This window comes from Spermophilus citellus (assembly GCF_964194105.1).
Source record: "Spermophilus citellus genome assembly, contig: SCAFFOLD_94, whole genome shotgun sequence".
Taxonomy (NCBI): domain Eukaryota; kingdom Metazoa; phylum Chordata; class Mammalia; order Rodentia; family Sciuridae; genus Spermophilus; species Spermophilus citellus.
The window spans coordinates 1,609,027-1,681,115 of NW_027672722.1; the positions used below are offsets into that span (position 1 = coordinate 1,609,027).

A 72,089-nucleotide genomic window follows, 5' to 3' on the forward strand; every position below is an offset into this window, starting at 1 on the left:
CGAGTCCCCTCTACCCTGGCTGCAGTGGTATATTAGGTCCCCCCTACACCCAGGTGGGAGGGGTCTCCAGCCTCCAGTGGCAAGTCCCCTCTACCCTGCTTGTGGGAGTATATGAATACCCTTGACAACCAGTGGAAGGGATATTCCACCTGGAGGGTCGAGTCCCTTCTCCCCTGGCTCTGGTGGTATAGGAGGCCCCCCTGACACCCAGGTTATGGGGTCACAAGACTGGAGGGTTCAGTCCCCTCTACCCAGGATAAGGCATTATATGAGTTACCCCCATCCCCAATGGTAGGGGTCTCTCACCTGGAGGTGCGAGTTGCCTCTACCCTGGCTGTTGGGGTATATGAGCTCACCAGATATGCACCTGGGATGGGTCATTCACCTGGAGGGGCTAGTCCATTCTAACCTGGCTAAAGCAGTATAGGAATTATCCCCACTCCCAGTTGGGAGGTGTCTCTTGCCTGGAGGTGCGAGTTGCTTCTATCCTGGCTGCTGGCATATATGAGCTCCATCTGACACCCAGGTGGGAGGAGTCTCCAGCTTTGAGGGGCAAGTCCCCTCTATTCTGTTGCTGTGAAATAGGAATTCACCTACCATACCAAGATGGGAGGGGTCTCCCGCCTGAAAGGACAAATCTCCTCCACCCTGGCTGTAGTGGTATGCAAGATTTCCCTGACACCCAGGATAGATGAGTGTCTCCCATGGATGGGAGAATTCCCTGTACCATGGATGCTGTGGTAAAGGATTTCCCCTGCACCCAGGTGGGAGGGGTATCCTTTCTGGAGAAATGAGTCACCTCCACCTTGGCTGTGGAGATATACAGTGTCTCTCAGACACCCAGGAGGTGGGAGGGGTCTCCCACCTGCAGTGGTGAGTCTTCCCTACCCTGGCTAAGGCAGTATAAAAGTGCCCCACTACACACAGGTGGGAGTTTTCTTCTGCATGGGCTGGCAAGTCCCCTCTACCTTGGTTTTGGCGGTATAAAATCTCTCCTGACACCCAGGTGGGAGGGGTCTCCCACCTGGAAGTGCCAGTCCCCTCTACTTTAGCTCCTTTTTTAATTTTTATTTATTTTTTTTAGTCATAAATGATAGTAGAATGCATTTTGATATATAATACAACATGGGATGTACATACATCAATTATATTGTCTATTCTATTCTGCTGCCCTTCCTATCCTCCCTACTCCTCCCCTCCTCTCCCATCCTTTCTCTCTATCCAATCGAATGTGACAGACTTTTTTTCTTTTTCTCATTACTACATCATATATGTATTCTGTATAACAATGAGGTTATCCTTCCATCTTCTGTGTAACTCCCCTTCTCCCTCTTTTCCCCTCCCACCTCTCTTCCCTATATAGTGGTAGTCTTCTTCTCATGCTCTCCCTCCCTATCCCATTTTGAGTCACCCCCCTTATATCAGAGAATATATTTGGCATTTGTTTTTTAGGGATTGGCTAACTTCACTTAGCATAATCTTCTCTAATGCCATCCATTTGCCTGCAAATGCCATAATTTTATTATTTTTTTAGTGCTGAGTAATATTCCTTTGTGTATAAATGCCACATATTTTTAATCCATTAATCTATTGAAGGGCATCTAGGTTGGTTACATATTCTAGCTATTGTGAATTGTGCTGCTATAAACATTGATGTGGCTATGTCCCTGTAGTATGCTCTTCTTAGGACTTTTGGGTATAGTCCGAGAAGGGGAACAGCTGGGTCAAACGGTGGTTCCATTCCCATCTTTCCAAGGAATCTCTATATTGCTTTCCAAATTGGCTGCACCAATTTGAAGTCCCACCAACAATGTATGAGTGTAACTTTTTCCCTGCATCCTGCATCCTCGCCAGCACTTATCATTGTTGGACTTCATAATGGCTGCCATTCTTATTGAAGTGAGATGGTATCTTAGAGTAGTTTGATTTGCATTTCTCTGATTGCCAGAGATGGTGAGCATTTTTTCATGTATTTGTTAATTGATTGTATATCCTCTTCTGAGAAGTTTCTGTTCAACTCCTTGGCCCATTTGAATGGGCCAAGGACTTGAACAGAATGGGTTATTTAATTTTTAATTGTTTAACTTTTTGAGTTCTTTGTATATTCCAGAGATTAGAGATCCATCTGATGTTTGAGGGGTAAAAATTTGTTCCCAGGATGTAGGCTCCCTATTCACCTCGCATATTATTTCTCTTACTGAGAAAAAACTTTTTAGTTTGAATTCATCCCATTGTTGATTCTTGGTTTTAACTATTGTGCTATAGGTGTCTTATTAAGAAATTTGGTGCCTGCACCCACGTGATGAAGATTATGATCAACTTTATCTTCTATTAGATGCAGAGTCTCTGGTCTGATTTCTATCTCCTTGATCCATTTTGAGTTTACTTTTGTGCATGGTGAGAGAAAGGGATTCAATTTCATTTTGTTGCATATGGATTTCCAGTTCTCCCAGCACCATTTGTTGAAGATGCTATCCTTTCTCCATTGCATGGTTTTAGCATTTTTGTCTAATATAAAGTAGTTCTAATTTTGTGTATTTGTCTCTGTGTCCTCTATTTTGTACCATTGGTCTATCAGCCTGTTTTGATGCCTGTACCATGCTGTTTTTGTTACTATTGCTCTATAGTATAGTTTAAAATCTGTAATTGTGATACCACCAATTTCACTCTTCCTGCATAGAATTACTTTAGCTATTCTGGGTCTCTTGTTTTTCCAGATGAATTTCATGATTGATTTTTTCTTTTTCTGTAAGGAATGTCATTGGGATTTTGATGGAAATTGTATTGAATCTGTAAAGTGCTTTGGGTAGTATGGCCATCTTAATAATATTAATTCTACCAATCCATGAACAAGGTAAATCCTTCCCTCTTCTAAGGTCTTTTTCTATTTCTTTCTTCGGGGTTCTGTAGTTTTCATTGTATAGCTCTTTCACCTCTTTGGTAAGTTGATTCCCAGGTATTTTTTTTTGAGGATATTGTGAATGGAGTAGTTGTCCTCATTTCCATTTCAGAGAATTTGTCACTGATATACAGGAATGCCTTTGATTTATTGGTATTGATTTTATATCCTCACACTTTGCTGAATTCATTTACTAGTTCTAGAAGTTCCTTAGTTGAATTTTTTGGGTGTGCTAGATATAGGATCATGTCATCAGCAAATAGTGCTAATTTAAATTCTTCTTTTCCTATATTTATGCCTTTATTTTCTTTCATCTGTCTAACTGCTCTGGCTAGTGTTTCAAGAACTATGTTGAATAGAAGTGGTGAGAAGAGGGCATCCCTGTCTTGTTCTAGATTTTAAAGGGAATGCCTTCAATTTTTCTCTATTTAGAATGATGCTGGCCTGAGGTTTAGTGTATATAACTTTTACCATTTTGAGGTAATTTCCTGTTATCCCTAATTTTTCTAGAGTTTTGAACATAAAGGCATGCTGTATTTTGATGAATGCTTTTTCAGCATCTATCAAGATGATCATATGATTCTTTTCTTTAAGACTATTGATGTGGTGAATTACATTTATTGATGTCCGTATATTGAACCAGCCTTGCATCCCAGGGATGAATCCCACTTGGTCATGGTGCACGATCATTTTGACATGTTATTGTATCCGATTTGCCAGAATTTTATTGAGGATTTTTGCATCTAAATTCATTAGGGATATTGGTCTTTAGTTTTCTTTCTTTGAGTTGTCTTTATCTGGTTTGGGAATCAGGGTGATATTGGCCTCATAGAAAGAATTTGAAGTTCTCCCTCTTTTTCTATATCCTGAAATATATTGTAGAGTAGTGGTATTAGTTCTTGTTTAAAGTTCTTGTAAAACTCTGCTGTATATCCTTCCGGTCCTGGGCTTTTCTTGGTTGGTAGTCTTTTGATGGCTTCTTCTATTTCCTCACTTGATATTGGTCTGTTTTGGTTGTTTATATCATTCTGACTCAATCTGGGTAGCTCATTGGTCTTAAGGAATTTAACGATGCCTTCACTATCTTCTATTTTATTAGAGTATAGGTTTTCAAAATAATTTCTTATTATCTTCTGTATTTCTGAATTGTCTGTTGTGATGTTGCCTTTTTCATCCCATAGCTAGTAATTTGGGTTCTCTCTCTTCTTCACTTTGTTAGCATGGCTAGTGGTCTATCAATCTTATTTATCTTTTCAAAGAACCAACTTTTAGTTTTGTCAATTTTTTTGATTGTTTCTTTTGTTTTGATTTCATTGATTTCAGCTCTGATTTTAATTATCTCTTGTCTTCTACTGTATTTGCTGCTGATTTGTTCTTCTTTTTCTAAGGCTTTGAGGTGTAGTGTGAGGTCATTTATTTGTTGGCTTTTTCTTCTTTTAAGGAATGAACTCCATGAAATGAATTTTCCTCTTAGTACTGCTTTTATAGTGTCCCAGAGATTTTGATATGTTGTGTCTGAGTTTTCATTTACCTCTAATATGTTTTTAATTTTCTCTTTGATGTCTTCTGTAACCCTTTTGTCATTCAGTAGCATATTGTTTAATCTCCATGTGATGTAGGATTTTTTTTCTTTCTTAATTTATTATTGATTTCCAATTTCATTCCATTATGATCAGATAAAATGCATGGTAGTATCTCTACTCCTTTGTAATTACTAAGATTTTCCCTGTGACATAATATATGGTCTATTGTTTAGAAGGATTTATGTGCTGCTGAGAAGAAAGTGTATCCGCTTGATGTTGGGTGGTATTTTTTGTGTATATCAATTAAGTCTTAAGTTATTAATTGTATTATTGAGCTCTATGGTTTCTTTATTAAACTTTTGTTTGGAAGATCTGTCCAGTGGTTAGAGAGGTGTGTTAAAATCTCCCATGATTATTGTGTTGTGGTCTATTTGACTATTGAACTTGAGAAGAGTTTGTTTGATGAACGTAGCTGCACCATGGTTTGGGGCATATATATTAATGATCATCACATCTTGTTGGTGTATGGTTCCCTTGAGCAGTATGTAGTGTCATTTTTTATCCCTTTTGATTAACTTTGGCATGAAGTCTATTTTATTTGATACAAGTATGGACACCCCTGCTGGCTTCTGGGGTCCATATGAGTGGTATGATTTTTCCCAACATTTCACCTTAAGTCTGTGTATGTCTTTTCCTATCAGATGAGTCTCGTGTTGGCAGCATATTGTTGGATATTTTTTAGATCCATTCTACTAGCCTATATCTTTTGATTGGTGCATTTAAGCCATTAACATTTAGGGTAACTATTGAGATATGGTTTGTACTTTCAGCCATATTTGATTATGTATGTTACTTAACAAGTTTTGTTTTTCCTCTATGATTAGTTTTTCCTTTACTGTACTACATCCCGCTGTTGGTTTTCATTGTTATTTTTCATTTCCTCTTCCTGTAATGTTTTGCCAAGGATGTTTTGAAAAGCTGGCTTTCTAGCTGCAAAGTCTTTTAACTTTTGTTTATCATGGAAGATTTTATTTCATTTTCAATCCTGAAGCTTAATTTCGCTGGATACATGATTCTTGGTTAGAACCCTTTTTCTTTAAGCATTTGAAATATGTTGTTCCAGGATCTTCTAGCTTTCAGAGACTGTGTTGAAAGATCAGCAGTTATCTTGATTGGTTTACCCATAAATGTAATCTGCTTCCTCTCTCTTATGGCTTTTAAGATTCTCTCCTTATTCTGTATGTTGGGCATCTTCATTATTATGTGTCTTGGTGTGGATCTCTTATGATTTTTTACATTTGGTGTCCTGTAGGCTTCTAGTATTTGGATTTCTTTTTCATCCTTTAAGTCTGGGAAGTTTTCTAGTATTATTTCATTGAATAGATTGCTCATTCCTTTGGTTTGTACCTCTATACCCTCTTGTATCCCAATAACTCTTTAAGTTTGGTTTCTTTATATTATCCCATAATTCTTGGATATTCTGCTCATGATTTCTTAACATTCTCGCTGAGCTGTCTATGTTCTTTTCAAGTTGAAAAACTTCATCTTCAATGTCTGAAGTTCTATCTTCTAAGTGTTTTACTCTGCTGGTAATACTCTCATTTGAGTTTTTAATTGTTTTTTTTTTTTTGTTTCCTGCATTTCCAGGATCTCTTGTTTGTTTTTTATATCCTCTATCTCCCTAGAGAGTTGATCTTTTGCTTCTTGGATTTGTTTATGTAATTCATTGTCAAAGTGATCTTTCATTGTCTGAATTTGCTGGATAATGTCTTCCTTGAGACTCCAGATCATCTGAAGCATGTATATTCTGAACTCTTTATCTGATATTCCATCAGCTGCAGATATTACCTCATCTAATGTTGAATTGACCTGTATTGTTTGTGGTCCTTTCTTTCCTTGTCTTTTCATACTGCTCATGTTTCTTTCTAGCGTTGTTAAATTGTGTGTTAATCATTTTCCCCTTATATATTTATATTGTTCTTGTATAGCACCAAAATCCCTCTTTTGTGGAGAAAGACAATGTTAACCGTTCCCAATAACAACAGTACATCATCTGAGCACAAGTTTTCATTATTAGTACATTTATAGTTAGATTCTAAGTCTATAGATATTGGTTTCAATTATTATTTAAGAATATAGTCATTAGTTTTATAAAAGGCATACCATATCTTGTGGCATATAGAAAACTTAATTTCAGATGATGAAATATGTTATACTTAGAGGGAAAGGAGTGAGGGTATGAGGTTAAACTAACTTAGCAATTTCGGAGAACTCTAACCAATAGACTGGTAATTTATGGAAGAATGTATAGACTCAACCTCCTATCTGTATTTAGATAGTTACCCTATGTATAGATAGCAAAAGTTAGGAGGTTGAAAGTGGGATAGAGGGAATACGAATGAAGAAAAGAAAATAAAAGGAAGAAAAGAGAAATAAGAAAGAAGGAAAAGAAAAGTAATATAGAAATAGAGAAAAAATAGGGGAAAGGTGGGGTATATGCAATTCCTCTATATTATGTTACTTTGGTAATTCGGTTGTTCATGCACAGTTCTTGGTTTCACATATGTTGAAGTTACGAAAGAGAGAGAAGAAAAGAGAGAAAGAGAAAAAAAAGTCTCTCAGAACACTGTTTTCCTTGCTTCCAGTAGGTGGTGTTGTCTATTCCTAGCTTGGCCTCTGTATTCAGGGTGGTGGGTATAGCCAGTGTGAAAGGAAATGAGCTTCCACCTGTATCTTCCCTACTCTAGTCTCTGAGGGAGAAACCAGGTGTCTGTACAGTTGTTGTTTTGCATTGATAGCTACAACCCCCAAAAGCTTGTGGGAAATATTTTGAGTTATGGCAGCTAAGGGTGGGGGAGTTGGAAACCGGGTACCTGTGCTGGTAGCCACACCCGCTTTGATGGGTTTTAAGGATTGATGGGCTTCCTCTGGACTAGCACTTGGGGCGGGGCCGGACTTCCTCCTCCGGTCTGGCTGGGCGCCTGATGTCTTCCTCCTCCCGTCTGGCTGGGCGCCTGGCGTCTTTCCTCCTCTGGTCTGGTTGGGCGCCTGGCGTCTTTCCTCCTCCGGTCTGGCTGGGCGCCTGGCATCTTTCCTCGAGTCTCTTGTATTAAAAGTGATGGAAACTTCAATTTACGGCCCTGGCTTGTAGGCTAGAAGGCTCTTTGCAATGGAGGAAAGAGGTTTCGAGATTTTGGGGCACTGGCTATGGTGCTGAGCCACTGTCTACTGTCCCTTGTCCCCTGTCCCACCTCTGCTTCAGGCACACCATTTGGAAGAAGGTCAAAGGTGCTGTCACCCCTCTGCTGGCCAGAATCATATCTCTCATCCATAGAGATGGCAACATTGAGCTTCTGATCAGACCAGACTCACCATCCTGGGCCCATGACCTGTCGATATTTATTTTCAATGTCACCAAGTTGCTGAACATTCCACTTGTGATGAATAACATAAGATGAATGAAAATCCACATGACACCCTTATTACCTCTCCTGTGCTTGAGAACATAGACTCTCTGCTTTCCAAGGAATGTTTGTGCAACCTCCTTCTATTGCCTAGGGGACATGGCATCCTGGCAGTTCTTTGTTCTGTCTCCTTTCTCTTCATTTCCTTCTCTCAGGGCACCTGTTATAGTGAAGAAAGCCAGGTTGGACTCCATGTTCAGTAGGAACATTGCCCTTTGGAGAGAACATGTCCTTAAGCATTCTCAGATTCCCTGATGCTGTTCCCAGTTCTGGGGGGCCTCCCTAGGCTTTCTGTGCAGATTGCAGGGACTTCAATTCTGGAACATTGGCCAATAAGGGGCAGGTGCAGGCACTGGAGACTTGGTTTTGTGTAAGACTTTGGGCCCTCCAGTTCTTATACACAGGAGCCCTAGCCAGGAAGGCAGACAGAAGCTGACTGTGCAGCCTCAGCACCTTGACTTTGTCCTTTTTCTCTTTGTTCTAATAAGTTATACATGACAACAGAATACTCTTCTATTCATTGTACACAATGGAGCACATTTTTTTCCACTTCTCTGGTTGTACAGAATGTAGGGTCAAACCATTCATGTAATCATACATTTATCTAGTGTAATGAAGTACATCATTCCACCATCTTTCCTACTACCAGGCCCCCTTCCCTCTCCTCCTTCTCCTTTGCCCAATCCAAAGTTCCTCCACCCATCCTATGCCCCTGCATTATGGATTAGCATCCACTTATCAGAGAGAACTTTCAGCCTTTGATTTTTTTTTGGATGACCTTGCTTCACTTATCATAACATTCTCCAACTCCATCCATCTACAAATGCCATAATTTTACTTTATTTTAATGCTGAGTAATATTCTTTTGTGTATATGTACCACAGTTTCTTTAACCATTCATCTATTGAAGGGCTTTTAAGTTGCTTCCACAGTTTGGCTCTTGTGAATTGCGCTGCTTAAAACATTGATGTGGTGCAGGTGATGGAACCCAGGGCCTCACACATGTCAGGCAAGCACCCTACTGCAGAGCCACTCCTGGCCCACAGTGCCTTCTGAGCACATGTTCTCTGGTGTTCAGAGCACCATATCAGGAACTGATTTTCAGTTCACCTCACCTCACTGCAGAACCATATGAGCCTTCCTGAGGGTGCTTACAACAGTGTCCCCTTCAGCTGGAGAATCAGGGACTATGTGGAAGAGCTCTGGGTCCATGCCCAGTACATCACAGATACAAAAGGTGAGCCCTTCTCAAGATGGGCTTTATGCAGCCCTGGTGAAGCAGCCTTTACCCACAAAGACACTGCCTGACAAGCAGTTGGCTGATAGCAGCTAGCACCTGGTAAATTCTGGGACTTGTAGATATTACACTTTGCTGTGAATGAGCTCAAACCATGTCCTGCCTTCATTTTGAAATTTCCAATAAAGAAGTGATAATCTCCACTAGGTCAGAAGCCTTTATGTTACACCATGAAGGGAGACTATGAGGTGATTTCTGGTGTCACACTGTCCAGCAGGCTGGGGACTGGAGCATATTCCAGCAGGGACAGAGATTGCTATCTGCTCCAAGTTGACAATTCACATCCTGAGGCTCACACCCAGTAAACACCCAATTGAAACTTTCTCAGCAAATGCTAGCAATGAAAAGAGCATGTCCCCTTCTTCCACACTGAGCTGTTGGTCCCTCCTGAGTCACACAAGCTAGACAGTGTGTGCTCTGCTATCATATTCTAGGGGTGAGGTTTAGACATAGTCATTCCAGAAAAGCTAGTGGCAGTGATGTGTTTTGGAAGTCATCTTTCACATACATGTGATATCATCTTATCAACATTTCCTTAGAGAACCAGTATGTTCAAAGTAAACTTACTTTCCTGGGTCTTCATTCTGCCACTTGTCCTAAACCAAAGTGAAGCAGTGTGTTTCCTGCTGAGAGGATGTTTCTTCACCTGGGGTATGCCCTTCCTGGCCCTGCTTTTTCAGCAAAATATGCAGCTAGGAAGCAACTCCCCATCTGCTGGTAGGTAAATCTCTCTGCTTGGTGTAGTCTCTGATCCCAGCCCTAAAGAGCAGCCCACTCAGTCCTGATTCCCTGGAAACCCATATATATATATATATATATATATATATATATATATATATATATATATATATATATATATATATATATATATAGTATAGCACAAGTATAGCACAAAACTCAGGCTACCTTAGAATTTTTTTTCCTTTTGGGTGAGTGTGGCTTTTGTGACCTAAATTGAATGTTGATCCTGTCTTCCTTTTTGTGTCCCCTAGTCTATACATCCACCATTCTCTATTCCCATAAGGCAGCCAATAGCATTTTGTCTCTGAGTCACCCTAGGGTGCTGCACTAGCCTGGGGCTCCCCTTCCAAAGAAGTGAGCTTCTTTCAGCTGTGGCTTCACAGGTCTCAAGTCACTCTGGCTTCCTCCATGCAGGATGGTCAGAGAAGTTAGTGTTAATCTCCCACTAAACTTCCCTGGGCATTTTTCTTGCCCAGTTTACTGGAGATCAGCAGCATGAGTTGTTTCAGTGCTACTTGAGGGATTTCATGTTCTTTACCATGAAAGTGTCCACCTGGGAGGAGCTGAAAGTAGGTATCCACTCAAGGTCAAATGTGGAAATTGGACCACAGTATGGACTGGGGACAAATATGGGAACTCAGGTTCCAAGAGCTGGTGCTGCTGTGGGGAACATAATGAGGCCACAAAAGACACTAGGCTGAGAACATCCTCCAAGCTACTTAGAACACAGGGCCAACCCTCTATACTCCCCAAGGCCTCCTTGAATGGGACATTTCTGCTATCTTGAGAAGCTCTCCATGTTCCTTGTAGCACCCTCTAAATTGTTGATTTTCTCTTGACAACATTAAGGTAAATATGTAACTGAGCTCTTAAGATAAGAATAATAAATGAAATTCAATGGAAAGGTTGATACTTTTTGTTTATGAATCTGGGGAGAAAACCAAGAGTCTCAGGCACCGTAGACTAGTATTGTCAATAGAGCTGCAGCCCAGCCCAAGATGGAAACTCAGCTGTCCAGTAGTCAAACATAGCACAGAAAAAGAAGATGACAAATGTGTGAGAACATACTCTAGCCCACATAATGGAAGGTTAGAGAAGTGTTTTTAGAAAAGAGCAGAATTTACCCTGAGTTTAAAAGTGGGTAGAAGGGGCTGGGGATGTGGCTCAAGTGGTAGCGTGCTCACCTGGCAAGCATGCGGCCCGGGTTCGATCCTCAGCACCACATACCAACAAAGATGTTGTGTCCACCGAAAACTAAAAAATAAATATTAAAAATTCTCTCTCTCTCTCTCTCTCTCTCTCTCTCTCTCTCTCTCTCCTCTCTCACTCTCTCTTAAAAAAAGTGGGTAGAAATTATAAGCCAGCTACATATAGCATAATTGTGTGGGCATCTAGAAAATTTTGCTCACATGCTCAGCGCCCCCAGGAAGTCAAGAGAATGTAAACAGTCTTCTGATACCACTTTTATCTGCTCATCTGTCAAAACCAAGTTTGCAAAAGGAAGGGCAGGCTCATAGGCCTCCTTGGCAGGTGTTGAGCAGTGGTCACATGGCAGGGTGGTTGAAGAGCCTGCCCCCATAGCTGCTGACCATACTGTGAGTGCTGGGCAGATGCTCACAGAAAATCTTTCCAGGTTTGTTTCTGATCACAAAGAAATAGAAACAATTTAAGTGTCCAAATAAATGAAGAAGGGACAAAGTATGACTATTTTAAAATGGTTGTTTGCAACCATTGAAAACAATATTTTCACAGATAATGAGTGATAAAGGAATATTCATAATCTAAACTTGATTGAAAAAATCAGGAACACAGTGATCCTGATTTGAGAATGATTCTGAGGAAAGGAATGGCTAGGAAAATGTCTAGAGGCTCTACTGAAAAGAAGTTGGGAGATATGAAGTCTAATTTGTAATTTTTTAATGGTAAACTGAATTTATTTCCTCTTGGAAAACAATCCAGTAATCTCCAGGTTCAGACCACAGAGTAAGCATTAATAACAGTAACATACAGGTTAGTTCAACTGATTTAAGAATTTGGCTGTGTGAATCATTAAGGAAAACCTTGAACACTCAAAGCTTCAAATGTATCCAGGAAAAAAATTATTTTGACAGTCTACATAACAACTATTGCATATATAGTGATGCTACCTGTCACATCGCAAGGCTTACAAATATATATACGGGCCGTATCCAGCTTGGGGTTCTGTTCTGTGAGAACATCTCTTCATGGTTTGCAAGAATCTTCAGCAATAAAGAATAGTCTTGGATTTTAACTGTTGATATACCAAAAGAGAAATTCTAGGCTTAAGTGTATATAAAAGGAAGTCTAACCATAGTTCCATGTGTAACAGTTGTTTTTAATCTGTCTTTCTTAAAAATACTTTCTCTTAAGCCATCTTGTTCACTTTTTTTTAATCTTTCCTGAATAGGGCCCAGGTCCACTTGTCTTTATAAGACCACTTTAGTATCAGACGACATAATACATGTGCAACACTTTATATACAAGGAGTCTATCAGGTGCTCAAAAGTTCAAACACATGAACATCCAACAGTTTTGATAATACAAGTGTTATGGTAAAATACAATGTTCTGAATAATTTACATTAACAATGAAAGTTTCTTGCAAAGAGTAAAACATGTTCCCTTTTTGTGCCACAAAAGTAATTCTCCTTGAGAGACTATACTTTCACTAACTGCTGTGTTGGGTCATCATGTGATTAGAGACACTGATGCATTTTCTTTTGACGTTTATCAGTTTGCATGGGCTTGGGCTGACATCTCAAAGCATTTTCTGGATGACACTAAGCTGCAGCTCTGTTTGGATGAAAAACTTCTGTGGACATTGTGTACAGTCATAGACCTTGTCTTCTTGTCCATGGGCAGAGCAAATATGCTGCTGCAACTTGTTTGCTTGAACAAATACTGTAAAGCAGACAGGACACTTGAAGGTGCCTCTCCTCCCTTCAAAGCTGTGCTCTATCAGGTAGCACTGGAGTTTGGCAGGAGAGTCGAAGGTCTGGCTGCAGAGTTTGCACTCATGGTTCAGTCCTTCATCAATCATGTGATTTGCAACATGAACCTGTATTTCCCATTCATTGTAGAAAATCATCTGACACTCGATGCACTGATAGGTCTTCTTCTCATCGGACTGGGAGGGACTGATTCTGGGCATGGGCGACACTTATGGTGATTTCAACTGTGAGCTGTTGCTATCTGGCACGAGCTCTCAGTGCATGGTTTGGATGTGGTTCTGGAGTTCACTTTCAGACTCGAACTTCACATTGCAGCTGGAACAGCGTGTCTTCAGTTCTCCTGCCTTGCCTTTGCTCTCGATGGCACTCAAATTCTCATTCTGGCCAAAACCTGGTCTATTCGTGCTGGGCGGGAGGCTGATGCCTGGGCTACTGCTCTTACTGAGATTTACGCAGCCAGCACACAGACCATATGGCAGGCTGTTGATGTCAAGTTTCACCAGATCTTGCTTGGAACAGAATTCTTTTAGGCAAGATGCACACTTGTACAGTTTTTGGACATGCTGGCCATGCCTGGTGGTCTGGACTGTGGACCCATTCCCTGTCTTTTGCATGTGGAATGTCCCATGGATTTTGAGTTCCAAGGTGGAGGTCAGTCTTCATGCATACTATGCAGCAAAATCCCATCAGAGAATTCTTCAGGTCAGGGTGCATTTGGCAATGCTCCAAGAACTCCTCTTCACTCTGTAGAGGCATCTTGCATATCCTGCAGTTTCCAGTATCAAGGCTCTTACTGTGCGTGACTTTGTGTTCTGTAAGAATTAAAAGGGAGGGAAAACGTTCTCTGCAAATAGGGCACATGTAGTGTTTGACCATGCCTTGGTGGGTCTACATATGTTCACGCAGGCCATTTTCAGAGAAGAAGGTTCGAGAACACATGTTGCACTTGTAATTCCCTTTAATGAGCTTGGCTTTCTTCTTCACAATGGCACTTTCTCCAGGTCTGATATAGTGGTCCTGGAGCTGGTGATTCTGCAGCAGAGTTTCCATAGTGTACACCGCCCCACAGATGTCACACCCATACATAGGCTCAGAGCTGTCCACATCATTCTCACTCCCATCGTGACTGTTGTGGGACTCCTGGCTGTTGGTCAGTAGGGTCTGCAGCTTCACTTCTTCTTTATGCACCTGCTCAGAGGCTCCATTTGTGCTGTAGTTGGGCGTCTTGGTTTCAAACACACAGTGCTTCTCTTGCAAATGTTTCTCTAGCAGAATGATGGCATGGAAGGCTTTGCTGCAGAACTTGCAGTTGTACTTCTTACTGTGAGTTGTGATGTGGCACTGAAGCTCCACCTCAGTGCCAAAGGGCTCACCACAGAAGATGCACTTGTACAATTTGCCTTGGTTTTCCAGGTGGTTGTGTTTCACGTGGAGCTGCAGGTCAGTCTCGTTGCGGAAGTCCCAGGTGCAGGACGTGCACTGGTAGACCTTCTTTTCATTACTGTGCTTCACAGCCAAGTGCAGCTGAATGGAGACTTTGGAGTCAAAAACTTCTTGGCAGAGGGTGCAGCGGAAGAAGACAAAAGTGTGCATGTCCAAAGGTGTTTCTGAAGGTCATCTACTGATGTGAACTGCTTGTCGCAACTCTCACAGATGTAGTAGGTTGAGGTGATCATAAAGTGAATGGTCACAGGCTTCAGCAAGGATTCTTGGTTGGGGAATTCCTTGTTGCACTCAGGACAGGTCAGTTTCGGCAGCACAGTGTTGAGATGAGTTTTTAAGTGAGTCTGAAAGCTGTCTAGGGATGTGTACTTAGCACCACACTGATTACAGATATATTCTCCGGCGGGATGCGCAGATGCTCCCCCTACTGCCTGCATGATCTTAAGAGATGTCTGCTTTATGGCCACAGGAGATAGGGGGCTCAAGGCCCAGGATTTTTTCCCATTGTGAATATAATTCAGGGCCAAGGGAATGTTTTTATGATTCTCTTTGATATGCTTGTACAGCTTAAGAACACTGTTGAATATTGGCGAATTTGTACAATAGATACAGGAATAGACTTCCACTACTGGTTCTTTTGGGTCCCAAGCACTGGGGATCCAAACTGAGAGCCACTGAGGTCACAATGCACCTGTCTTATATGCTCTTCAAGGGAAGAGTCAGTGACAAATCCCATATAGCAATGAGGACAAAATAATGCATTACTATCCTTAGCTGCAGGGTTTGCAAATCCGTGAGAACATCGGATGTGCTCCTTAAGGGTGTTGAGGTCGTTGACAACTTCACAACAGAAGTTGCACTGGTAAACTATGGCAGGCATTGCAGAAACAATCAGGCCTGGGTCCCGAGCTTTGTGCACTTGCTTAACATGTTAATTTAGGTTATAAAGTGAGGGTAATACCTCGAAGCAATACTGACAAATATGGGCCTGTTCTGGCTTATCTAAATGAATAGTCTTTAGGTGAATCTGCAGAATTGCAAGACTCAAGAATGACTGCTTGTGGCAGTAAATACAGCTGTAGATAACTTTTGCTTGTTTACTCGAGGGGCCGGTCATGTCAGGGGTTTGCTGAGGAGCCCCCTTCCTCCCTCGACTCTTTGGGATTGGTGGGGCAGCCTCCACCATGGTTGAACTGTCCACTGAGAGGTTGGAATCTGGAGTTGGGATGGACACGGAGATGTAGCCCACCTGGACCAGGGAAAGGCTGTTGCTGTGATTGCAGGACTCCAGTTGCTGGTGACTGTTCATGTGGCTGTACAGTTCCTCGACTGTGTGGAAACTCTCAGAACAAAAGCTGCAAGAGTTTTTCTTCTCCCCTCTGTGCCCCTGCTCCATGTGGTTCATGAGGCAGGTCTCCTCCACAAAGAGCTTGTGGCAGTAGACGCACTGCAGGGCAGCTTAATCCTCATTGGGGGAGCATTCGGGGTGGCACTCTGCAATGTGCTTCTGGAGGTCTTTCGGGAAGTCAAAGCCTTCTTCACACTGACTGCATTTCTGAGTGTCCTTCATCTTCCAGTCCTCCATCCTGGAACCAGACTGGGAACTGTCCTTGTTCCTCTCATGAACCTGCATGTGTCCGTGTAAGGAGCTAGAGGACAGGAACCCATGGCGGCAAATGGCACATTTATATGGCTTGTTGGACGTGTGAGTCTTTAAGTGGATCTACAAGTGATCACTCCTGGAGAACGCAGCATCACATTCACTTCAGTGGTACTTCTTGTACCCGGTGTGGAGCTTTATATGGAGATCTTGGTTCCGCTTGTGTTTGAACAGCAGACTGCAGTAGGCGCATTTGAAAGGCAGTGACTCTGCTCATGGTGCTTTAGGTAGCTGAGGTGGCTAAACGACTTGTCACAGAACTGACATGGGTATGGCAGTCCAGGGGCACCTTCTTCCTCTCTAAAATCACAACCTTTTCCATGACTAGGGGAAGTCTGGTCCTTGTTAGAAGGTGAGGAAGCTGGCCAAGAGCATGTGGGATCATCTTCAACATCCACTCCATCTGTCAGCTGATATTGATTAATCTTGTGTTCTGTGATATAGCTCAGTGATTCAAACACCTGGAGGCAACTGTCACAGTTGTCCTCCCGGTCTTCTGTCCTCTTCTTACAATCTATTACCTCTCCATCTTCAGCCTTGTCTTCAAGTTTACAGTTTGGGTATTTGAGGGATCTTGGTTTCGCTTGCTTGTGGCGGCGAGACAGCCTGCAAGGTCTTGGACTGTGCTGGCACTCAGGTAGTCCACATAATAATAGAAAATGGAAGCAAGGTCCCCAAAGCCATCAGGATGGCTCCAGAGGGGGCCCTAACCCACAGGGACTCGCTTTGTATGTAATCACTGAGGAAATCATTGTCAGCCCAGCCTGCATGCACTCACACACAGACAGGGGGGCATGATTAAAAGGCTAGAGCACGGGGAGCCAGAGGGAGGAGGGGTCGCGCCAAAACCCAGACTGGAGGCGCCGGCTGTGGCGCGCGGATCCAGAGCCTGGCAGCGGCCGAGCGCCCCGCACCCTGCTCTTAATTCGTAATTTTTTTGTGTGTGGTTTTTGAATAGTTCTGAATTCCCACAGGAAAAAATATCTTTATGATTCAAAAATACATACTGAAAACGCTTGGAAACCCCAGTTTTTGCAGAGGGCCCTGTGGTTCTGTGTCTGAGCTGGAAGCAGCCTCAGGGAGGCCTGAGGATGGGCTCTGCTTGCCATGGGTGCACCTGGCCTATCAACATTTCAGGACCAGCTGCACAACTTCTCCAGAATCTTGACCATCCACCCGCAGTTTCTGCAGAGCCTCACTGAAGCTTTACAGAAGCATGACATTGCTGGCTGTGAGATGGTACAGCCCCTTGGGAGGCCCAGGCCCTGGTCGGCCACCAGAGGAGAGACCCTTCAGGGGGAAGGGAGCCAGCATAGCCCAGAGATATTGGAAACAGCTGGCTAGTGTTTCCTGTATCCCAAGACCCAAAGGAGCAGGTTATACATTGTGTACTTGTATTCCAAGCCTGGAATACAAGGACACAATGCCTCTGCCAGGACCTCTGGCCTAAGGGAGTCATAGCCAATGAAGAGGATGGGTGGAAGGGCAGAGAACCTTTGGAGTTCACTCTCCCCTTCCCAGATACTAGATGTGTTGGCTGCAATGGTCTGTGCTGAAATGCTGACAAGAGATAATCTGAAGCCAAGTCCCCAGGCCTGGCTGAAGCTGGTTAAGAAGCTGTCTATACCGCTGGAGCTCGTATGCTCAGATGGGTACTTGAAAGATAGCAGGATCACAGTCAGAGCTGTCATTGAAGAGGTCAGGTGAGACCCAGAGCCTAGCTCTTCCTGGCATGCTCGGCTTGTGCTCATCAATGGACTATGGGTTTTGGCACCCCTGGCAGCAGGACAAGCAGGTTCTCCTGCCATGGCAGGGGCTCTTTGTGCACTCACTCTGCACGTGATGAACCATGTCACGTGCCAGCCATCTCATTAGATGTGGGAGAAAGAGGAAAACCAATTCAGCGAAACCATGGTGCCCCAGGGCCACAGAAAGGCAGGCAGCAGCATGAGAATCACTGAGTTGGCAGGGAGCCACTAGAAAGGATGGGGGTGATCAGAGCAAGCAGGCCTTCAGGATTGAGGAGGATCCCAACCCATGCTGGGCTATAAGAGTCAAGAGGGACTCGCTCTGTGCAGGATTGTGAGAGTGGGGCACAGTTGCAGAGTGGGCACAGTGGCAGTGCATGCTGAGGTAGCAAAGTGAGACCCTGGGTCCTACCTTCATGGAGAGCTGGAGGAGTGTCGAGGGCAGAGCTGGTGGTTAGTTTCTTCTGTCACCTCACCTTCCCATGCTGCCTTGCACATGCCCTCTTCATGCCCTCCTCCTGTCTCAGACTCCTCTGTCAAGGCTAAGTCCCTGATACCCTCTTTTGACAGAATCCAGTGGAATTGGGTTTTATCAATTGCATTCTTTTTGGAGCACGTGTTCCTGGGGACCAAGAGCCAGATTCTGGAGCTGTGCCAGCTGATGACCAAGTACATCTTCTCACTAGACAAGGTAAGCACTGGGACACAGAGACCAGGAGCCCACTCCACCCTCACCTGCAGGTCAGTGCTGGGCTTTCACAGAGTCACACAGGGGGATGTGACACATTGGCCAGCCATAGCATGGATAAGCTCAGTTGTTTAAGAGTTGGCCCTCCCTGATTGCTAAGTCAGGGCATGCCACTTAGGGATAGCAATGACTGTACACAACAGAACTTCTGCAGGGAACTTGCTTATGGATGCTTTTCAAGGGCTGGAGGAGTGGGCTTCACTTACACCCAGGATGACCTAGAACAAGCCAGCAGCCTAGCCCTCAGAGGTAAAATCACCTTCACCCTAGGCAGGATGGCAGTGATGCAGGAGAATGCCATTGAAGCTGGGGACTTCAAAATACATACTATAAAGGGACCACAGGAACAGAAAAACACTGAGCCTCTGTCCTCAACGCCAGATAAATCTGATGACAGTGCTACTAGTCCCCTCAGAGAAAGCCACTATCTCTGTGGCCAGGCTGTCCAGCAAAAATAGCCACTCAGCACAACACCATTCCCACCTATTTTACCCTGTGATCTTGGGCTAGGGTGACTATCACATAAGCACATCCCATGGGTAGAAGATCATTATCCTTCAAAGTGCCCACTGTCAGGGTATCTGAGAAAGGCCGCTGTAGACAGGTGTGCAGCCTTTGAAATGCAGGCAGGCACACCAGACAGAGATTAGCAGAGATACCAGATGCCAGTGTATCCAAACTTGACTAGAATATCAGAGGCCTTGTGCAGGATGGTCTATACAGGCCAGGGCTTGCTCACAGCTCCCAGGTGCCTGGTACCCACATTTCTTCTCAAATGACCTCTGTCCTCTTCAACAAACACCTTCCAGCTACTTGTCTTCAAAGTCTATCCCTGCTGTCACAGCCTAGGGAGCAAAAGAAGGGGTGGCAGTGCCAGGGATGGACCCCAGGGCTTCACGCATGCTAGGCTGGCACTCTGCCATTGAGCCTCCCCTCAGCCCCTGCACACAATACCTTTAAGAACACATCCCAGGCTGGTGGCACATGCCTGTAATCCCAGGAGCTTGAGATGCTGAGGCACAAGGATTGCAAATGTAAAATCAGCCTCAACAACAGCAAAGCCCTGAGCAACTCAGTGAGACCCTGTCACTAAATGAAATACAAAGTAGGGCTGGGGGTTAGGTTTAGTGGTTGAGTGCCCCTGAGCTCAGTTCCAAGTACAAAAAAAAAGAATATAGCCCCCAAACACACACACACACACACACACACACACACACACACACACACACACACACACCTGCTCATATTTCATTGCCCTAAACTAAGTCCCTTGGCCGCATCTAGTTGAAAGGCAGTGGGAAAACTTGCACAGAATGTGCTTATGTGCCATGGAACTTAAGAGGCGTTTTGTTGTTGTTGTTTTAGAAAAAGGAAAAAGAAGTGTTTTTTTTTTCCTTTGCTAGCAAAGGAGAAACACAAGGGACTCTGTCCCAGAAGCTGTGATTTCCCTATTAAGGGGGAACACAGGGTTTTTTAAAGAGGCAATTCAGGGGAATCCTATTTTACCAGAAATTAGGAAGGAGAGATTAGGGAGATCAGGGAGGAGAAAAAAACAGGTCTGCTTTAGAGCAGCAAAGCTATCTTTAAAGCATGAAGTGAACTGCTGTTACAGAGGTTCTTTAAGGAAAAGTAAAGAAAAATGGTGGAAAGGAGTGTGTGTCTGTCCCTGTGGCCACAGGCATCCTGGACCATCTTCCCATATGGCCTGGACAAAGCTCTTTCTAAGTCTTTCCTGTCCCATCCAGGACCCTCAGATCTCTGGGGATACACTGGCCACTCAGCCAGGTCCAGTGTGGTCTCCAGTGGTCAAGAAGCTTGCTAGCTGAGAGATGGGTTTTCTGGCTCTGCAAGCTGGCATGGGCATATTTGTAGGTGGTGGGAGACTTTTTCTTCAATCTAATGACCTCAATAAATTCACAAGTTTCTGGTTCATTTCCTTTTAATACGATCCCTGTGCAAGTAACCACAACCACAGATGCTAGCCAGTTAGTTCTCAGGCTTGAAGCCTGTGGTGTACACTGGTCTCTGTTCTGTGTGCCCCTTCCAGCTCCAGGGAATCCCCAGGGCCATTCATTGGCTATGCGATGCCTGAAAGGTTGCTGCCCTACATTGATCTTTGCTGCTCTCTTCCTGTGGTTGGGAGCTTAAGTGCAACTTCAGGGATTGCCAGGGGCCTCAAGTCTTACCTCCTGCAGGCTGCCACTTCAGAGCTGCCTTCTCCAGTTAGACTACACTCCCTGGATGTTGGAAAGATGAAAGTAGTCAGTACATGATGGATATTCAAGTCTTCTTGTCAGGTCTGACAGAAGGGTTAGAGATGGCAACCAGAGGTGTTAAGCAGGTAGGGAAGCTACAGAGAAAGATGCTAGGAAGGCCAATTCTTGTGGCTTATCTGTCATGCAATTTTTCCACAGGTCACAGGGAACTGGCTTTCCCTTCTATGCTATCCCTAATGTCCTTAACCAGCACCCCACTACTGGGCCACTGCTGCTCTTTTATTAAAATGTGCTAAAATATACATAACACAAAATGCACTGTGTAACCACTTTTAAATGTGTAGTTGTCGACATCAAACACTGGGTATTGCACCACCACCAGATGCTGCTCCAGAGTGTCCTCACCTTTGTCACCTAACACAGACTCCCCAGCCCTTCCCCAGCCCTGGGAGACCCCCCACTCTACTTTCTGTCACTCTGACTGCCACAGGTACCTCACCTAAGTGAAATTGTTCAGCATTTGTCTTTGTTTTCCGGCTTGTGTAGGTTTGACCAAATAAACAAAAAGTCTCTGCAGCTCTCAGTAAGTTTTAAGCCTGTAATTGGGCCTGAAACCAAACTGTTTGAGAAAAGCTTCTCTGTAATATGGAATTTCATATTCATTCAAGACTGTGCAAACATACTTTTAATGAAAAGTGTTAAATCTATTACCTACATATTGTATTATACCTTTATATTGTATTTTACCTTTATACACACAGAGAAATATATGGGCAGATGATTGGTTAATGGATGTTCTTTTTTTTTTTTTTTTTTGGTAGGGTGATTCTGCCATCCTGACATCACCAGGAATAATATTTCTCTTTTCACTGCTTCCATGCTGTGAAAGAATACATCCAGGCCTACTTGTCCCTGTTAGAGAAGAAGGTGTTCATCATTAGAGGTAAGACCAAACTCTACATGCTCTTCATCAATTGCCTAGAAGAAAGCTGGCTGCCTCTTTATTGATTTATTTTGCAAACCATCTGAACCATATGGTTTAGGCAATAGCAGAGTTTCTGAAAAATTACAGAATGCAGCTTTATTCAGTATAATTAACAGATGCTTCTTTTCCATGTGGAAAAGAAAGAAGTTTCAAAGACATTGCTTTGCCCTTATATGTCACACACACAGTCACAAGTCACTTGGTGATGTTTCCATCACTGCATGTCTGATATTTGCATGACAGTAAAATTCCCTAAGGATTCATTCTTGCAGGAGTCCCTATTGTTAAACAGTGTTTGACTATGTTGACATGTGCATGTAAGTGCAGAGCAGAAGAAACCACAGCCTGGATGAGTACACCACACGCTTAGCAATGGTCATTCCCAGCTGGCAAGATGATGAATCCTTTTTATTTTTAATGTCTTCATATTTTTACTTCAAAAAGTGTTACGGTTAGACACATTTTTTCCTTATATATTTGTTTTTTTCCAGTTGTTTACTATGATTCAAAAAATTTATAATCAGAACTACAATGATGGCCTTTATTTTCCCTTTAACTCTCACTGGCAATTTTAGAAAGTTGGGGACTTGCCTGTTACAAATAATAATATTCTTTTCTTTCTTTTTCTTTGTTCCTTAGGATTCAATTCATGAGAAGACCGGTGCTTATTGCACAAGGAATAAACTCGACTGCCAGAGGGAGGAAGGTCATTTCCTACAGACCTGCCATTTTGGAGTTGGTCGAGTACCTGCAGGAGGTTGCACGAACCCACCAGTGTCCTGACAGAGCTTCTGACCTCCTCTAGGAGCTTCAAGAGGGCTCAGGCAGGTCTTCTCTACCTTGAAGAAGTTAGCTACAGGTTCAGAAGGACAGAAACTGTCAAGGGTCTTGCTGGCCCTTACCATGTTCCCCTCTTCTGGGTGTTTTTATACTGAGTTCCCCAGAAGAAGGCCCTCAGTCCCCAGTCACTGACCAGCTTTTTCCTTGCACTCTCAGAGCTGACTGAGGGAGAGCAGCACCGAATGTGATGCATAGAGCAGTTCCGAACCCAGACAGGGAAGGACTGGCACTGTGCATACCTGGTCCGGAGGCTCTCGAAACTGCACAGGATAGAATTTGTGCAGAGCCTCTCCAGGCAGGGCCATCGGTGTCTGTGGGTGTTTCCCAAGGGGATCACTGCACAGGTGAGATGCAAGTCCCTGCAAGAGCAGGCAAGTGGAAGGCACCACTCCTCACCCTCCCAGCCCTCACTGCAGGCAGGACAAAGGCAGACATCTGGTCCTTGGTCTCTGCTTCAGGGTAGGTTTTGGCTATCTGCTGTAGGGCAAAGGTAGGCATGGACACATGTGTGTGCACACTCCCATGTGTTTCTGGTTTGTTGTTTACCTGCATTTTATTTAGGCTTCACTTCTAATTGACTTGGATATAGGAAAAGTGAATGAGTATTATTTCTTTCAATATTTGCTTCCAGCAAATTAAATGGTAACAGCCTGCAGGCTGTGTCTTGGTGTCTCTGCCAGGCAGAGGTGGGTAAAAATTGAGACAAGTGCAATGAGTTTGGCTTTCAGGCTTCTACATTCCCAGTAGTCTGAAACTGGTAAATTCTAACTGTCCTGAAGTTTAAGAAATGGCACTGAAAATCCTGGCATTTTTAAGATGACCAACTGGGACTCAGAGATGACATATTTTTGTCTCCTTGCATGGTATGGTACCATGTGTAGAGAAAGCAAGCAAATCTAGGGTCGGCCTCCCTCCTCCTCGGGCTCTCCATTCCTTTTGAGGCCATATTCCTGAAGACCCCCAGGATTGTCATGCCTGGGCCCCACAGGGAGTTCCAGGTCATTTGTCTCTAGCCTTCAATGGTGCCTGCCATCTTTCTTCACCTATGGGGAAGGGTCTTTGCAGAACACCCCACCTCACCCAACCATGACTAACCCTCTTCTCCTGGGCTGAAGAAGGACCACACAGGCCAGATGGACTGATACTTGGTGCATGGGGACAAGTACAAGGCACTTTGTGATGCAGTGGGCTAAGCCATGCTCTAGTGCAAGGCCTCCATGGCCTGAAAGATTCTCCCTGATGCCAGGTGGTGCCCCTCACACCTTTATCTTCCCTGATGTATCAAAAGATGCAGGTATTGTGGAGAAATCCTCTGAACAGCCCCTAGAGTAACACTATGTGCCAGGAGGCAGATGCCCATGGCCTCCCTAGTGAATGAAACACGTCAGCACAATTAGCAAAATTTATAGCTATGTAATTCACAATCCACATGTATGCTTATGAGTCTATTTTGATGTTGATACAAAGTTTTAGGATTCTAATATTTAGAAAATATTTTTAGTTGTAGAGGGACATAATACCTTAATTTAATTAATTATTTATATGTGGTTCTGAGGATCAAACCTAGTTCCTCACCTATGCTAGGCAAGCACTCTACCACTGAGATACAACCCTAGCCCCAGGATTCTAATCTTTTTTTTTTTTTAAAGAGAGAGTGAGAGAAGGGGGGGGGGAGAGAGAGAGAGAGAGAGAGAGAGAGAGAGAGAGAGAGAGAGAGAGTTTTTTTTTAATATTTATGTTTTAGTTCTCGGCGGACACAACATCTTTGTTGGTATGTGGTGCTGAGGATGGAACCCGGGTCGCACACATGCCAGGCGAGCGTGCTACCGCTTGAGCCACATCCCCAGCCCCAGGATTCTAATCTTTAAATTGTTCTGGTCTTGCTTTCTGAGTCCCTATTTATCCTGGCCTCATGCCAGGAAGAGAAAATAGAAAATCCTATCTCTTCTCAGGAAACATTTCTAAGACCAGTGAAGTAGTCAGAGGAGAATAGGTGCTGACTTCTGTTGCTCCATCATGGCTGTCTCACCCCTGTGCACTGAGGTTAACCTGAGCAAGTCTTATGAACTCGTAGCCCCAGTCCTGTGCGTGGAGGCCCATGGTGTATGGCCCAGGGAAGGTTTCCCTGGTAGTGCTGTGTAGCTTCTGAATGCCCACTCCATGCCCTGCCCACAGGCCTGCAGAAGCTCCAGAGCTCAACAGGTGGTCTATATGCTGCTGGCGCTGTTCAGAGAATGACTGCTCTACACTGTTCTCACAATGCAAAACTCCACCCTAAGCCAGAGGTGAGTGACACATTGAGGCTTCCTTTCAGTCTCATGATTGGGAGGGACTTTTTGAGCATAGTAAAAGTCACAAACTTTTATTCTTATCAGGATAATAGGAATTATGCCCTCCTTCGTAATTTCCTATCTAGAATAGAGGGTGTACCCTAGTTTTGTGGAAGCACTGTTTTCTGTTTAACCCAAACCTTACAGATTCAGGAACATTATCTAATGTTTACCAAAACAGAGTATCAAGATCTGTACAGGAATGTGGTTGCTGTGTTTCTATATGAAAATTCTCTTTCTTGAAGAATTTCCTCTCCATTAGTGATACTTTAATTGTATTTACCTTGATATTTGATGTGTACTCAGTATTGAAATGTGTGACTTTCAAAGAGAAAACCCAAAATTCACATAGTATTCCCTTTTTGACATATCCTAACATGAAAAACTTCTTTTGTGTCAGCAATGTGAGGCTGTGAGCAGGTTAATTGAAGATAGCAGGATCCTTTCTCCTCCGGAGGTCAGGCCTTTGGCAGCGTCCCTCGTGGCCAACATTCTGCCTTTGCTGAGCACTTGCCCTGGTGCTGACAGCCTTGAAGAAACAGTGACAGAAATGGCCATTTACACTGCAGCTGTCCTTGAGTGTGGGCAGAGTGAAGTCCTGGTACCCTTGAAAAACTTGGCCTTCTCTCTGGCCAGCATGGCGGTAAGTTGCACTAGGATAACTTTATTTTTGCATTGAAACTTCAGTGTATTTTCATGATGAGACCTAGCCTATGGCTGTGGGAACTCTCAAATCTGTCCACCTTCCAGATTCTCTGCCCCATTTACCCATTTGATCCTTCAGCACAGTCCTGGTGAAAATGCGACCTGCCTTTTGCTGTTTCACACAGAGGTGTTGCAACTTGGGAGGCTGAGGCAGGAGGATCACAAGTTCAAGGCCAGCCTCAGGAACTTAGCAAACTCCTGTCTCAAAAAATAGGGCTGGGATGTGGCTCCGTGATCGTCCACCCCTGGCTAAATCTCCAGTCCCTAAAAAGTAAAGAGAATACACTGAACACCCGGTAATGGCGTGTATCTTGAAGTCATCAGGGACTGAGGTATTGCGTGTGCAGTTCCAAAACACAGGACATTGGACTTGGCATGCACAACGCAGAGGATGATGGGATGACAGGGAGTGCCTGATGGCAGGATCTTAGGGCTCAGCGGAGATTCTTCAGCCTTGCACTTGATAAGTCTCAAAGTCAATGTTGGACAGACGCCTTGATCTGGTTTGGGGTCTCCAGAGAGGAGGCCTGGGTAGCTTGTGGTTGGGGACCAGAGGCAGAGGGCAGGCATCACCAGGCAAGTTCCACTGAGAACCCCTTCGGTGCCTTCCTGGGTTGTGGTCCCAGGGACTGAACCCAGGGGCACCTACCAGCCGACCTGTCCCAGCTCTTTATAGACAGGGTCTCGCTGAGTTGCTGAGGCTGGCCTCCACCTGGCGACCCTGCTGCCTCAGCCTCCACAGTCGCTGGGATGACAGCCTCACCCCACTCGCCGCACCGGGCCCGGCTCCTCCGATGTTTTCTAAAACATTAACCATATTCCAAGCCAAACCCCTCCCCTAAGCCTGCGCACAACTACTGCAGGAGTGGTCTTCCTGGACGGCTCCCCCAGGGGCACCTCTCTATGCTTTGCTGTGGTCCTGATGCAGAGCGGATGGCGCAAGAGCTGGGCGCGTGTGGCCACGCCCCGGGGGGGGGGGCAGAGTGGGCGGGGCATGGGCAGAGCTGGGACCGCGCTGTGCCTGTGCGTCCGCGAGGGGGTGCTGCAGCTTTGCGTCACTGGCCTCGCGTTGCTTCTCGGAGGCAGTGGCAGAGTCCGTGAGAACCGCGAGGAGGGGATAGCACGTCCCTGCTGCGGGTTGCCTGAGGCCCAGATGACCAGGCCTAGGTCCCCACCTCGTCCACGCTTGCAGTTCGGCTCCTCTAGGGGACCGGGCTATCCCCCACCCGGTGGCAGTCGCTGCTGCTACGCGGGTCGAACTGGGCTCGGGAAGCCGAGAGGCCGCTGGTTTGCAGGGACAGTGCCTAGGGGTCACGTCACCTCAGGGTTCTCCCCGTCTCCTGGAGGAACGCACAGTAGTGGAGTAGGGTGCGTGGGAGCCCTGAGATCCTGGCAGCTTATCGCCACCACATCCTGAGTGCGACAAGTTCCCGCCTAGGGTGAAGAGTGCTGGGGGCCCTCGGCCAGAGCTGCCTCTTGGCGGCTGAGAGCGGGTGCAGTGGGTGTGGGATTCGCCCCTGCGGTGGAGACCCCCTGCGACAGAATTCGGGTGCCGAGGACTGAACCCAAGGGCGCTGGCCACCACACCACATCCCTTTTCAATTTTTAAGACTGGGTCTCACTTGGTTCGGAGGCTGGCCTCGAATTTGAGATCCTCCAGCCTCAGCCTCCAGTCTAGTTTGACAGGCGCCCGGCTGGGATCTGAGGTTCTCCAATGGCTAAGGCAATGGGGAAAGTGGTCCACAAGGGACAAGGATGGTGGCTGAGTCTCGCGCAAGCAGCGGTGGGGTTGGGAAGCCTGCCTGGTTGTCACTGCGCTCCCGCCCCCGCCCCCGCCCCCACCCCTGCTGAAGTTCGTTGGGTCCTTGGATGAGCGTCACGCGGTTCCCGAGCTCTAGGGGTCCCCCTGCGTGTCCCCAGGCCTACAGCCACCCTGCGTCCCCTGCATCCCGCACAGGGTCCAGCGACATCTCTCTCCAATGCCACCAATGTTCCCATGAATTACATGACTCTGAAGGCGCCAATCTGCCCACTTGCGGAGTGATGGTGACAACGAGGGCAGGTGATGGAGCAGGCAATTGTCGGGCTTACATGGGCCCATCTTATCACTGGCCCAGCCGCTGCAGCCCATTGATCTCATGGGGCTGGGCCGGGAGTCAACACAGCTGGGCACAGTGACAGCCGTACCCATCACCTGGCCACGCAGCCGCCCATTAATAACTGCCTGCTGTGGTGAGGAGGGTGACAGAGGCCCCGCCGGTGGCCTCCTGCACCCTGCCGTCTGCGTGCAGTCCTCCAAATGGAAGGTGTTAGTTTGGTGAATCACCCTGGGGAGGGGCCAAGGCACAGTGCTGACCTATGGGTGAGCAGGGAGAAGGATGGCCTCTGCCCTCTGTCCCAGGCTCTGCTTCCCAAGGCCTGGGACAGAGGAAGGCCGCTGCTCCCTCCCCTCGGTGCAGCCCTGGGGCAGCATCCCAGGGTCTTTCTCCCAGTGGGACACTGAGTGGAGCCAGTGACTTCCCCTGGTCTGATCCTAGGCTCTGGGGCCCTCCTCAGGCCTCAGGTTCTTATCCCCCAAATGGAGATTTTTCTTCTAAGCCCAGCATCTGGGAGGGGAGGTTGGAGCTGACCGGTGGGAGTCTCCTTATTGACAGACTGCCAGGTCCTCTTCCAGGAGGGGCCCGGTTTGGGGGCTCCTCTCAATCCGGGATGCTTGGGTGGCTGATCACACATCACCTCCCAGGTCCATGGGATATGATCACACAACTCGAGTGATAGGAGACAGAGGCCCATCTTACAGATGGGGAAACTGAGGCTCAATAACAGAAAGGAGCCCGGCTGGATTGCAAATAATTTTCATCCCAGCATTTTGGGAGGCTGAGGCAGAAGGATTAAAAGTGGGTGGCAAGCCTCAGCAACTTGGAGAGGCTTTGAGAAACTCAGAGAGACCCTGGTTCTAAATAAAATATAAAAAGGGCTGGGGACGGAGGTCAGTGGGTAAGGGACCCTGGGTTCAGTCTCTGGTGCCAAAAAAAAAAAAAAAAGCCCCTTCCTGTCCTGCGTTCCCTCTCCCACAGGGGCCCCTGAGAGCTGGCAAGAAGCTGGGATTGCTGGGCCACCCAATCCCGTGCTGGGAGGCAACGAAGAGCCTGGGCCCAGCTGTGACCACCTCAAACATTTCCGGGGACCACCGCCCTCCTCCCGCCCCCCCCCCTTCACCTAAACATCACAACCATTTTTCAGGCTCAAGCTGAAATGGTGCAAAAATTGGGGATGCTGTCATGGCCACTAGATGGCGTGTCAGCGCAATAAGATGTGACAAATCCCCTGTTCCCACCCAGGCTGTGTCCTGCCCATAATGGATGGAGACACTGCCCGCCTTGGGCGATGGGTCACTCGTCAAAACTTCCTCTGGGAAATGAATGTGGTCATCAGGCCCTTTGGCCACCCACCTGCCCACCAAGGGCCACCTCTGCCCAGAGCCAGTGGGCCACCTCCCTGACACCTGAGGAGCAGGAATGAGAAGACCCCTCTGGTCACCAGGACATCTCTGTCCTAACCCACAGCTGGGGCCTGCTGTCACTGCAGCCTCTGGCCTGTTTCTGGGAAAGGTTGAGGCCTGGGTCAGAAGAGGGGCCGGGGCAAAACCTGCCCTTAGAGATCAAATCTGAAGACGTGCATCAACCTCCAAATACCCAGGACTCAAGTGAGGCCAGTTCCACGCACCAAGGGAGGGGATGCGGCCCAGATTGCGCTTGGCTCTCACGGCCTGGCTTCCATCTTTTTGGGGGCGTGTCAGAGATTGAACCCAGGGTCACTCAACCTCTGAGCTACATCCTCAGCCTTATTTTAAATTCTATTTAGAGGCAGGGTCTTGCTGAGTTGCTTAGAGCCTGGCTAAATTGTTGAGGCTGGCCTCCAATTGCAATCCTCCTGCCTCAGCCTCCGGAACCGCTGGGATGACAGGCAAGCCCCACCGCAATGGCTTCTTGGAACATTTTACAACCATCTGAGGCCCTGGGATTGATGACCAGGGCCACAAGGGGGGCACTTAGAATTTTAGAACAGTTTTAGATTTGCAGAGCAGTGTGATGGTAGCAGTGCATTCCTGTGTGTCACCCATCATCCTTTGTAGTTGGCACCCAGTCACCATCTGCACCCACCGCCTTCCTTTTTACCTGATGCCCCTTTTTTTGTCCTAAAATACCAGCCAGGGACCTTATTGTCCCATCTCTAGAGGCTTCTCTGGGCTGTAACCTTTTCTTCAATGGCGCTTGTTTTTCATGACCTCAACAGTTTGGGGGAGGACTGGTCAGGTGCTCTGCTCATGAACCTCAGCTGAGCTCATGGCCTGACAGGGACCCTGGGTTTGGGGAGTCCACCATACCCTTGTGTCTGCTGAGGCACTTGCTGTGGACATGTATAGTTGGCATTGACCACCACCTCCTGGTTGGGCCGAGGGGATGCTTCAGACCACATGGTCCCTCCTCTCCTGTCCATCTGTGGAGGGTGGCGTCATGGGCTCAGTGTGCTGGGCAGCACATTTACCTCATTGACTTGGAACCCACAGGTGGCCGAGTCCAGCCCCTGTGTTAACCAAGTTCCTCTAATGTCAGTGTGACTCGCATCACTGCACACTTGGTGACAACTTAGAACGACTCTCTCTGGTTGCTCAGGTTGTTCCAGCTGGGCCGTTGAGAGTCTTCTGTTGGCTCCTGGTCCCTTCAGCCTATCCCCATCACTGCCCATCATCTCAGGGTTAGAGGGCCACTGAGTGAGTGGGAGGGGGCAGCCACTGACAGCTGGCCATTCCAGAAGGTTCCTCCCCAGTAGGCTGAGCACAGTGTGCATGAGCACATGGAGGCATCCCCCACATGGGCAGGACCTTAGCTGCCAGGGTGTGGGGACATGGGCCAGAGTGGAGAAGTAGATAGTGGGCAGAGGTGGAGGAAGAGAATAGAATTTCATTCAATGAGACAAATGGAAGGCAGGGGCGGGACTGGGAGAAAGGGAAATGAATGGACGTCACTTTTCCATGTTCACATAGGAACACAGGGACACCCCACAGCAGGGCCAGCCACAGGAATGAAAATCACACCCCATTGTAGGTGACATGGCAGGATGCACGCTGCTTTCACGGGGGAGCTAAGGAGAACAAATTCACAGAAAAACCTGTGTTCCCACCTATGAGCCAGTGTGAGGGAGCTGACACTCAGGTCACCAGCATGGCCCCACCCCCTCAGGCCTTTGCTCCCCACAGGAATGTCGAGCCTCAGAGGTCCGTGGAGACCCTGCCCATCACGACAGGGCAGCTGCAGTCTTCAGTCGCCCTGTTGTCTCCTCCCAGGGGCAACATGCACTCCCTTCATCCCATCCTGACTTGTGACGTCTTGGGTGGGGACAGGCCCAGGGAGAAGGGACAACCTGCAGCACCTACCTGATAACACAGTTGCCTTGGTTGGAGGCAAAAATCACGATGGGAGCAATGGAAGATTCCAAGCTCAGTGCAGGGAGGTGAAGCCCTCGATGTCCAGCATGTGCACCTCGTCCACGAACAGCACGCTGGGGACCAGCACGGACATGCCCTGGTCGATGCACTTGTTCACCACATTGTTGATCTCGCCTCAGACAAGGTCCCAGCCAGTGCAGGAAATGCCACCTGCTCTCTTCTCCACACCTCATTTCCCTCCAGACCCAACCCTGCAGCCTGGTTCTCCTACTGGCTCTCTGACCCCAGGCTGGGTAGTGGACCCATTCCAGGTTTGATGTCATCATTTAAAAACAAGAATAATGCCAAGTGTGGTGTCACACACCTATAACCCCAGCAGCATGGGAGGTTGAGGCAGGAGGATCATAAATTGGAGGCCAGCCTCAGCCACTTAGTAAGGCCCTGAGCAACTCAATTGAGACCCTGTCTCTTAGTAAAATACAGGATAGGGCTGGGGATGGGGCTCAGGGGTCAAGAACCCCTGAATTGAATCCCTGTACCCTCATCTAAAAAAAAGAAAACAGGCATATAAGAAATAAAAGTGCTGGGATGGAGCTCAGTGGTCGAGGGCCCCACGAGTTCAATCACCAGAACAAAATAAATAAATAAGTCCACAAAGGAGCAAGGGAGACCCATGGCCTTGTGTCAAAGTCGATACCTTTCTAGGACCTCAAAGGAAGCAGATGCTGACCTCAGTGGGGCCAGAGCACACAGTGTGGCCACAGCTTCTAAAGGGAGTGAAGACTCAGCACCGTGCAGTGGGGGGTGCTCAGAGCAAGGAGCACGTCAGAGGCAGGGCCTCAACTCGTCTCCAGGCTCAGGCCTCACCACGTGTCCTCCCAGAGATCTCTGTCTTCTTTGGCCTCATCAACTGGCCCATCATGGACAGGATGTCTTGTTCCACCTTAGGAGAGAGGACTTTCTAAGGCAGCTACCAAAGCCCATCCTCCTGCCTCCTGCGGGTCCCTGATGTCACTCAACTTGGAAGCCTGAGGTGAACAGGCCACGCACAGCTCCCCTAGGAAGGATGAGGGGCTCCTGAACTCAGAAGGATCCCCTTGAGGTTCCCCTGACCTGCAAGAATCAAGCAGAGTCATGCGTGGTGGCACATATCTTTAAAAATTCTGGCAATTTGGGGCTGGCGATGTGGCTCAAGCGGTAGCGTGCTCGCCTAGCGTGCATGCGGCCCGGGTTCAATCCTCAGCACCACATACAAAGGAAGATGTTGTGTCTGCCGAGAACTAAGAATAAATAAATGTTAAAATTCTCTCTCTCTGTCCCCCTCTCTCTCACTCTCTCTTTAAAAAAAAAAAATTCTGGCAATTTGATTGGCTGAGAAAGGAGGACCACAAGTTGGAGGCCAGCCTCAGAAACTTAGTGAGGTCCTGAGCAACTCAACAAGACTCTGTCTCTAAATAAAATATAAAAAGGGCTGCGGAAGGGGTTCCATGGGTAAGCACCCCTGGGTTTAAGCTTCAGTACAAAAAAAAAAAAAAAAAAAAAAAAAAACCTCCAGCCAGGTAGGAAGAAACTGCAATCCCAATAGTCTCTGGCCTCTCCTGGGCAAAGGTCCAAAGGACAAAAAGCAAAACCAGATTCCCAGCAGAAAGCCCATTCCTGGTGGGGAGGAGGAGGCCCACTTCAGGATGAAGCACAAACCTGACTCTGTCCAGTGGGGCCCAGAGCAGCACCAGCTGGGAGCTGGAGGACCCAGGGCTCAGGCTCTGCAGAGGCCAGAGCCTCCAAGAGGCTGTCTGAAGCCCTGTGAAGGGTCCCACCAGGAACCCTCAGCCTGAGGTGGAGAGAAGCCCCCAGAAGGCTGGCAGGGAGCCAGGGGCAGACAATGCCCAGAGATCAGCTGTGACAGCATCTGGACATTGGAACAAAGGGGCCAAAGCTCATGTTGTGCTCATTGCTGAGCCTCCCAGAGTGCTTCCAGGAGGACAGCACAACCCTGACAACTGGTTCCCAGGGCCTTGGGCATGCGCTGGACCAGCAGGGCCTGTCCCTGGTGCCTGGCGTGGGCCACGTCCTGGTCATGCAACGTCTCATCCTAGATGACCTCCTCCTTCTTCTGTACATTGCCCTTGGGCAGGCCATGTCCTCCTCAGCCTCCAGGGCAAACTCTGTGGCCTAGGAGTCGCACCTGCCCTGCCTCTGCCAGCAGACCACGGGGCACTGGGACCACACAGAGCTCAGTGACAGAAAGGTCCCCGCTGCCCACCGAGGACCCCCAATGGTTCCCTCTGTCTGCGCCCCGCAGCCTGGTGCCACGCTGGGCTCCCAGACCCGCCCGGGCAACACCTGAAACTTTCTGGAAGATTCTCTCCCCTTTCTTTTCACTCCTGATAAAGGAGCATCCAGGGGACTCACTGGAGCCAGGGGCCAGGGCTCTTCTAGGTGGTGATTTATGGGTGACATGAGGCCTTAGGCTCATCCATGCACCAGGGATGTGCAGCCACCATGGGACACAGCAGCAGATACAGGAGGAGCCACCTGGCAGTGTCCCCAGGCTCGGTATTCAGGGAGGGACACCAGGGAGATAAAGGAAGATGGAAGATGCCACCTGGTGCAGTGGGAAGGGATAAAGGCTGTCTGGTCCCTGTCCCCCACAGGGTTTGGATTTTGCACACCCTGCCTGCTTAAGTCACTGGGAGAGGAAGACAGAGAAAAACCATGGTGACTTAGGTAAAGGGACAGCTGCTGACTTTCCCCCACCCATCCCCGCTGAGCAAAGTGATGCCCTGGTCACCCAGGTCTCCCTCTGGCAGACACTTAGGAGTGCCACTGTCCCCGGGGAGCATACCTTCACAGCCCCGCTGTTGGCCTCCATGTAGATGATGTCCCTGGCCTTTACTCACTTCTTCTACAGACTTTCAAAAATGCTGGGGTTCAGCTAAAACCAAACCAAACCAGACAAAGGGGGACTCAGACATACATGATGCACGTTCCAGTTCCTTCTGACCCCAAGGGAAGGCTCTTTTCCATAACAGACCTGAGGGGCCAGGCACAGCGGTGCACACCTGTCATTCCAGGGACTCAGGAGGCTGAGGCAGGAGGATTGCCAAGTTGGAGGACAGCCTCAGAAACTTAGCAAGGGGAGACTCTCTTTCAAAACAATACAAAGCAAACTAAAAAGGATAGGCTTCTGGCTCCCTGCTTAAGCACTATGGGTTCAGTTCACAGGACTAAACACAAGAGACAGACAGACAGACAGACACCTGAGGTAGCCAGTGACCCTAGGAGTGGGTGGGTATAAAGGTATGTGCCAGGGCACAAGAGCCTGGACTGAGGGCTTAGCACACCAGGAGGTGAACCTCAGGGTGACCGTGTCTGCCTGCAGGGGACAAGAGAACATCACCATTACTCTTCCTTGCCTTGTCTTCAGGGGTTGAAAAGTGGTAGGAGCATTCTCACAGGGACCCAGCTGCCCTTAGAGGGGACATGTGTCCATGGCCATGCCACATGGCACCCTCCAGGATCACCACTGCAGCTCCAGTCCTTGGCTTAGGGACACCAGAGCTTCCTGCTTAGCCACCTGAGGCTGCATTTGACGTGGGCTGTGATTCGAGCTCTCTGGGCCTTGGTCTCCTCCTCTATGTGACAGCACGCAGAAGCACCCACAGAGGAGTCCAGCTCAGAAGGGGAAACATAAGTTGGAATCCCCCCAAACTGTCTGGGTCGGGAGGCTGAGGAAGGAGGATCACCAAGGTGGAGGCCAGTCTAGACCACAGAGCTAGGCCCTGGGGCTGGGACACAGCTCAGTTGCAGATCGCTAGTTTTCTATGGCCAGGGCCCTGGGTTTGAGCCCCAGGACCACAAAAAAGCAAATCCTAGGGGCTGGGGATGTGGCTGAAGCAGTAGCGTGCTCACCTAGCATTCATGCGGCCCAGGTTTGATCCTCAGCACCACATACAAACAAAGATGTTGTGTTCGCGGAAAACTAAATATATAAATCCTCTCTCTCTCTCTCTCTCTCTCTCTCTCTCTCTCTCTCTCTCTCTCTCTCTCTCTTTCTCTCTCTCTCTTTAAAAAAAAGCAAATCCTAGTGCCCTCCGGCCCCTGAGGATGTCCACACACATCTCAGAGTGACAGTGCTCGACAGGGCCTTGCTCTTCCCCAGGGGTATGCACTATGCAAGCACAGCAACCTCTTCAGGACCTGGCTAGCAGACAGGTCCTGAGGCTGAGCTTTCAGAGCAGCTGTTACAGATGGCCACCCTGTGGAAACACATGTGAGCTCTTTCTCAGACAGGGTCCAGAGTCAAACAGGGGCTCAGGGGACACGTCATGGACTAACACACACTGCAGGGCTCCCTTGATGGGAGAGGGCCCCTAAAAGGCCAATCCAGAAACAAAGTAGGTATGTGGTGGCCACAGGCCAGGGGGACGGACAGCAGTTGGCCATTCATGGGAATGAGGTCCCTTGGAAGGTCATGACAATGTTCTAGAAATAAGATGGGGGGTGTAAACTATGTTATGCATTAAAATCCTGCGGGCCACACACACTTAAAATGGGTGGATTGTGTTCACAACTGCACCCCAACAGAGCTGCCAGGAGCTCACCAGGGCCCAGCCTCTCTGGCCTCCTTGGGGCACTGTGCAAACAAGGTCAGGGCTGGGGAGTCCCCAGGCCAGGATTCATAAGCCTCCTTCAAATTCAGACACTTCACAACTCCACACAATGCACCTGAGGTCCTTCTGTCCCAATATCTCATCCATGTGGGAAACTGCCCAGAAAGACTTGGTTTGGGGGGGCTGGAGCTACCATGGATTGGACTCAGGGGCCCTCAACCACCAAGCCCCATCCCCAGCCCTGTATGTCATTTTATTTAGAGTCAGGGTCTCACTGAGTTTCTTAGGGCCTCGCTTTGGCTGAGGCTGGTTTTGAACCCGCCATCCTCCTGCCTCAGCCTCCCGAGCTGCTGGGATCAGAGGTGGGTACCACCTTTGTTTTGGAAGATGATTTTCCCCTTCTCCATTAGGCTCTTTTCTTAGAGAAGCTGGATGGAGCAGACCAATGGATGGCTCAAGTTTCCACTGTGTTCCTGTGTCCTCTCTCCTACGTTGAAGAGGACAGTTTTTCTCTTTTCATCTCTGGCACTTTATACAGTTGATTTTCCAGATGAACTGGTTCAAGGTGTCATCCCTGAGAAGTGGCCAACTTCTCAGAACCTCATTAACACAGGGTGGACAGGATGTGGTGAGGGATTAAAGAGAGAGAGAGAGAGATTTGCGGAGCCATGCTCCTGAGATGAAGGCCCCGTTAGGAAACAGAGAAATAGCCCTTGGAAGAAGTGACATATTCATGATCTCCATAAAGCAGTGACTGAGAAACCACTTCAGAGAATCAAAGAACCATCAAATTTTAAAAGGGGGAAAGATGGAGAGATTCTATGGTGGATGGATAGTGGTCTAGAGGTGAGAAACTGAGTTCCAGAGAGCTCAGAGGACTTACAGGGGACACCCAGCACCAGAGGACTTGCAGTAACCCTGCCCCTCAGCCAGCACTGGACGCAGAATGACTGTGGAGCCTCTTTCTGAGCCTGAGGCCTTGATCAAGAAAACAGGGGAAATGAGATTCACGGTGCCTACACACACGGGCACACAGCTGTGAGGAGCCACAGGTAAAATACCTCCCCAAGCCTACAGCTGGGGACCTGGCCAGGCAACAGGGGACAGGTACAGAACTAGTGTGAGTCAATCATAACAACAGTGGATGAGTAAAAACATAATGAAAAAGAAAGAAAAAAAATTATGTCCACTTTGACTTTTTGGGGAGGTGAAGGGGCAGAATTGGGAATTGAACCCAGGGGTGACAGACACCTGAGCCCCGTCCCCAGCCCCATTTTTTATTTTATTTAGAGACAGACTCTCCCTGAGCTGCTCAGGGCCTTGACTAAGTTGATGAGGCTGGCCTCCATCATGTGATCCTCCTGCCTCAGCCTCCTGAACAGCTGGGATGACAGGCGTGCTCCACTGTGCCTGGCTGCCCAATGGTCATCATGTGGGGACGAGATGGCAGAAGCAATTTCTTGACTTCACCACACAACTCCCAGGAGCAATGAGAGAAGGAAGAGCTACCTCATGAAGGGACCTATGTCCAAGCACTCTACAAGGTGTCACTTTATACTACACAGTGTTATCCTGAGTGTCCCATATGGCATCAACAGTGCAGAGGCCAAGGAAAGAGGCACACAGAGGTCACACTACCTGCCCAGTGCCACAGTGCTGAGGACAGTGCCGCAGTCTTGGCTGGGCACAGAATCACGAGCCACTCAAGCAGGAACAAAACTTTATTTTGAAAAGGCCGCCGCAGGCAAGCCAAACCCGGTCCTCCCACGCGGGCGTCTCACCGGAACCGCGCGTTTCCCCGGAACCAGGGACCCGGACCTCCCCCGGAATTTCCTCCTACTATCTTTCCCCAACCAATGGGAACTCTCCAGCAGTCCGGTAACTTGAGTCCTGTAGCAGGCCAAGGTGAACAGCAGGAGCCCAATTTGCATATGAATGTAAATCTTAGCATAATAATACCTCAGTGGCTAGCTGGGTCACTTTACAACCAAAGGTGCCATTTATATTTTGCTTGTGGCTCCTAGCATCTGCCCCCTTCTGTTTAATTAAGCAACAAGCAATGTGGCTATGGACCGTGCCTGGTAGGTTGTCCAATTTAACATATGGTTCTTACCCGTCATGGGAGAACTGACCTTTAGGCGTCAGCTTTCTGTCTTAGGTTGAATCCATTGTAATCAGATCAACCCGTCACTGACTACCGGTCCAGCATTCAGCCATGCTTGTGGATAGGCCTATGCACCAGTGGGGGGGTGAGGTTCTTGCCTCACCTCTGTTGGCCCCCAAATTTTGCCTTGGTGCCAGTGGGGGGGTGAGGTTCTTTGCCTCACCTCTGTTGGCCCCCAAATTTTAGACCATCACTAGTAGAAGGGAGGAGGATACAGAAATGCCACGACATTAAGCCAATTGATGGCTCCTTGGAAAAATTGCGTCACTGGTGACACCATCAGCAAAGATATGCCAGTATTACCACAATAAACATGGGGTGAGCTGGTAAGGAAATTGCATCACTGGTGACACCATCAGCAAAGATATGCCAGCAGTACCACAATTCGGTGCACCAGATGATATTTCACAATGTATGCAACTGATATATAGTCCAGGCAAGTTCTGGAAGCAGTTCAAATTGGAGGAGTCTATCAATATGTCCATTTCCTCCCAAAGTAAATCAAGTCCTTGATAGCATTACTTGTTGAGTTATATTCATTGATGCATCAGTTTATACAGTTTACTGTGATTGGTATCATAGAAGCTGTAGTTTGGTCAAAAATAAAACTGATCAGAAAAACATTAACCTAGGTTTGTATGAGCTCAAAAAATAAATAAATAAATAAAATAAAATAAAATAGAACTTTATGATGTGGGAAAAATGCAATAATAAAATAGATATTGAAAAAAAAAAACACCTTGGTTAATCACTGTCGCAGATGTAAGAATAGCCAAGCTGGAGCTCTGGATGTCAGCTGTTATGGATTTGAGTCAAATCATCTTCTTTTTTTGTAGAAATTGTTTTAGTTAATCTCTCTGGAATCCAAATCGGTTGTTGTTTATCCTGTGGGAAAACACAGACAGCACCCCGATTCCAGACTATCACTGGATCGGGGCCTTTCCATTGTCCTGTTAGAATATCTTTCCAAAGTACCTTAGGCTTATGTACATTTTTGGGGTACAAGTGTCTTTCCGCAGCACTAAGTCCCGATGAATCTAAATTTAAAAAGTTTAGAGTAAAAAGGGTTATTTTAAGTTTATCTTTGGGGGATATATACCCCTTTCCAATTCCCTCCTTTTGTTTTAATAAGTACATTTTAATAGTTTGATGAGCTCTTTCAACTATGCCTTGTCCTTGTGGATTGTATGGAATTCCTGTTATGTGAGTAATACCAAATGATGAGCAAAATTGTTTAAAAGAGGTGGAAGTATAACCAGGACCGTTGTCCATTTTTAACTGTTTTGGAACACCCACAGTGGCAAAATTTTGTAAGCAATGAGCTATAACATCTTTAGTTTTTTTCTCTGGCATGAAGGGAGCCCATCAAAAATCCGGAAGAGGTATCAACTGTAACATGTAAATATTTTAATTTTTCAAATTCTGGCAAGTGTGTGACGTCCATCTGCCAAATATGGTTAGGTATCAGTCCTCTAGGATTGACTCCAAGATTAACTTGTGGTAAAAATGTCACACAATTTTGACATTGTTTTATTATATGTCTGGCTTGTTTTTTAGTTATTTTAAAACGTTTTTGTAAAGTATTAGCATTGACATGGAACCTTTTATGAAAATTTATAGCTTCTTCTATTGTGGAGAAAATATGTATGTCATGTGTAGATTTATCTGCTAGTTCATTGCCCATACTAAGGGCTCCAGGCAATCCTGTATGTGTCCTGATATGACCTATAAAGAATGGATCTTTTTGGTCCCAGATTAGACTTTGTATAGCAGAAAACAAAGAGAAAACAGTAGAAGAAGGTGAAATCCTACCAGCATCTTCAAGGGATATTATAGCATTAACTACATACTGACTATCAGAAAATAAATTAAATACAGAATCTTTAAACATCATAAAAGCTTGTAATACTGCATTAAGCTCTACCTTTTGAGCTGATTGTTTGGGAACTAAAAATGTAAAAGTTTGATCAGGAGTAACTACTGCTGCTGTACCATTGTTTGACCCATCAGTGAATATATTTGGAGCATTTATTATAGGGGTTTTTCTTGTCATTTTTGGAAAAACTACAGGATGCTTAGACCAAAAAGACAACAAAGGATTAGATGGTAAGTGATTATCAAATGAAACACTAGTTTTACACATGATTATTGCCCAAGTATTTAACTCATTAGCTAACTCATCAATTTGATCCATAGTATATGGAGTGATAATTTTATTGGGAGAAATCCCAAATACTCCCTTAGCTGCTTTTATTCCTTTGAGTATTAATTGTCCTACAGCCTCAGGATATCTAGTAAGAATAGTGTTAGGAGAATAAGATAAATGTATCCACAATAATGGACCTTCCTGCCAAAATACTCCTGTAGGAATATTTTTTGTTGGTAGTACAATAAATAATAAAGGCAAACTTATATCAATTCTATCCAAATGCATATTTTCCATATACGTTTCAATGATTTTTAATGCTTTTCTTGCTTCAGGCGTTAACATGCGGGGTGAATTTGGATCTAATGGACCTTTTAGAATATCAAATAAAGGTCCTAACTCTCCTGTTGGTATGCCTAGATAAGGCCTTATCCAATTTATGTCTCCCAATAACTTTTGAAAGTCATTAAGTGATTTGAGTTGATCTACTCGTATTTGAATTTTTGGTGGACGGACCATGGTTGAGGATAATAGAACTCCTAAATAATTAATTGGAAGATTTAATTGTACTTTATCTATTGCTATCTCTAGATTATAATTTTTCAATAAGTTTGTAAGTGTGGCATAACATTCTAGTAATGTGTTTTTATCTTTATGTGTCAATAACACATCATCCATATAGTGAAATATTTGTAGTTCAGGATTTTGGTTTCTAAGTGGCTGGATTGTTTTATTAACATAAATTTGACACATAGTTGGGCTGTTAGCCATCCCTTGAGGGAGTACTTTCCATTCATATCTCTGATCAGGACCTTCATGATTCAGTGCAGGGATAGTAAATGCAAAATGTGGACTATCCTCGGGATGAATTGGAATTGAAAAGAAACAATCTTTAATATCTATAGCTAAAACATGCCAGGTTTTTGGTAAAGCAGACAATTGAGGAATCCCTGATTGAGCAGGTCCCATAATAACCATCTCATTATTAATGGCTCTTAAATCTTGTAATAATCTCCATTTACCAGATTTCTTTTTAATGACAAAAATGGGAGTATTATGGGGAGATACGGAAGGTTGTATATGTCCTTCCGCTAATTGTTGTCTGACCAAGTCATGGGCTACTTGTATCTTTTCTTTAGTCAGGGGCCACTGAGGAACCCACACTGGTCTTTCTGATTTCCAAGTAATTTTGATTGTCTCAGTGGCCCTTTCTGAAAACCCAATTCATGTCTATTTATTTCTTGATCTATTTGAATAGGTGCTGTCATACCTTGTTCTTGTTCTCTTAATCTTTTTTCTTTCCTAAAGCCTTGTTTAGCCCTAGTAGTGGGCACGTTAGGATTGATGTTATTTGTTAATGTCAATCCTAATTGATCTAGGACATCTCGTCCCCATAAATTTACAGGAAGATGATCCAATACATAGGGCTGTATAGTTCCTTCACATCCTTCAGGATCCCTCCAATCTAATACCATAGCACTTCTATGGGGATTTGTTGCCACTCCTAGGCCTCGAAGCGTTTGAGTGGCTTGTTGTAATGGCCAATGTTTTGGCCATTCTTGATGAGAGATGATGCTAAGGTCTGTACCTGTGTCGAGAAGCCCATTAAAGTCATGTCCTTGAATATTTAATTTTAGCATTGGGCGAGAATCTAAATTTAAAGACAGCATAGCCCAATCTACACCTGTGGAGCCTAATCCCTTGGAACCTCTTTCTACATTATGACTGGAAAATTTATCATGCAGGCTGGGTATTATTAATAACTGTGCTATTCTATCTCCTGGTGAAATTACTGATATACCTCTTGGAGAACTAGCTATAATTTTTATTTCACCCTCATAATCGGGATCAATTACTCCAGGACTTATTGTAAGTCCTTTTAGTGTAGAAGAACTGCGTCCCAATAATAAGCCTACTGTTCCCTGGGGAAGAGGTCCTTTTACTCCTGTGGGAATGATTTGAACTCCCATCTCTGGAGTTAGTACTGCTCTGGCAGAGGAGCAGATGTCCAGCCCTGCACTCCCTCTAGTTTGTCTGATGAGGGATTTAATGGATAATGCGTCCTGGGCACTACCTTGATGGTGCTGTTGGGTTCCTCCATTGCCCCATATATTTGTGGTTTTGGGCCCCGGGGCATTGGGCCCTCTAGTCCGTTTTTTGGCAATGGAGCCTGATATCTTTCTCCATGATATCGTGGGTAAACACTTGGTCCTTGTCCGTTTTTTGATAACGGAATACCCTCTATGGTGGTTTGAGAACGGCATTCATTAGCCCAATGTTTCCCTCTATGGCATCGTGGGCAAATACCTGGTATTCTATTCCTTTGATATCCAGCTTTGTTAAACCCTCCTCTTACGGGGCAACTCCTTTTAAAATGTCCTGTTTGATTACAATTATAGCATGTTTTTGGCCTGGCATCTAAAGCCTGTTGTACTGTTGCTAAGACTTGCCCTTGTTCATTAATGTCTCTACATAATTTAATATATGTGTTTAAATCTTCATGTCTCCATGGTCTAATGACCTCTCTGCAGCAACGATTTGCTTGGTCATAAGCCAGTTGTTTTATAAATGGCATTACCTGTTCTGTATTACCAAATATCCTAGAGGCTGACTGAATAAGTCTATCTACAAATTCAGCGTAAGGTTCATTAGTTCCTTGTATTACCTTAGATAATTGACCTTGTAAGTCTCCATGCCCCTGTAAAGTTTTCCATGCCCTAACTGCATCTACAGCAATTTGTGCGTATACGCCAGGGTCATATTCAATTTGCTGTCTTTGATCCTCATAAGGTCCCTTTCCCAAAAGCATCTGTATATTTCTTTGAGGGTAACCAGCTTCTGCATTTCGCCTAGCTGTCTCCATGCAAAATTCCTCATTGGCAACCTTCCATAACAAATATTGTCCTCCGTTTAGCACAGATCGACACATGTTAGCCCAATCTGCTGGTGTCATGTCCAAGTTGGTAACAGATTCAACCATGCTTATTGTGAAGGGAGCTTGCGGCCCATAGGTCGTTACAGCCTCCTTTAATTGCTTTATTGTTTTGAAATCTAAAGCATGGTGAATTCGTTGCCCTCCTGCCTGCTCAAGTACAGGGCATGCTAATCTTTGGGGTCCTGCCTCAGAATTCCGTCGATCAGCTACGGGAGTTGAGGGCCGCTCAGCGGTAGATGGAGCTGTTGGTTGAGTTATGCCCTCTGGTGATAGAACGGAGTTAGTAGCAACCTCCTGTTGTAATTCTCCACCTGATGGCTGCTTTTCCTCTAAGCTTGGTTTCTTTAAATTTTCCTCTGTCTGACTAGCTTGAGAGACCTTCTCTTTTGCTTGACCTAGCGTTTTTTCTACCATAGTCTGGACCTCTAACAATTTACTTAGCAGTTTTTCGGTTTGTTTGTTGCTGGATTCTAATCTACTATAAAGGTAACGTAACCCAATAAGATAGGATAAAACAAAGCCAAAACAGAATGAAACAAAAACGGAACAGACAATGGTTGTATCAATTTTCTCTTTCTCAGGGCCGAATAACTTCAAACCTTGAGCCAACCATTTTTCCCAGTTCGCCTGAGAAAATTCTAGGGCTAGGGAGCTTGAAATAAAAACAAAATAAATCAAAACAAGAACACATTGTTTTTTGAGATGGTCACCCATTCTGTCGCCTTCCCTCAGGGGCGAGCAGTTTTACTCACCTCTAAGTTTCAGGCGTTCCCCGTGCGGGCCGCCAAATGCCGCAGTCTTGGCTGGGCACAGAATCACGAGCCACTCAAGCAGGAACAAAACTTTATTTTGAAAAGGCCGCCGCAGGCAAGCCAAACCCGGTCCTCCCACGCGGGCGTCTCACCGGAACCGCGCGTTTCCCCGGAACCAGGGGCCCGGACCTCCCCCGGAATTTCCTCCTACTATCTTTCCCCAACCAATGGGAACTCTCCAGCAGTCCGGTAACTTGAGTCCTGTAGCAGGCCAAGGTGAACAGCAGGAGCCCAATTTGCATATGAATGTAAATCTTAGCATAATAATACCTCAGTGGCTAGCTGGGTCACTTTACAACCAAAGGTGCCATTTATATTTTGCTTGTGGCTCCTAGCAGACAGGGCTCAGGACGGACTCCTCTTGAGCTGCTTGGAGCCCTTGGCTGTCTTGAGCCCTATGATCACGTGGCTGATGGTCTTGCCATAGCTGCCCATGGGGTTCTTGGTCTCACATGGCATCAGCTTTGTCACCTCCCCCTTGTAGACCTCCTTAGCCTCTTTATCTGCAGTCCTGGGAGGGACGGCCGATGGGGACATGGTGAGAAGTGGAACCATCCTTCTCTTCACATCCATCTCCTCCCCACCAACAACCATCTTCCCTCAAACTCAAAAAGCACAAGAACTGAGAAGTCACCCTCCAATATACAATGCGGAGACACCGCCATGGGTGGAGAGCAACATTACAGGGAGTTGTGGCCCACGCCTGTGATCCCAGCTTGGGAGGCCGAGACAGGAGGATGGCGAGCTGGAGGCCAGTCTCAGCAACTCAGTGAGGCCCTGATCAACTTAGTGAGACCCTGTCTCCAAATAAATACAAAACAGGGCTGGGAGGTGGTTCCGTGTTTAGATGCCTCAGGTTCAATCCCTTTGCCCCTCCTCAACAAAAAAAAAAAAAAAAAAAAAAAAGGAAGAGATGAGGGTCGCTGCTCTCCTGACAAATGGGAAGGCCACAGAGGACTTCTGCTGGCAGGTGGCCATCAGGCTCTCTGTGAGCTGATAGGGAAATGTCCCAAAGGCAGAGACACACGACCACAGGATCAGACACTCAGGCCACTTCTCACTGTTCAAGGGGGATGTTATCTTATCAAGCCATCCCTTGCCTTCTCTTCTCCAGAAACTCAACCAGGACAAGGACATTCAAGACAGGAAGATAAGGACCAGCTCTCCTCTGCCTGGGGTCCACCTGAGAGCCTATAAATGGGGCTTTTGGAAGACACCCAAAAGAGAAGCCACATTCTGTGTTTGATGGACCAAATTCCCAACTCCTGAACACCAAGTCAAACTTCCCAAACAAAGACCAGAGCAGCTTGCACACCTCGAGACCCAGCAGCTCTGGAGGCTGATCCTGGAGGATCATGGGTTAGAGGGCAGCCTCCACAACACTGAGGCCCTGAGAAACTCAGGGAGACTTTGTCTCTAAATAAAATGCAAAATAGGGCTGTGGATGGGGCTCAGGGTTCGAGGGCCCTGGGTTCAATCCCCCGCTACAAAAAAAAAAAAAAAGAAAGAAATTAGCCAGACAACATAAAGGTATCAGAAAACTGTGTCAATCTTGGAAAATTCTGGGCTATTAAGCCTACTTTGATGTTTTTAATAGAACCTTTTCTATTCTGCACAGAGGAAATTCCTCCAAATGGAATGCCTGCCCATACTCACTGTCAGGGGACAGTGACATGAAATTCCTCCAGGTGGGGAAGAAAGGCATCCCCGTCTCTCAACCATTCATATTTTTCTGGAAGTGTCTCGATGGTGACAAGTAGACAAAGAAAGGCCTGGCGGACAGTGGGCCCAGCTGGTGGCCAGTAGAGTGGCTGCAGATGCTGTCTCTGGCCATGTCAGCACAAAGGACACAGGTTTCATCTGCTGGCTCGGGTTTCTAAGTCCCTGACAGGGACCTTTATCACATCAAAGGAGTGGCACAGATGGGGACAGATGACCTTCTCTCCCTCCCTCTGCAGCTTCGCAGGAATTCAAAGGTGCAGGGACAGAAGGCTCCTGTCTGAGGGGAGGCCACGTCCTGCCCTTTCATTCTGTGGCAGGATCTAGAAATTTCTCCTCACCAGCTGCCATCAAAAGCCCCTGCTGTGTCCCCACCCCCCATCCCAAGGGCAACTCCCATCAAATGTGCCTGGTGACCAATACTTATTCAAATTTTGAAACATTTCAGTTCCCGCTGAGCCACTGAAACACAAGCATCTGTGTGAAGGCCATTTTATCAAGTTTTTGTCTCACAGAAATTTTTGTTTAATTATTTTTTTAAGTTGTACATAGACATAATACCTTTTTTTAAAAAAATTTTTATGTGGTGCTGAGGATAGAACCCAGGGCCCCACACATGCTAGGTGGGTTCTCTGACACTGAGCCCCTGTCCCAGCCCAGAAAAATGGTGTTTTCTTTTTTAAATTTAAGTTCTTAAAAATAATAATATTCAGGTATTTGAAAGGTTGTGATATCTTATTGGTCACAGTTTTTGGTTCTTTTTGGTACCAGGAATGGAATTCCAGGGCCCTCAACCCCTGAGCCCCATACCCAGCCCCTTTTATATTTTATTTAGATACAGCATCTCACTGAGTTGCTCAGTGTCTGGCTAAGTTGCTGAGGCTGGCCTCCAACTTGCTATCCTCCTGCCTCAGCCTCCTGAGCTGTTGGAATATGGTTCATATGTTTAATTATTGAGATAAATAAAATCATTGGCACATGTTTAAATAAGGAAAAGTAAGCCAGGCACCATAGCACACATCTTTAGTCATAGTTACTCAGGATACTGAGGCAAGAGGATGGTTTGAACCCAGGAGTTCCAGGACTGCCTGGGAAACATAGTGAGACCCTGAAAAATAGGAAATGAAGAGGGAAAAGAAAAAGATAAATTAAGAAAAAACAATAGAGAGAAAAATTTTAAATGTAAAGCCTAGGTGTGGTTGTACACACGTATAATCCCAGCAGCTCAGGAGGCTGAGGCAGGAGGATAGAGTTGGAGGCCAGCCTTGGCAATTTGGGGAGGCCCTGTCTCTAAATAAAATACAAAAAAGGCTGGGGATGGGCCTCAGGGGTGAAGTGCCCCTGGGTTAAATCCCTGGTACCAAAAAATAAAAATAAAAAGCCTAAGTTCAATGTGACACAAAGCTTAGCTTTTGGACACAGTTCAGAATTAGAACTCTTCAGTTTACCATAAGTGACACACAGGGGCTGGGGTGGCTCAGCGGCCATGGGAGAGAGAGAGAGAGAGAGAGAGAGAGAGAGAGAGAGAGAGAGAGAGCACGCCCATAGTTGAGTGCTTACAGGGACCTGCTGGGGAAGATCAAAAGGCAGAGCCAGTCACACAGAGAGGCACCGCAGGAAGACAGATTTCCAGCCACCAGGAAATCAGATGGCTGTGGGGGGTGATACAGGGTCCCATGACATCTCCCCACTTCCAAACGCTACACCTTTCCACTGCATTTTCTTTCCTTCAGCATTAAATCAAAAGCTCCCCAAGTAGACTTCTTAGTCTTTTTATTTATTTATTATTTATTTGGGTACCAGGGATGGAACCCAAGGGCCCTCGACAACTGAGCCCTTTCCCCAGCTCTTTCTATATTTTATTTAGAGACAGAGTCTCGCTGAGTTGCTCAGGGCCTCACTAAGTTGCTGAGGCTAGCCTCCAACTTGTGATCCTTCTACCTCAGCCTCCCAAGGTAGGCTGGCTGTTCTTGCCTGTCTTGTCAACAACACCAAAAGAACATGAGCAGCCCAATCAACACATCACAGAAGCATTTTTAAGATGAAAGGATTCAAAGCACCTGAGAAGTAACAGCCATCTGTCACTCCAACGTGACACTCACGGATAGCCCTGTGGAAGTACTCCATCAGCACCTCTGTGTTCTTGATCTCCATGGAGTAAACTTTGCTCCCCACCATGGGGCAGAAAGTCACCTTATTCCCAAGCTCTTGAGCAATTGCCAGGGCCAGGGCTTTCTACAGAGGCAAGAAAGGTGTTGAGAGCCACAGCCAAAGGGGCCCCAGCAAACTTCCAGCTGCCAGCAAACTTCCAGCTGCCGGCTGATTATTGGCTCACAGCGGCCCCAGCAACATCTAGCTGATTGGCTCCTCTGCAGTGATGTTCATTGGGCTGTTTCCCCGCCCTTCAGACTGCCAGCTGATGATTGGTTCATAGCGGCCCCAGCAACATCTAGCTGATTGGCTCCTCTGCGGTGATGTTCATTGGGCTGTTTCCCTGCCCTTCAGACTGCCAGCTGATGATTGGCTCACAGCGGCCTCAGCAACATCTAGCTGATTGGCTCCACCATGGAGCTGCTCATTAGGGGACTTCTTTGGCTCCGCCCATGCAACCCAGCCAATCAGCCTCAAGAGCAGGAGGATTGTGGGAGGTGGTGAGGTTTGTGTGGGGGTGAGAGGCTTGGGGAAGCCGGTGGTGGCAGTTGGGCTCTGAGGGTTTTTTCCTGAGGAGCTGTTTTGTTTGGCATTTGTAGTTCTAAAAGTAAAGTTAGTTTCTTTTGACAAGTGGCTCCTGAATTGTGCCCAGCCAGACTGCGGCAGAAAGGAAAGGTTTTCATTTTATAGCCTTGAAAACATAATTCAAAGCCATCTATAAAAAATTTATTCAAGAGGCTGAACATGGTGTCACACACTTGTGATCCCTGAGACTCAGGAGGCTGAGGTAGAAGGATGGCAAGGTGGAGGCCAGCCTCAGCCACTTAGCAAGGCCCTGAGCAACTCATTGAGACCTTGTCTCTAAATGAAATATAAAAGGATTGGGGATGGAGCTCAGGGGTTAAGCGTACCTGGGTTCAATCCCTTGGACCAAATAAATAAATAACACTAACAAATCAGGAAGGATTTATTACATGACCTTCATTTTATGTTAAAAGGTCGGTGAATACTGGATGATATGTGAGACCAAATCTGGAAGTGGTGGGTTGGTCTGCACAAGCTCCCCCTTACCATGCCCTGTGGTCAACTATAAATTGATGCTCAGTACCCTAAATTCAGTTGGCAGATGCTAAAGAGAACCAGATGGGAACAGACATCTCATCCAATAACAAGTTATGGAAAGCAAATGCTCTTAAGTGGGCCCAGGACTGGGAAATGCCATGGCCTCTGAGTGCCATTTCATCCTCCCTCATCTCTGAAATGAGAATGAGGTCAGACCCCAGGTGTGCGGGCCACACAGAGCCTCCTGAGTTCCTGAGGGCCTAACTAAGTTGCTGATGCTGGCCTCAAACTTTTGTTCCTCCTGCCTTAGCCTCTCAAGCTGCTGGGACAAGGTCAACTGGAGCTACTGCTTCAAAGATGGCCCAGGGAAGGCTCCTCTTAGATTTTTCTTTTCAATACCCTTTGGTGAAACCTCTGAGCAGCCAACCTGGGGATGATCAGTGATCACTGTCAGGCAAAATCCACTAGCCCATGGGGCAGAGGCTTGATCTAGTTCTGATCTTCTCCCTGTTTTCCAGTGTGGTCTTGAGCACACAGTAGTACTGATGCTGATGGCCTCACCTGGCAAATTAAAATACTGTTTAGATTATAAGGAGCCAACAAGGTGCCTGCAGGATGGTTTGGTTGGGACCATGTAGTCTTAGATGTGCCTTTAAACTTGGCTTTTTTGTGGGGGGATTGAACCCAGGGGCACTCAAACCCTGAGCCCCATTCCCAGCCCTATTGGGTATTTTATTTAGAGACAGGGTCTCCCTGAGTTGCTGAAGGCCTTGCTTTTGCTGAGGCTGGCCTCAAACTCACTATCCTCCTGCCTCAGCCTCCCAAGCAAGCCACTGGGATTAAAGGCATGTGCCACTGTGCCCAGCTCTTGCCATTTTTTGAACCTTAGGATCTTTCATATAGAAATCCAGCTATTTGGCTTCTTTTGAGAAACCTGATCTGGACACAGTGGCCCTTAGTGACAGGGCACCACATCTTTGGTCTTGAGCAAGTCATGATGCTTACCTTGTTGCGCGAATGGTTAGTCACCTGAGTTGGCAAGCCCAAAGCATGTGTTCTAATAGCAAAGGAAAAATGTCTAGAACGGAACACAGTGGGATGCGATTCCAACACCACAAGGCCCAGGGGAGGCCACAGGTGGCTTTGAACACCTGTTTTATTTTGCTGGTTCTGGGAATGGAACCCAGAGCCTTGTATGTGCCAGGCAGCTGCTCCACCACTGAGCCCCAGGCCCAGCATTTTTATTTAGAGGCAGGGTCTCACTGAGCTTCTGAGGCTGACCTCCACCCTGAGATCCTCCTGCCTCATACTCCCGAATTGCTGTTCACCGGTGTGAGCCACTATGCCTGGTTTTCATGTCCACCTTCTACCCAGAATGACTCTTCCATGTTCTTTCACAGCCTCCAACTCCCCATTCTCAGTTTCCAGTGTAGAAAGAGTGATCACATCCCACTGAACAGCATCCCTTCCTCCATCCACCTAATACTGAAGGGGTGACCATTACCCTTGCATCCAAATAGGATAAATACTTGGGTAAGAATGGCTCCATGTCTGTCCATATTTCTTCAATTAAAAGCTCATGAAAGGGACTGGGATGGGGCTGGGTCTCATAGGTGGAGCACTCGCCTAGCACGTACAGGGCCCTGTATTTCATCCTCAGTGCCACATAATAGTAAATCAATAAAACAAACATATTGTGTCCAACTACAACTAAAAACATATGATACTATTAAAAAAAACTCATCTAAGAAAGGCACAAATACCTACCCTTTCCTATGGAGCTCTATAAATCTCACTGATCTTTCCATAGCTTGTCATCTTGAAAGTCTAACTTGTATTTTTTTTTTTGATATTTTAATATTATCAGACCTCCCAACTGATCAATCAATACCCACAAATATGCATCCCAGATCTTTATGGTGTTTATTTTTGAACAGGGTCACATTACTTATATTTATTTTTAATTTTTTTTCTTCAAAACAATTTTAATTTTGTTCCAGGCCCAAATTATGGGAAGAACTTAAATCTAAAAAATGCTAAAAAATCAAGCCATTATAAAGTTAAGCACCCCTCCCCTTAGCAATAAGTATTGAACTGATATAGGTGACTGAAGTGATATAACTGATTTAGGTGTATATGGACACAACATAATGTCTTTATCTTTATGTGGTTCTTAGGATCAAACCGGGTCTCGCCCATGCTAGGCGAGTGCTCTAAAGCTGAGCCAAAATTCCAGCCCGCTAAATTGTATTTTCTGGATTAAGAAATTGAGAGCTGGGAGTGGGGGTCACGCCTGTCATCCCAGCAGCTTGGGAGGCTGAGATGGGAGGATGGCTATTTGGAGGCCAGCCTCAGCAACTTAGCAAGGCCCTGAGCAACTCATTGAGAACCTGTCTCTAAATAAAATACAAAAAGTGCTGGGGACGGGGCTCAGGGGTTAAGCACCCCTGGGTTTGATCCCTGGTAGCTAAAAAAAAGGATTTCTCAGTCTTTCCTCTGTTTTTGGGGGACAACCTTGCAGTGCAGGTTGCTTGGCAGCATTTCTGGCCTCTAACACTGGATAACAGGAGTCCTCCAACCAGATTTTGAAAACCACAATGTACGACTCTCCAGATACTGGCAAATATCTCTTGGGGGGCAAAACCAGGTGAGGTTGAAAATCACTACAGAGTTAATCTCACCTAGCTGGACTTCCAGAAAGAGCACACAGAGAACAGGAACAGCCCACAGCTCAGGGGTTCAGAGCTAGTGACTGTTTACACCAACGACACTAAACAGTGAGACTCAGAAAGCCCTGGGGACATCAAGAAAGGGAAATCAGGGGAGGGCGCCCTATCCAAAAATACCTCCAAAACATCCAGAAAGAAAGGTTCCAACCCTGAAAATCAGACTTCTTAAGAGCAACACTTTGAAGACAAAAAGTACCAAATAACAGAGAAAAACTGCACTGAAAGAAACAGCTATCATGCTCGTGCTGTGGCGCAGGCATGTCATCCCAGCAGCTTGGGAGGCTGAGGCAGGAGGATCACAAGTTAGAGGCCAGCCTCAGAGAAAGCGAAGCAACTAAGTGAGACCCTGTCTCTAAATAAAATGCAAAAAGTACTGAGGATGGGGCTCAATGGTCAAGAGTTCCTGAGTTCAATTCTTGAGGTTCAATTCTTGGTAAGCTCCCACCCAAAAAAAATGGAAGACGACTTCGACAAGCTAATGTTCCTGTAAGTGCACACTGTATGGCATTCCAGCCTCAAAAATCTCCCCCAGACACAGGAATTCTTCATCCACCATCAGACGCCACACGACACACCCTGGCAACTCCATATGTACAACTTCAAAATTAGAATTCAAGATTTTATTTCATAGCTGCTTGTGGTTCTGCTTCTGAAAGGTCAGGAGCCTGCCCCAGGCCTCCCAGCTCATCAATCAATACCCACCAAGATGCAGTCCAGAACTTTATGGTGTCTATTTTTGAACAGGGTTGCATTAAGTCACTTAGAGCCTGGTGAAAGTGCTGAGGCTGGCCTCCAACATGTGATTCTCCTGTCTCAGCCTCCAGAGTCAATAAGATGACAGTCAGGGGCCACCACCCCTGGTAAGAGCCCACTTCTTTACATATAACAGCGCAGGCTCCTACTCTCCTGTGCCAAGAGGACCTTCCAGAGAACAAGCCATGCCCAGACCAGGAGCTCTGGGAAGCCTGAGGATCTGGCCGATTCCCTTGCAGATCCCAATAAGCTCCACCGTGTGTCCTCTTCTGTCCCCTGGAAAGCCTGACTCTAAAGAAGAATTATCAAATCCTCTGCCCAATTCCAGCGTTTAAAATCAGTCAGCAGTTTGAAGCTCAGCACTCAACTGAGCCATTTTGTGCCATCAGGAGACTTTCTGTTTCTCTGCCCGGAAAACACTAGAAGCCCCTTAAAGATCAAAAGTGTGTTTTTGTTATTTGTCAATCATGTGCATAGCCAAAATAGTGGTGGGCAAAGTTCACCTTCGAAAAAATACTGGCTGACTCATTTTTGCTCCTCCAATAATGTGCCACAGAAGATTTTTTTTAATATTTTTTAAATTGTTCATGGACATAATATCTTTGTTTTAATTTTTTAAATACTTATATTTTAGTTGTAGTTGGGCACAATATCTTTATTTCACTTATTTTTTTAAAGAGAGAGTGAGAGAGGGGAGAGAGAGAGAGAGAGAGAGAGAGAGAGAGAGAGAGAGAGAGAGAGAGAATTTTTAATATTTATTTTTTACTTCTCGGCAGACACAACATCTTTGTTGGTATGTGGTGCTGAGGATCAAACCCGGGTCGCACGCATGCCAGGCGAGCTCGCCACCGCTTGAGCCACATCCCCAGCCCAATTTCACTTATTTATTTTTATGTGGTGTTGAGGATCAAATCCAGGGTCCTGCATGTGCGAGGCGAGCACTCTACCACTGAGCCACAGCCACAGCCCATCACACATTTTTAGGAGGCCTTGGACCAACAGAAAGGGATTCTTAGCTGGGTGCGTTGGTGTACACCTATAATCCTACCACTCAGGAGGCTGAGGCAGGAGGATCACGAGTTGGAGGCCAGCCTCAGCAACTTAGCAAAGCCCTTAGCAACTTTAGCAAGACCTTGGCTCTAAATAAAATACAAAAAAGAGATGTGGCCCAGTGGTTAAGTGCGCCCAAGTTCAATCACTGGTTTTAAAAAAAAGAAGAAAAGAAAAGAAAAAGAGATGCATTTCCCAAGCAAAGGAGGCTTGAAAGAGTTCAAGGACCATCCCAGCGACCAGACCCCTCAGAGGACTCTCCTCCCCCTCTGGCCAGGATAATTTTTATTCTAGAAGTATGAGTTTGAGATTAGATTCCTTTCTTAAACACACATGTGACCCATGTCACTAAACAAAGACTAGTTAAGATGTATTCCATTTGGCTACGACGTGAGTTTGGGCAGCAGAAATCAACGAGAACACAAGGACCTTTCCAGTTCCCAGAGGTCCCACACACAGCATGGCTCTTCCTGCCATCTTCTTGCTTTTGATGAACTCTACTATGTCGCCACATGCCTGCAGCACAGAGGGAAGAAATGGTTACTATTACTGTGTTTCAGTGAGGGAAAAAAATGAAGTCCCTGGTCCAAATGACTCACAGACTCGTCCAACTAACCCTGGGCACCAGCACCCTCCAGGCACTGCTGTGGATGCCCTGGCAGTGGAGGTGTGAGAGAAAAGTCTTCTAGGCACAGTGGCCCACACCTGTGATTCCAGGTATGGGAGGCTGAGGCAGGAGGATGTCAGTTCAAAACCAGCCTCAGCCAAAGTGAGGCCCTGAGCAACTCAGAGAGACCCTGTCTCTAAATAAAATGCAAAATAGGGCTGGGGAGGGGCTCCGGGGTTGAGGACTCCCCAAGTTCAATTCCTGACATCCTCCACCACAAATAAAGAGACATAGACAAGAAACCAGAGGCTTTTCTTTGGCCCTTTCTCTTAATAGGAGGCTCCAAGGCCACAGTCAACAGCTCATAAAAATTGCAGGTTTCTGTAGCTGCTCAGCCTCCAGGGAGACCACTGGCCATGACTCTAGGGTCCAGCAGCTTAGAGGCGATGGAGTGCAAATCCTAAGCTCTCATTACTAAACTTGGTGGCCAATGGATGGGCCATTATTTTCTGCAAAATAATAATAATAATAATAATAATAATAATAATAATAATAATATACAGTAAGTGCTGGGACTTGGTACAGTTGCCACTTAACAAAAGTAGACCTGACTGGAAAAAGAATGCTTGGTCAGGACATGGTGGCATAGGCCTATCATCCCAGGGCACCTGGAGGCTGAGGCAGGAGGACTGCAAGGTGGAGGCCAGCCTCAGCAGCTCAGCCAGACCCTGTCTTGAAATAAACACAAAAAAGGGCCGCAGTGTGGCTCCGCAGGCAGTGCCCCTTGGTAAAGTCCGGGCACCAAAGTGACACTGAGTCTGGGCAAACTCCTGGATGGTCCCCCCGCCCCCCCCTGCCCCCCTGGCCACACCAATGATAATTCGGAGAACTACCTTCCAGTACAATGCACTGGACAATCCATTTCTGCCACCTCTCAGTTTCTCACTCCCATCAACTTTCACCTTAAGTCCTTCCACCTCTCTTCTCTCCAGCCCAAGACTGAGGCCCTCAGTCACTTTTTTTCAACTCTTCTGCTTCCTGCCTGCCTTGACCTCTGTCCCATCTGAGCTTCGAACCTCCAAGCCCAGGGTCAAGCCTGCCTTTTCTTCTGTACTGCTGCTCAGGAGGAGAAAGTCACTCATCGTTCCCCAGGAGCCCTTATGTCATCATGTCCTCCGACCTCAGCTAAACACTCACAGCTGTGCAAGTGATGATCTAATGTTGTATTAGTTAGAATGTTAGTATAACTGCATTAATGGAGAGACTCAAAACAATGGTGTTTAAAGCAAAATAGATGTTATTTATTTTTCTCAGTTGGGCACATTGGTGCATGCTTGTAATCACAGGGCTCAGGAGGCTGAGGCAGGAGGATCTCCAGTTGGAGGCCAGCCTCAGTAATTTAGTGAGATCTAATCTCAAAATAAAACAATAAAATGGCTGGAGATGTGGATCAGTAGTTAAGCACACATGTTTTCAAGCTCCAGTACAAAAAAAAAAAAAAAAAAAGTTATGGTTATCTGAAAGGGATTTCCAAGAAAGAAAAGCAAAGCCCAGAACCCAATGGCTTGACTCAATTGTGAATTCTATGATATATTTAAAGAAAGAACACCATCCAGGAAAGGTGGTGCACTCCTGTAATCCCAGCAGCTGGGGAGGCTGAGGCAAGAGGATTACAAATTAAAGTCCAGCCTCAGAAAAAGTGAGGGCCTAAGCAACTCAGTGAGGCGCTGTCTCTCAATAAAATATAAAAAGAGGCTGGGGATGGGGCTTTGAGTATAAGCACCCCTGGATTCAAACTCCAGTGCCAAAACAAAGAATGAAACCAAATGCATCTCAAACTTTTACCAAATAAATAAATAAATAAATAGGAAGAAATGTTTTCTAATATGTTCCCGTGAAGCCAGCGTCATCCTGGTAACAGCATCAGGTAAAGATTCTACAAGAAAAAACAGAACAAAACAAAAACCCAAGTAAATATCCCCATGAACATAGACACAAAATTTCTCACAAAAATCTGGTGTTAGTAAACCAAATTCAGCAGCAGGTTTTCTCATTGATTGTGGTGGAGCAAACCCAGGGATGCTCTACCATTGTGCTGTATCCCTTGTTCTCTTGGTGTTTTTATTTCGAGTCACTGTCTTACTAAGGTGTGGAGGCTGGCCTCAAACTTTTTGCCATCCTCCTGCCTCAGCCTCCTGAGCCACCTGGATGACAGACGAGTACCATTGTGCCCTGCTGAAATGAGATTCTGCCACCGCGTCAGACTTCCTCCACCTCTGATTCAGTGTGGCATTAGCAGATCTGTTCAGTTCTGGGGGTGACAGGGAGCTCAGCTGGAGGCCTGACAGTCTGCTCTGAAGTTGGTGTATGACCCACTGAGGAACACACGGGGTTAATGGCAATCGCTGGCAAGGTAGGTCCCCTCTGAGAAAAGAGAAATTTCCATTTCACTCCTGAAAGCATCTTTAAAGCCCCAAATCCAATTAAAGTGGAAAGTCTAGTAACTTCCTCTGGGCACATTTATAAAGAATTTAGGATTAATTGGCCTTAATGAAATTGAGTTCATGACTGGCTGTTTGTAAAGAACTCTGAACCACCTTGGTTTCAAAATGGCATTGAAGACAGAGAAATAAGCCAGCATCCTATGACCATGAAGAACAAATTCCAAATCATCCAGTTCTGCAGGCAGTTTCCCAGCAGTCATGTCCCCAGGGACTGTGCCCAGCTGGTGGGAAAGAAGGGGACCTGGGGGTGTGCTGTGGAGGAAGATGCCTATAAAGGCTAGTGCTCTGTGGGTGAGTCCCACTCAAGGTGGCGTCATGGTACATTTACAGGTGTCCATGAATCCTCAGAGCTGGGCATGGTGGTGCATTCTGTCTTCCCAGCAGCTTGGGAGGCTGAGGCAAGAGGTTCAAAAGATGGAGGCCAGCCTCAGAAACTTAATGAGGCCCTGAGCAACTCAGCGAAATCCAGTCTCTAAATAAAATACAAAATAGGGCTGGGGATGGGGCTTAGAGGTGAAGCATCCCTGGGTTCCGTCCCCAGTACACACACACAAAAAAAAAAAAAAACAGGAAAGAAGATCAGCAGCCCTCAGGGTGTGGTGGCCTCAAGAGGGCTGACCTGTGTGCTAACCTCCATGCTCAGTCCTGAGGCTGGCTTCAAACTCAGGTACGTGGCCAGTGTGCAGGGACACGGGGCCGAGGAGGGTTTTTGGTACATCTGGACCACAGATGGCTGTAGAGATGTCCTTACTAGCCTGCTCTCTCCAAATGACAAGAAGATGGAGAAATGTTGACAGAGGGCTCCAACTCCATGTCAACCCTTCAATGAGCTGGGAACCATAAATGGTGGGTCTTAGTTTCTAAATCTATGAACTACAGCCAAAGACAGGAGCAGCCCTTCCTACTTAGAGGTCTGTTGGGTGAATTACAGACTTGAAAGTATGGAAATACTCATGAAGCTTTAAAGGACTGTTCAAAGTTGGTGACAGCTAGAGATTCAAAAATGTCCACCAGGTATTGCCACAGGTGATGCTTGAGATGTGTGGGTGCTGTGAGTGAAAGACGATAATATGTTTTTACATCTGAGTCAGAGAAGTCTGTTCAGTTTTGCTGCCCACCATAATCTGTTGAGATATGTGCAGAGTCTCACACTCATTACTCATGAAAATAAAACAAGGTTTCTGAGCATGGGAGGAACTTATCCAAATCCCCACAGCTCCTCTGTGATGGAAATGATGGCACATTGCACTCTGCCATTTGGGCTCTTCTAGGATTTGGTACAAAGTCCTCTCTAAAGAGTCAGATTGACAAAGCTGGGTGGGGAGCAGACTGGGTGAGATGTCACATGCCAGGAACCTTGGCTTCAAGTGAATTATTGCCAGTTTCTGAGACTTGAGTGTCTCCTTTTCCCTTCCCTGTTTACCTGAGATGTATTTATGTCTTCAGAGCAACATTCTGTGCTCTCCCTTCTCTGCTAATTGACCACCCTTTCCTTGACCCAGAAATTTTCTCCAAGAAGAAGGCAGGATGTTACATGATGCAGAGGATAGAATCTGGCTTTAGGGCCAAACAGATGCAGTTGGATTCCCAGCTTCACCTTTTCTTAATCTGGGAGATTGCACAAGCCATGGTTTCTGAGCCTCAGTTTCCTCATCTGAACTGACTCCTCTGTGGCTCTGAGATGCTTTGAAAATTTAATGAATTAACAAACCCAAATGAAAGAGCACAGCCTGGGGCCCAGGAGTGAGCCAATGCTCAAAGAGAGGGGGCACCTTTGTCTTTCCCCCTCCACAGAAGAAGTTCCATGGGAATAAAGATCAGTGTGTCCTGGGGCAAGACCTTACCAGTTCTAGCCACCAGGGCCTTGAGAAAAAAAGCAAAGATTCAGTGAAATTAGTCCTGAGAAGGCAGTGTGGAACAGTTCAGAAACATGTGGCTAAGATTTCCCTGGGAGAAGAAGGGAAAGTTGCTTCTTGAAAAAAAATCTATGTCAGAAAAAAATCCAGGGAATCTTAGGAACAAACACTATTATGTGCAGAGTTGATAGGGCCTTGAAGATCATCTTATCCAGCTCCTTTGACCCATGTGAAAATTGAGGCACAAATAGGTTAGTATTGGGGTCACAGAAGGCATTCATGGAAGACTTCCAACTCCCTCTAGTGTTAATGACACCTCCCATGCAGCCTGGGTGGGACTGGAAGAGGGCCTACCTGTGTCATGGAAAGGGACATAGAACCTGCTCCTATCTTTTGGTGGTCACAAGAGGAACAGGAAATAAGGTGGGTCCATTAGCAGCATTCGAAGCCTAGACCCCAACTTTTCTGTCCAAGGCCTGGTGGCCTTGCAACGACTCTGATCTGTCAGTGGAAGCTGGCTGGCCAGCCTTTTCTGTCTAAATTCTTTCTGGACCATCCTGCCAAGAAAGAAGAAAATCTGCACTCAAAGTGGGGGCTGGGACAGGCAGCATGTCCTTGGAGGTTCTCAACAGCTCTGGAAGTCTTCACACAGGGTCTCTGGAAAAATAAGAGGTGATGTCCCTGCAGAAGAACCATTAGAAACTTCTGTGTGATGGTGACACAAACCATTTCTTCTTCCATAATCATGCTTGCTATAGCCCTGGCTCAGGTCAGACAGCCTGCCATGCATGCACTTTATTTTAAAATATTGAAAAACCAGCCTCTACCTCAGAGCAAAGCCTGTCCAAGGAAGGGACATCACCTTTGTCCTTGGAAAAACCCACAGAGCACTCCTAGGCACATTCCCACCCTGCTAAGTTGTTTATCTACAAATAACAGGAGAGATCTGCTGAGCCAGGTGTCCCTGACTCAGTCAGGCTAGGTGGGGATCCATAGCAACCCCCTAGCAGCTACCAATCAGCATGAGACAGGGAAATACCTGGGATGCCAGATGACCCTCCCAGTAGTTTATGGTGGTTGATAACATGTGGGGAAACCATGTAGTTCAGCACGTACAGCCCTCTTGGCTTAAACCAATCAGTTCAAATGAATACCCCTTTTGTACTGACCAATCACCCTTAACCAACTTGTTCCCACCAGTGAATGTGCTAATCATGTTTTACAGTTGTTATTTGATTTTCTCGCTGTGTGTGATGATTTTCTAAGAGTTGCTGTGATGTATGGGGGGGGGTCCCTGCCTTCTCCAAAGAATGTATAAAACTGCTGCAAAACTGGGCTCAGGTCGTTAAGCAGTAAGGTTAAGTCCACCTGCCACTGGTGGCGTTCTGGCTGACCACATGCTGGAGATCCAGGGCCTCAATGCTGAGGATCCTTGGACCAACTCCATGGGGTAAAACTGCACTCAACTTCACATGAGGATCTGTGTCTCACTGCCACACCTAGGCAGTCATATCCAGCTTCGAACATCTGAACACACAAGGTAATTTTCATGGAAAAACTGCCCTGCCAGTGTCAACCGCATCATCTTGGCTGATGGATCCTCTTCTAATTTTAAGTTTGAGGAGATTTAAGCATGGACACTAAAACAAAATGCAGAGGCCATGTGAAAACACAGCTGTGATTTGAGCCTACTTATTGCAGAGTGTATAAGAGGGTGGAGTGACATATGGCAGTCTCACAAAGCATTTCATGTGATGTCTCTTTCTGCAGAATTGGGTGGTGTGGAGCAAAGCCACCTTCCTAATAGCCAGGGAAAGGATGCACTTCACGCTCACTTGGCAGGGGCCTCTGCCCACTGGAGGCCAAAGAGAAATGAAGGACAGAAACTTAAAATACAAAGTGATCTTTCCCCAAACCATGACCCATTCAGGGGATTCTCCAGGCAGCACCTTTGAGGAGCATCTCTGTTTTTTACAGTGAGTCTAATTCTGTGTTTGGTCCACAGACATCTGATGTCCCATTATTCTTTCTCCTGATCATCACTTTGACTCACTATTGGGCATCTCCTCCAAGACAGCTACCTGTGGGGCAATAACTCATCCCCATGAGAAAATGTGAGACACCAAAAAGACCATAGCAAAAAACTAGTTAAGAAACTACAAATAATAAGTAAAATCGATGGCCCTTGTTAGCTTTAACAAACTGATGGATTTCTTTCCCCATGAAACAATGAAAGTTCACGTGGATTACCCAGTAAGTTTTGAAATAGAGACGACAGTCATTATTCCAGGATATCAGGTTAAAAACATTCTTGGGAAACATGCAATCTTGTTAATTATGTTATGTTTTTCTTCAAACTGGAGTGAATAACAGAGTGAAGTTTACTGCCTGACACTAAATTTGTTACTGCTCTGCTCTTCACAATCTCACATTTGTATTTTACCCATAATGTGTATTTATCTTCCTCAGGCTGATTGATTTTCATGTGAGAAATATACTTGACTCAGTGGGCACAGCAGGTCACTCTCAGGCTTTATCATGATGTACTCATCAGGCCCTCAAGTGCTCACACATGAACTTCACACCCATCTTTCCTGGATGTACAAAACCACATCATCACTAGATTCTTAGCCATGAAAATTTCTTGTGCCACCTTTGCTTATGAGCTTGATGGAAGGGGCTGACTCTATGTATTGTTGTCTCTCCTGAGAGTTTCTGGTGATGCTGATGATGGCAATGATGGTGAAAATAGTGATGGTGATGGTGATGATGGTGATGGTAGTTGTGGTGGTGATTATGGTGGTGGTGATGATGATGATAATGGCAGTGGCAATAATGATGACAATGATTATGATGGTGATGATAGCAATGGTTATGACAATGATAGTGACATAATGTTGATGGGAATGATGTCATGAAGAGGATGATGACCATGTGACGATGATGAATGTTAGAAGCTTACATGAATTAGATTATTTTATCTTTCCCATTGGCTAGAGTCCAGACTAGATTCTGTTGCCCTCAGACTTGGTCATGTGATCTGTTTCACAAGTGAGAGGAGAGTGGACAGTGGATTCTTTGGGAGGCATGATGGGATTCCACTTACACATCACAGTTTCTGTTGGAAACATGGCCTCATATCCCAGCTCTTCAGAAACAGGTTTAGGTGGAGAAAGGGTCTGTGAAAGTGGGTGGTGTGTGCTGAGTTCCTGTGGCAGATGTTGATTCAGGATTTGTCTGTACAAACATTTATTGAGCATCTGTGTTCTAGGCATTGGGGATAGAATGTAATTGGAGCTTATAATTTTGAGAGGGGAGAAAGAAAAAAGTAAATAGAGTAGATCAGGAAAGGTAAAGGCAATGGGCACAATGTGAGGGGCACAGAGATTGTCTGTTGAAGACAGGGATGAGAAGGGGGAACCTCCAGACTGTTGAAAAGCTCATGTCCAAAAAAAATCCAGAGGGAGTGAGTGGGTAGTCCGTGTGATAATTGGGGATGGGAAAGTTCTAGAGAGAGAATTGGAATGGCAAGGGCCCTGGGGATAACATAGAAAGCTGACCAGGGGGAAAACTCATCGATGAGGAGGCCAGGAACTCCAGACAGGGGCTCCATGGGATTTCCAGGGCCAGAGACCCTGCCACCCTGGATAGTATTTATCCATATTCAAGAGCCCAAGAAGATGATAAAAATGTCAATCCACAGGGAGACCTTCACATTCAGTGAATCCCACTCCACTGTGCATACATAAGCTCCACCTAGTACCCCAGAGTGCTATGTCCCAGCCTCTGGGTGCAGCCCCGTGTGTCCCCTCTGGGCACCTTCTCTCACTTGAGGCACATGTCCCAAATGTCCCTGTGGTGTGTCATGTCCTATCATCCAAGGACCCTGAAATCTTGCAAAATAACTGCCAGCCTTTCAGAAGGCCTTTGTCACCCTACTTAGCAAGTCTCTTCCTTGATCTGATTTTCAATTTTTCCTGTTCTTGAGTGGCATCAGATAACTCCATGGTTGCTCCATGTGTTTGCTCCTAAATTACATCTTCACTACAGACAGAATACCATTAGTTGAAAAGCTCATGAATGCCAAATACAAACTTATTTACCCCTAATTATTTTAAAAATATAGATGAAAGTAGAAAAATTCTCACCATTCACATCCCACCTGCTTTGGGCACCTAGCATCCTATGTCCCTTTAAAAGAGAGTGTGGTTAAGAGACCCCAAGGTGATACCACCCGTCAGATTTTTATAACCACTGCCATACTACTAGCTATATCACCTGGGCAAATAATTTCCAGAGACAGTTTCTCTGAGTCTCTTTTTCCCCATGAAGTCACTTGAAATTCTCATCTTTTGGATGATGGCTCTTTGTCATAATTCCCTGGAGAGTTTTGGGCTGTGAGGAGTGTTATTTTTTCTTTTCTTTTCCCTTTCTTTCTTTCTTTCTTTCTTTCTTTCTTTCTTTCTTTCTTTCTTTCTTTCTTTCTTTCTTCTTTCTTTCTTTAACGAGGAATTGAACTCAAGGGCATGCTTAACCTTTAAGCCACATCCCCAGCTTTTCTTTTGTCGTTTTTTTTTACATGGTCCCTCTAGGTTGCTTACAACTTTACTAAGTTGCTGAGTCTGGTTTCAAATGGGTGATCCTCCTGCCTCATTCACCCAAGCTCCTAGAATTACAGGCTTGAACCACCACACCCAGTGAAACATAGTTTGTTTTTTTCTTTTTGAGACCCTCTCCCATAATTGTATTTTCATGCCTTATAAGTATCCAAAACCCCCAAATTTCTTACAATAGTCAATTTCAACTCCATCACTCCAGAAGCAATCACTATCTTTATATTTTCTCAAATGAATAGTCTGTGCTAGAATTTTATATAAGATACAAGAGTTTATGTGTTTTTATTTAAATAAACTTTAGTTATCTTGTTTTTTTATTAATTCATAGTACATCTAACAGTAAGGCATTAAAGGACTTTACTAAATACTATTCAATGCATAGATAAATTGGCCAGAGTGTATTTAATTTTCTATTTGTAGACTCCACACTACAAATATTAGGTATTATGAATAAAATGTTACTAAATGCTGCTTTTGTGATGTATGTCTTCACTTCTCTTGTGTAAAACTTCAGAGTGGAGGTTTTGGGACTCACATTTGGTGTCTATGTTCAATTTCAGAAACAGGAATGGAAAATGCAAGTTTGTTTTTCAAAATATTGTGTCCATTATATATACTCAGAAATATCACAGAGGATTTCCAGTTGCTCTGAAATCTTGCCCACATGAGGGGCTATTAGCCTTTTGTATTTTATCCAATCTAATAAATATGTAACAATATGTCATTCAGATTTTAGTTTGCATTTATCTGAAGGCTGGTTTCTCTTTTGTTCTTACTGATATTTTGTAAATCTTCTTTTATGAACCATTTTCTAATCTTTTGTGCACCTCTTGGAAATGGGTTATGCCTCTTTATCATTGAATTTTAAAAATGTTTTTATATATCATTTACCAGAACTTTGCAAAATATTTGCTGTGTAACATATTGTCTGTAGGTGAGTCAAACAAAGTATGACTGTGAGTTATATATTTCCACTTCAAAATTCAATTTATATCTTACTTTTTTGATAATTTTATTGTTTTACCATACAAAACATCACTTATTTTAGGAAAACAAAAGCAATCACATGAACAAGTAGCTGTAGTCTTATAGAGGTCTGTCTGCCTTAAACATATAACAAGTGATTCATGCCAACCTCTGCTGGAACATCTAATCAAATCTTGACATTGACCATTTGAAGAAATCAAATTTAACATAGTTTTCCTATAAAAAAAGGTAAATATAACCCTTAATATGAAAACTAGATAGAAAATGTACAGCAAATGTTGGTAACATGAAATGTGCTAAAGAACTTTTAAAGAGAAAAAAGAAACAATTTTATATTTACTATTGTATAGAAAATTATTTTCCAATTATTAATCTTTTCACCTGGTGTGGTAACCATTGGTATGAATATTTCAATGACATAATATTAAAAATATTTAAAAGGTCTGGGATTTTAAACCAATCTTTTGACTCTGAACAGTATTAATCATGAACCTAGCCTAATTCCAGTATAAGCTTGGGAGCCATCTTGTCAAAAAGCCATAGAAAGCTTATTTTTGTTTTCTGTAAGAAAACTAATTTTCTCTTTGGCCTGACAATATTTTGATGTTTTAAACTTTTTCGGAATTTCTACCTGTGTTTTGAATTCACCTATGCCTGACTATCCCTGAACATATAACAACCCTCTATAAAACCTTACTGGTGCCTCATAAATCATGGCTCCTGCTGACCAAATAACAACTCTCTCTAAATCTCAGTGGCAGCTTATAAATTCTAATGTCTGGAGTTGAATTTATTCCCTACCTTGAAACATTGAGACATGTAGATCCTTAACCTTCTATCTGCCTTTGTTTTATGTTTGTCAAAATCTTGTTAGCTGTATAGTACCCAAGACACCCACCTTTGTAACATTTTGTGCTGTAAAAACTTTTTCCTGAAGATCAGGGGGTGATCTCTAGCATGGTGTTTTGTAAGAGAGAGTTCTGGCCAGCTTTTGTGTACACAATACGATCTTGATTTAATTTGATTTCAAATTGGAGTTGGTGGTCTTTTCTTTGTGTTCTGTTTCAACAATAACCTTTTTTTTTAACTTCACTGTAAATAAAATAAAGGAAAAAAAAAACTCCTGTAAATGAGCCAGGTGCATAATAATAGCCATTCTTAACTGAAATCATTGTATTCATCATAGAAATGATATAAGCTTAAAAATTAAAAGATAGCTCAAATATCAAGGGAGTTTAGAAGTTAGAAATGTTTTTCTTTCAGATTATAGGTGGTAAAATATGTAGGTGAAACATGCTGGGAGAAATCAAAAGTCTTCGCAGAGGAGGCAGCAAAGATTTGAGTCTTTCTCAAGTCTATATTTTGCACAGAAGAGAAAATGTGAAGCATAAATATATCAAGTGATGTGCAAAAAAAATCACAAAAATATTTATTATAAAAAAATCTTATCTACAGAAATGGTTCAAAAGAAGCAGGTTTTTTTTTTTTTTGGTCAGGAATAAACATTTTGACATGAATGGAAGTTTTGGTACTATTTTTAAGTAGTTTTACTCATAGTGAATAATCTTTATACCATTTCTCCATTTTACTGGTGGGAATTAATTACAATTTATATATCTGCTAAAAATGATACTGAACGCAGCAAAATATTGATTGCTCATGTTTAAATCACCTACATTATTTGATCTTTCCCCTTTTAAACCAAAAATCTGCATAAAACCATCTCTTAATAAATATCTCTATCTCTGTATATTAGCAGCAACTGAGTCATAAAATATGCTATGATAACTTGTGTCTTCATGTACTTATAGACTATGAATTTGCTGCTTAGCATTTAGATATAATTTTCTATAGTGTTCTCTACTTATTTATGTCTCCATGTCAAGTTTTATACCAAGCTCTTAGTATGTGCCTTAATTACTCTGTGTAGCAATGTAGGATCCATGTCTTATTTGTGACACTTTGTTCCCAGAACTGTGTCTAAAGGAAAATATGTACAAGATGATTATCCAGGCAAAAAAAAATCTATCTAACATTATATTTTGTTTTATACTTATTTATATATTTATGTATACATATTATTTTTATTATTTAAAAACACACTTTGGTCTGAAACTACAGTGATAGTAGTGTATTTTAGCTTGAATTATTTATGAGAAACAAACAAACTAAAAAGACATTTCCCTTTGTTGGCTGGTGATTTTTGCAACCTCAGGAGCCTAGTGAAGAATGGCAGAAATTGATATGTAACTCTCTAGTTTGAGACAGACTTATCAAACTAGATGTTTTGCTTCTGCTTTCTATCTTTTTTTTTAAAGAGAGAGTGAGAGAGGGGAGAGAGAGAGAGAGAGAGAGAGAGAGAGAGAGAGAGAGAGAATTTTTTTTAATATTTATTTTTTTTAGTTCTCGGCTGACACAACATCTTTGTTGGTATGTGGTGCTGAGGATCCAACCCGGGCCGCAGGCATCCCAGGCGAGCGCGCTACCGCTTGAGCCACATCCCCAGCCCCTGCTTTCTATCTTGATCATTATAAACATACCTTTATATTCACATGGAACATTTTTGGAATTCTGTTCTGTTAGTTCTTCTAAACATTTAAATGAAAGTGAAAAAGAATGGAGGAAAGATAAATAATTAATTTTGAACAATTCATTCTTAAAATATGTTTTTTTTTCAAATTACCAAAAATTCTTAAAAGTTAGAAAAGTTAAAAGCTTTAGAAATAGCCTAAGGCAATTTTCTCTTTTTCTCAGGACAGTAGACTATATCTCCAACTCATTCCTCTCTAGAATTGTACTGTGTGCAAATATGAAAAAAAAATGTGCTAAGATACCCCACATGGCTTATAAGTTTTAAAATCCTGACAGGGGCTCAAATGTGCCATTTTTCTACTTTACAAATTACAAAATCTGAAATTTGTAGACTCAACAAACATTTATAAAACTGTAATTCAAAATGACCTAAAAAAATAAAATTGAAGAACTGACCCACTGAACATTAATCATAGGGACGTATAATATTGGAACCATTATATTAAATGTATTTTTATCATTGTCACAATTTTCCATGTTTATATCATCAATATATTAATCAAAAATTTTACCCACTTAATAACAAATATCTTAGTATCTATTTTAATTGTTTTTTTAAGAAAAACTTAGTAGTAATTCATATTAATAATTTAATGCTAATACTTGTTAAAGTATGAAATATATACTTTAAAAGCTATGGCTATAGCAAGTGAAAGATCCAGCCTAAATTTCTCTTAAGATTGGGAGCCATCTCATCACACAGGCATGAAAAGTTAATTTCTGCTTCATTATAAATTACTGTGATTTCTAAACTTGCTTGAAATGCCTGCCAGTGCCTTGAATTCACCCATGTCTGGTTTTCCCTGATGAGATAACAACTCTCCCTGAAACTTTAGTGATGACTCAGAAATTCTGGCTTTCCCTGACCAAATGACAACCCTCTCTGAAACCTTAGTGGTGCCTCATAAATTCTGATGTTGTGATCTAAACGTACTCCCTAAGTGATGAACAATTTTAAACCATTAACCTTGTACCTCTCTTTGTATTTTGCTTGTCAAAATCAGGGTTGTTTTCCCTGATAACAACCCTGCCTGAAACTTTAGTGATGACTCATAAAGGGTTCTCTGGTCTCAGATTCAATATACATGATCTGAAGCCCCTTCCAATCAAGAGCATTTTGCGGAAACTGTCCAATCCTGTGTGTCATCAGGGAGGTGGAGGGTGGGATTTCACTGTTACTTCTTATCTCCCAAGTCCTCAATTTTTGCCATTTGGCTGGATTTCCCTGACTAGTAACAACCCTCTCTGAAACCTTAGTGGTGTCTCATAATTTCTGATGTTGTGATCTAAACTGACTCCCTAAGTGCTGAACCATTTAGACCATTAACCTACTACCTGCCTTTGTATTATGTTTGTCAAAATCCTGTTATCCATTTAAGTTCTCAAGACACCCCCCTTTTGAAACTTTTGTGCTATAAAACTTCAGTCTTAAAGAGCTGGAGTTCTGTCTTCTATTCCCATGGGTTTCAGGAAAGACTGTTATCCTCAAATTTGGGACCCCCAAAAGACCACCAGAGACCAAGATTGATGTAAGCAGCAAAGATGCATTTATTGTGAGCTAGGTCAGTCCTCCACACACATATCTACTGGTGACACTGAGAGGCCCTGAGCACAGGGTTTGCAGCAGTTTTATACACTCCCTGGGGAAGCCAGGAACACCACATACATCATAGCATCTCTTAGCAAATCATCACACACCGTGGAAAAATCATAAAATGAGTCTAAAACATGATTAGCACATTCACAGGCAGGAACAAGTTGGGTAAGTGTGATTGGTTAGTAAAAGAGGGGGATTCATTTGAACTGATTGTTTAAGCCAGGAGGGATGTACCTGCTGAACTATGTGGTCTTCTAACATGTTTTCAACCACCTTAAACTACTGGGAGAGTCATCTGGTATCCCAGGTATTTTCCATATCTCATGCTGATTAGTGGTTGCTAGGGGGTTGCTATGTGTCCCCACCTAGCCTGACTGAGTCAGGGACACCTGGCTCAGCAGATCTCTCCTGTTATTTGTAGATAAACAACTCAGCAGGGTGGGTACATTCCTAGAAGTGCCCTGTGGGTCTTTCCAAGGACAAGGGTCATGCCCCCTTCCTTGGACAGGCTTTGCTCTAAGGTACAGGCTGGTTTCTCACCTTGTATCTTATGTTTTTTATGTATTTTTTTAGCTGTAGCTGGAAACAATACTTTTATTTCACTTATTTATTTTTATGTGGTGCTGAGGATCGAACCCAGGGTCTTGGACATGCGAGGTGAGTGCTCTACCCCTGAGCCCAAACCCCAGCATCTTATGTGTTGTTTTTATTGGGCATTTTTACTTTAGGAAGTTTCTTCACAGTTCAAAGTTCAATCTGTCACATAAAAATAACAGAGATTAAAAAAAAGCAGCTGTGTTTGGGGGCACCTAATTTCCTCTTGAACTAGCTAATATTTTTTACTTTCTTTTATTTTTACTTTTTATTATTATTATTATTATTATTATTATTATTATTATTATATAGGTAGTTAGTGTCATTAGGTAAATTGGGTCTAATATTAAGTAAAATCAAGAATGAACATTTTATTGAGAATGGAGTCCAGGAAAAAAGGAATTGAAAATGTCCCCAAGTCCCAGAGCCCATCCCAGGAAATGTTAATGAAGCAGCTCCCAGCAAATGGGGAGATGCTAATACAAAAGCCCTTCCTGCCCAGATTACTGCTTCACCCACCTGTTCCCCCACCCTTTGGGCCTTCCCACATACATTTCATCACTGCAAGATAACAGATTAAAGGACAGAAATGCCACAGGATTGCAGGAAAGCTGAAAGAAGAACTTAGTCATAAAAAAGAGAAGATCTCGCCCTTCCATGGATTCCTCCTCTTGGGTCCCCTTCTTCCTCTGGAGAGAAGTCTTTTCTACTGTCTTTTAATAAAGCTTCAACTTTTCACTCTAAACTTGCCTTGGCATGCTTCTCTGATATTATACTTCAGCACTGGGGAGGCAAGGACTTGTCACCAGTAAACAGCCCTAATAATAGGTTTAACTTTATTTCTAGAAAGGTCCTAGCTAGATTGCTGAGATTATTTTTGTTATGGTTGATTTATCTAGATCTTGCTATCACAATAAAGCATACAGGTTTTACTTACAAATGTATTCATATGGGGATTTTATTTATATTTTGATACTTTGATGATTATTGTAATATTATGATTTCTCAATATATATGAATAATAGGCCATGATAAGTTTTTTTTTTTTGCTCTTATAATTGAAAAGGTTTTTGGTTAAAGTTACATAAAATTTTGTAGATGAATTTTAAAAATTTATGGTTTGGTTTCTTATTTCATTTAAAGTAAATCTTTTTGTTTTTTATTATTGTATTATTGTTGAATTTAATAGTTATGATTATTTTGACATAACCATAAAACATGGAATATAATTTGCTACCCATCAGTATCCTTTAGTTCCCCTTTCCCTATTTTCCCACTTTCTTCTATTGTATATTTATTTATAGTTTTTTTTTTAATTATTGCATTATACCATACACATAAACGTAGACTTCACTGTGATATATTCATATTTGTACATAGCAATTATGGTGAGATGTATTAGGGATTAATTTGGAGGAAAATTATCACCTTTATAATGATGAGTTTTATCATCTATACATGGGATGTATAATTCAGTCTTTTATGTGCTTCTCATAATTTTTATTTTCTCATAAGTTTTACATATTTTGTTTCTAAAAATTTACACATGTGAAATACCACTTTCATAAGGCACCTATGTAAAATTTATACATAGTGTTTTATGCTCTTTTTTAAACTGGATATGTTATGAAATGTGACTGGCCTAGTGATCATATTTCCTACAGATTATTATTTATCTCTTCCAAGATGTGTATTGTATTGAGCCATGTCCTTGGACTTCAAGTGTTTGGATGAGTACCATTGTGTACTTGGTCACATATGCTCTAATTTCACTAAGTCTCTATGATGGGGAGTATCATGTATATTCAATAGCAAAATATTTTCCACAAATAGATACTAATTTAAACTCCTTTTGAGTTAATGATCATTTATTTGTTTCAAATGTTCATCGATATTACTTAATTTTTCCCATAATGGGATTTTATTTTGCATTTCTTTAATTTCTAAAAATTTTGAATTTTTAAAACTAATAAACATAACTCAAGTATAAATTTGCAATTCAAATTTATACATGAGTTATGTTTATTAGTTTATTAATTTATTAATTAGTTTATTAATTTCTGACCTTTATATCTTTTATGATTTCTGGCTTAAAAGATGAGAAAATGGATCAAAAAATGCAGCTAGAGTTTGATTTCAACAAAAAGAAAAAGATTTAATTTTTTTAATTGCCTTTTTTATCCTCATCATTTATTATAGGTTTCTTGTGTGATTGTAAGTGTAGGTTATTTAAAGTGGATTCTAGGGCTTATCTTTGGAAGCTACTACAGGAAAAATAAATAAGAAATATCTCAACACTATGGCTGAAGGAAAATAAGTAAATTTCCTCAAAATCATATGGTAATTAAATTGTTAAGTGACATATTTACTAAACATCCACTCCTTAAAGAATTTATTTCTTGAGTATTTTTGGCAATGAATCATGAATTCTATTATCTGGATTTTGGGGTTTAATATAAAATCATATGGAATAAAATTTGGCAAATCCTAGAAATATTCATAAATAATTTGGTGTTTACTTAATGATATGTTGTGGAGATAGCAACTAATGAACATGTTTATTTTTAGAAATAGTTTATTTATTTTTTTATTTTTATTTTTTTGCTGTTCAGATTCTACTACGCCTTTTAGATTTATTTCCTTACTGAGTCACTCAGGGCCACTGGTGTGGTTTTTTTTTTTTTTTTTCATTTTGTAATCTCCAGGCATTTACCCTTCTAAGAAATCTGTCTTGGGAGCTCTGTTTCTAAAGAGTTTCTTAACATGGTTCATGTCTTCCTTCCTTAGAAACTGAACCAGAACTATGCTTGGTCCTGAAAAGGGAGAATCATGACCAATTAGATATATATAAAAAAAATGTTGATTGAATGTATATTCTCTTCTAAAAATTGTCTGTTCAGATCCTTGGCCCATTTGTTGACTGGGTTGTTGTTGTTGTTGTTGTTGTTGTTGTTGTTGTTGTTATTATTATTATTATTTGCTTACCTTTTTAAATTCTTTATGTACCCTAGAGATTAGTACTCTATCTGATGTGTGAGGGGTAAAAAATTCCTCCTAGGATGTAGTCTTTCTCTTCACCTCACATATTGTTTCTTTTGCTGAGAATAAACTTTTAGTTTGATTCCATCCAATGTATTGATTATTTTTTTAAATTCTTGTGCTATAGGTTTCTTGTAAAGGAAATTGGGGCCTAATCCTGCATGATGAAGATTAGAGCCTACATTTTGTTCTATTAGATGTAGAGTCTCTGTTTTAATTCCTAGGTTCTTGATACACTTTGGTTTGAGTTTTGTGCATGGTGAGAGATAGGGTTTGTTGAAAAGGCTATATTTTCTCCAGTGCATGTTTTGGGCACCTTTGTTTAATATATAATAATTGTAATTTTGTGGGTTAGTCTCTGTGTCCTCTGTACCATTTGTCTATCAGTCTGTTTTGTTGCCAATGCCATGCTGTTTTTGTTACCATTGCTCTGTAGTATAGTTTAAGGTCTGGTATAGTGATGCCACCTGCTTCACTCTTCCTGCTAAGGATTGCTTTAGCTATTCAGGGTCTCTTATTTTTCCAGATAAATTTCATGGTTGCT

General features: G+C 44.4%; 2 pseudogenes across 2 annotated transcripts; both read right to left on the bottom strand.

Annotated features, from left to right (window-relative positions):
* Window positions 1–12,702: 12,702 nt before the first annotated feature.
* On the bottom strand, window positions 12,703–16,594 carry LOC308640719 (zinc finger protein 521-like; annotated as a pseudogene). Its single transcript has one exon. The product of its transcript is annotated as a zinc finger protein 521-like (transcript).
* Window positions 16,595–31,003: 14,409 nt separating this feature from the next.
* LOC308640710 (ruvB-like 1) lies at window positions 31,004–53,663 on the bottom strand (annotated as a pseudogene). Its single transcript has 7 exons — window positions 53,583–53,663; window positions 47,511–47,643; window positions 44,050–44,192; window positions 33,865–33,954; window positions 33,061–33,215; window positions 31,887–31,956; window positions 31,004–31,193 (listed from the first exon to the last, which is right to left on the bottom strand). The product of its transcript is annotated as a ruvB-like 1 (transcript).
* Window positions 53,664–72,089: the final 18,426 nt, after the last annotated feature.